General features: G+C 62.1%; 5 protein-coding genes across 21 annotated transcripts in view; all 5 read right to left on the bottom strand.

Moving 5' to 3' along the window:
- The window catches only part of TUBGCP6 (tubulin gamma complex associated protein 6), a 33,079-nt gene extending 21,590 nt beyond the window's left edge, over positions 1-11,489 (bottom strand). For 2 of the 3 annotated variants that reach the window (XR_001892338.3, XM_003905741.5), the window contains exons 1-3: positions 10,215-11,489; positions 6,277-6,440; positions 1,130-1,340 (exon numbers count right to left, since the gene is read on the bottom strand). Coding sequence is in view for 2 of the 3 variants with exons in the window: in XM_003905741.5 (XP_003905790.4) it covers positions 1,130-1,340; positions 6,277-6,440; positions 10,215-10,955 (1,116 nt within the window). In the remaining variant the exon portion in view is untranslated. The remainder of the gene's footprint in view (positions 1-1,129; positions 1,341-6,276; positions 6,441-10,214) is intronic. The other variant, XM_017945437.3, reaches the window with a different exon arrangement.
- HDAC10 (histone deacetylase 10) lies at positions 11,025-17,750 on the bottom strand. Of its 13 annotated transcripts, XM_003905742.3 has the most exons (20): positions 17,345-17,750; positions 17,142-17,276; positions 16,812-16,908; positions 16,449-16,546; positions 16,246-16,350; positions 16,021-16,089; positions 15,733-15,859; positions 15,570-15,635; positions 15,301-15,360; positions 15,132-15,221; positions 14,836-14,942; positions 14,695-14,762; positions 14,355-14,616; positions 14,160-14,244; positions 13,322-13,413; positions 13,126-13,182; positions 12,748-12,826; positions 12,361-12,543; positions 12,126-12,278; positions 11,640-11,978 (listed from the first exon to the last, which is right to left on the bottom strand). In XM_003905742.3, the coding sequence occupies exons 1-20, from the start codon at positions 17,401-17,403 to the stop codon at positions 11,955-11,957; spliced, it is 2,016 nt and encodes a 671-aa protein (XP_003905791.3). In that variant the 5' UTR covers positions 17,404-17,750; the 3' UTR covers positions 11,640-11,954. The 13 variants fall into 13 exon arrangements, with proteins under 13 accessions (XP_009215828.3, XP_009215830.3, XP_009215833.3 ...); XM_009217564.4 differs by having other exon boundaries at positions 11,025-11,994; positions 14,355-14,762; positions 17,345-17,744; XM_009217566.4 differs by having other exon boundaries at positions 11,025-11,943; positions 14,355-14,762; positions 17,345-17,744.
- A 1,456-nt stretch (positions 17,751-19,206) lies between these two features.
- Positions 19,207-28,829, bottom strand: MAPK12 (mitogen-activated protein kinase 12). Of its 3 annotated transcripts, none has more exons than XM_009217576.2 (12): positions 28,394-28,829; positions 28,176-28,305; positions 25,034-25,092; positions 23,581-23,692; positions 23,364-23,462; positions 23,077-23,124; positions 22,483-22,597; positions 22,207-22,278; positions 21,903-21,982; positions 21,741-21,819; positions 21,485-21,658; positions 19,207-19,786 (listed from the first exon to the last, which is right to left on the bottom strand). In XM_009217576.2, exons 1-12 carry the CDS (start codon positions 28,516-28,518, stop codon positions 19,707-19,709), a joined length of 1,173 nt encoding a protein of 390 aa, XP_009215840.1. In that variant the 5' UTR covers positions 28,519-28,829; the 3' UTR covers positions 19,207-19,706. The 3 variants fall into 3 exon arrangements, with proteins under 3 accessions (XP_009215840.1, XP_017800927.1, XP_003905793.1); XM_017945438.3 differs by having other exon boundaries at positions 28,453-28,675; XM_003905744.4 differs by having other exon boundaries at positions 19,209-19,786; positions 23,433-23,462; positions 28,394-28,814.
- A 1,870-nt stretch (positions 28,830-30,699) lies between these two features.
- MAPK11 (mitogen-activated protein kinase 11) lies at positions 30,700-37,437 on the bottom strand. Its single transcript, XM_003905748.2, has 12 exons — positions 37,231-37,437; positions 34,862-34,991; positions 34,610-34,668; positions 34,412-34,523; positions 34,299-34,328; positions 34,169-34,216; positions 33,976-34,090; positions 33,583-33,654; positions 33,269-33,348; positions 32,582-32,660; positions 32,318-32,491; positions 30,700-32,022 (listed from the first exon to the last, which is right to left on the bottom strand). The coding sequence occupies exons 1-12, from the start codon at positions 37,344-37,346 to the stop codon at positions 31,943-31,945; spliced, it is 1,095 nt and encodes a 364-aa protein (XP_003905797.1). The 5' UTR covers positions 37,347-37,437; the 3' UTR covers positions 30,700-31,942.
- Positions 37,438-40,866: 3,429 nt separating this feature from the next.
- PLXNB2 (plexin B2) lies at positions 40,867-56,866 on the bottom strand. The gene is made up of 36 exons (XM_031656162.1): positions 56,709-56,866; positions 55,248-56,346; positions 54,697-54,879; positions 54,480-54,608; positions 53,718-53,818; positions 53,436-53,562; positions 52,880-53,033; positions 51,859-51,973; positions 51,673-51,781; positions 51,462-51,563; positions 50,817-50,909; positions 50,376-50,457; positions 50,103-50,260; positions 49,872-50,020; positions 49,609-49,717; positions 49,332-49,468; positions 48,994-49,164; positions 48,466-48,595; positions 48,136-48,363; positions 47,848-48,024; positions 47,643-47,782; positions 47,373-47,473; positions 47,013-47,242; positions 46,754-46,935; positions 46,292-46,358; positions 45,916-46,062; positions 45,140-45,296; positions 44,883-44,983; positions 44,723-44,807; positions 44,406-44,560; positions 43,698-43,855; positions 43,446-43,593; positions 42,711-42,775; positions 42,499-42,574; positions 41,798-41,872; positions 40,867-41,720 (listed from the first exon to the last, which is right to left on the bottom strand). Exons 2-36 carry the CDS (start codon positions 56,331-56,333, stop codon positions 41,616-41,618), a joined length of 5,532 nt encoding a protein of 1,843 aa, XP_031512022.1. The 5' UTR covers positions 56,334-56,346; positions 56,709-56,866; the 3' UTR covers positions 40,867-41,615.
- Between the last annotated feature and the right edge of the window lie 9,268 nt (positions 56,867-66,134).

Below are 66,134 nucleotides of genomic sequence, written 5' to 3'. Positions count from 1 at the left end.
GATTGAGATGCAGCCTAGGAGGTCGAGGTTACTGTGAGCTGTGACGGTGCCACTGCACTCCAGCATGGGCGAAAGAGTGAGACCCTGTCTCAAAAAACAAGAGAAAGAGTCAGGGTTGGTGCCACACAATAAGGCTATCCCCACAACAGACAAGATGAGCCGCGAGAATGGTGTTGAGAACAGGTGCCGTCAGCGCCGGCAGCAGCTGGAGCTTGCTGGTGAGCACTTTTCTGGGGCAGTCACTGGCTGTGCTTCTAGTCCATTCTGAAGTCTAAGAATGGCCACCATAAAAGAACATTTTTTTTTTTTTTGAGACGGAGTCTCGCTCTGTCGCCCAGGCTGGAGTGCAGTGGTGCGATCTCGGCTCACTGCAAGCTCCGCCTCCCAGGTTCACGCCATTCTCCTGCCTCACCCTCCTGAGTAGCTGGGACCACAGGCGCCCGCCACCACGCCCGGCTAATTTTTTGTATTTTTAGTAGAGACAGGGTTTCACCGTGTTAGCCAGGATGGTCTCGATCTCCTGACCGTGATCCGCCCGCCTCGGGCTCCCAAAGTGCTGGGATTACAGGCGTGAGCCACCGCGCCTGGCCAGAACATTTAAGACCAAAGAAGGAAAAAGCTGCAGAACAAGACTTCCTATTTCTGAATAAATCCATTTACGGCTTCAGTGCCCAGCAAGAGGGCTGGCTAAACTGCAGCTGGTGCCAGAACCAGCAAGTCCCGGACCCATCCCGGATGACACCACGGTCCAGTGAGAAGAGCAGCGCAGACCCCAATCTTGGGACGCTCTCGGCAGGCAGGTGCTCCTCCCGAGCGATGGGAAGGCTCGGAAGGCGCCTGGCACTTCTCCAAGACGGAAATGGAAATGGGGGAAGGGACATTTCCTATTGCTTCGCCGACAGTAATAAACATGTTATTTCTCTGCAGTTTTTTAAAAGAACGTTAACACTTTTTAGAACCAAAATGGGATGACGCTGGCTATCATCACTGGTGGCCCTCGAAGATGGCCTTCCCTGCCACTCCCCACTCCCTGCACTGGGGCTTGTTCTGCCCTGTAAAGGGCTGGGCAGTGCCTGGTAGAGAGGGGGCCAGCCCCACGCCGCTGTGGCCGGGAGTGAGCAGCTCTCACCTGGCAGAGGGAAAACGTGGCAGACACGACCCCAATCAAGACGTTCAGCACATCTTTCACCAGCTCACACTCCTTCACCAGCACGGGCTGTGGGGCCTGTAGGATGCCCCCAGCAAGCAGTTGAAGCTCCCCTTGGCGGAGCCTGCAGAACTTGTCGAAAGCGTCCCTTCCCGCCTCTGTCAAGTAAGGCTCCTCTCTGTGGCCAGGGGGGCTGCGAGGGAGGCAGAAGAGAGGCCATGAGCAGACGTGATGACCTGCACCTCAGCACCAGCATACTTTCTCTCGGGAATGGGCACGAACAGAAGAACGGAAGTGATTCAAAACAATAAACTCTAAGAAACGCAGCCATGTACAAATGCCAACTCACCACCCAGCCTTTTGTGGATGATACTGCTGTGAACACCAGCACAATCAATTCTATCAGGACAACTCATGTGGAAATGTGTCCAGGGCACCTGCCTGGGGTCCTGGGCATGGCCGGGGGTATCCGACGGGCCCAGCCCTGGAAGAGCACCCCAGGCCACGCCAGTGGCCCTTAGGGTGGTGACTCATTCATATTCTTCTGTTAGAAACAAAACAAGGTTTGTACACCCATGTACACAGCAGCATCCACAACCCTGTTCACGGCAGCATCATCCACACTCAAGTCCACGGCAGCATCATCCACACCCCTATCCACAACAGCATCCACACCCAGGTCCACGGCAGCATCCACACCCATTCACAGTAGCATTATCCACAACCCCGTCCACAGCACCATCCACACCTGTTCACGACAGCATTATCCACACCCAGGTCTGTGGCATCATCCACACCCCTGTCCACAGCAGCATCAGTCACACCCGTCCAGGGCAGTATCCACACCCGTCCACGGCAACATCATCCACACCCCCATCCACGGCATCATCCACAGTCCCGTCCATGGGAACATCATCCACACCCTTATCCACTGCAGCATCATCCACAACCCCATCCACGGCAGCATCCACACCACGGTGCACAGCAGCATCATATACACCCCTGTCCACAGCAGGATCCACACCCAGGTCCACAGCATCATCCACACTCCTGTCCACGGCAGCATCCATATCCCTGTCCACGGCAGTATCCACACCCCTGTGCATGGGAACATCTCCACACCCTTATCCACACCCCCATCCACGGCATCATCCACACCCCAGTCCATGGCAGCATCCACACACCTGTTCACAGCAGCGTCACCTACACCCCGGTCCACGACAGCAGCATCCACATCCTTGTCCACGGCAGCATCCATGCCCAGGTCCATGGAAGCATCCACATGCCTGTCTACAGCAGCACCCACACCCCCATCCACAGCAACATCATCCACAATAGCCAGGGGTAGAGGAGCCTGAGCACCCAGCAGAAGAGGATAAATACAGGTGGCCCATGCAGACCCCCGCCCATCATTCAGCCTTATAAAGGAAGGCAGCTCAGACACATGCTCCAGAAAGGACGGCACTCAAGGACGCCACATGGAGTGCACTGAGCCATCACAAAACACTGTCTCCACGGGGACAGCGCTCGAGGATGCCGCGTGGAGTGAAATGAGCCATCACAAAACACTGTGTGACTCCACTTACATGAGGTCCCTACAGTGAACAAAATCCTAGAGACAGAAAGTGGAGGCCGGGCGCGGTGGCTCACACCTGTAATCTCAACACTTTGGGAGGCCAAGAAAGGCAGATCACGAGGTCAGGAGTTCAAGACCAGCCTGGCCCACATGGTGAAACCTTGACTCTATTAAAAACACAAATACTAGCCAGGCATGGTGGCAGGCGCCTGTAATCCCAGCTACTCGGGAGGCTGAGGCAGGAGAATGGCTTGAACCCAGGAGGTGGAGGTTGCAGTGAGCCAAGATCGTGCCACTGCACTCCAGCCTGGGCAACAGAGCAAGACTCCGTCTCGGAAAAAAAAAAAAAAAAAGTGGAGTGAATGGGAAGCTGTTTAATGGATTCAGAGTTTCCTGCAGATTTGCTGTGCAGCAGTGAAAATACACACAGCATTACAAAGCGGTACAACTGGTTAAGACGGTAAAAACATTATATAAATTTTACTACCCCACCTCAAAAAAACTAAGAGATGGATACAGAAAAAAAACTCACAAATTTTGTTTTTTTTTTTTGAGATGGAGTTTGAGACCAGCATGACCAACATGGAGAAACCCCATCTCTACTAAAAATACAAAATTAGCCAGGCGTTGTGGCGCATGCCTGCAATTCCAGCACTTCGGGAGGCCAAGGCGGGCAGATCACGAGGTCAGGAGATTGAGACCATCCTAGCTAACATGGTGAAACCCCATCTCTACTAAAAATACAAAAAAATTCGTGAGCCAAGATCACACCACTGCACTCCAGCCTGGGAAACAGAGCGAGACCCATCCCCAAAAAGAAAGAGGGAGAGGAAGAAAGAAAGAGGAGAGGGAGAGAGAGAGAGAGAGAGAAAAGAGAGAGAGAGAGAGAAAGAGAGAGAGAGAGAGAAAGAGAGAGAGAAAGAAAGAAAGAAAGAAAGAAAGAAAGAAAGAAAGAAAGAAGGAAAGAAAGAAAGAAAGAAAGAAAGAAAGAAAGAAAGAAAGAAAGAGCAAAAGCAAAAAAAAAGAAAGAAAGAAAGAAAGAAAGAAAGAAAGAAAGAAAGAAAGAAAGAAAGAGAAAGAAAGAAAGATTGATTTACGAGGGAGAGTTTGGGGGCCCTAGTTTGTTTAGGATGAAAGGAGTTGCCTAATTATGGTGAGCTGAAGAATGTTCCAGGTGAAGGGAACCCGGTGTTGGAAGGTTCTGAGTTTTTACAAATATTAGCCAAGCATGGTGGTGGGTGACTGTAATCCCAGCCACTCAGGAGGCTGAGAGAGGGAGAATTACTTGAACCCGGGAGGCAGAGCCTGCAGTGAGCTGGAGATAGTGCCACCAAGACCTAGCCTGGGCAACAGAGCGAGACTCCACCTCAAATAAATAAATAAATACCAAAAAAAGAGAAAATAAATACTATTAGCAGACATGTACAGAATACAGCAATAACTTGTAGGGCCAGTTTTTAAACATGTGAGGGATTGGCAGAGAGCAGGACCACGAGATTTGCTTTGACTGATGCAACAGCAGGAAGTGACACGGCAGGAAGGTCCTGGCAGTCTGGATAAGGCCACCACCACTGTGCTGGGAGGCAGGCAGATAGTCATCCCTGCAGGAATCTTCATGATGTCAGGAAAGCATGCCTGCCCAGGGGCACATGCTCCTGTCCAGGCTGCAACAGCCCAGGCACTGTATTCCAGAGCACTCGGCTCCTGGCCAGCCCTGACTCTTTCACCCAACACTCCCCAAACCGGTACCCACAGGATCACCAGTGGACTGGATGTGAACGGGGCATTCCATGGCCAAACATTTGGGGAAATATGTATTCTTCTTTTTTTTTTTTTGAGACAGTCTCACTCTGTCGTCCAGATTAGAGTGCAGTGGTGCAATCTCGGCTCACTGCAAACTCTGCCTCCCAGGTTCAAACAATTCTCGTGCCTCAATCTCCTGAGTAGCTGGGATTACATACGCCACCATGCCCAACTAATTTATATATATATGTTCGTTTGTTTGTTTGTTTGTTTGTTTTTTTGAGACGGAGTCTCACTCTGTCACCCAGGCTAGAGTGCAGTGGCCGGATCTCAGCTCACTGCAAGCTCCGCCTCCCGGGTTCACGCCATTCTCCAGCCTCAGCCTCCCGAGTAGCTGGGACTACAGGCGCCCGCCACCTCGCCCGGCTAGTTTTTTGTATTTTTTTTAGTAGAGACGGGGTTTCACCGTGTTAGCCAGGATGCTCTGCCTCCCAGGTTCAAGCAATTCTCCTGCCTCAACCTCCCAAGGTCCTGGGATTACAGGCTTAAGCCACCGCGCCCGGCCCAATTTTTTTGTATTTTTAGTGAAGATGGGGTTTCACCATGTTGGCCAGGACAGAGTCTCGCTCTGTCGCCCGGGCTGGAGTGCAGTGGCCGGATCTCGGCTCACTGCAAGCTCCGCCTCCCGGGTTCACGCCATTCTCCTGCCTCAGCCACCCGAGTAGCTGGGACTACAGGCGCCCGCCACCATGCCCGGCTAATTTTTTGTATTTTTAGTAGAGACGGGGTTTCACCATGTTGGCCAGGCCGGTCTCAAAATCCTGACCGCAAGTGATCTGCCCACCTCAGCCTCCCAAAGTGCTGGGATCACAGCTGTGAGCCACCTTGCCTGGCCAAAATGCATATTCTCTATCTGGGTTCTGGGAGTTATCAAAAGATGCCACCACATTAAAGACTCTGAGAGGCCCTGAGTGCAGAGGCCTCTGGACCCAGATGAGCCAGGGAGTGAGTGGCTACTGCATCCGGAGAGCAAGCTGCTGGCACCAGTCAGGGAAAAGCTGCTGCAGCTAGAGCTTCTCATCGCCCAGACTGCCACTCCCAACTCCTCCAGACACGGATAGAAAAGGCTCCTTCATCAGCACCCTGTGCCCAGTGAGCATTTCTTCCTGGCACTAACCACACGGCCTGCCAGGCAGCTCTCAGGCACCTCTGACTGGTCGTAAGGACATAACTTAGCTGCTCCGACTGCTCTGCCCGGCAGGTGTGATCTGGTTACTGGGTGGGGAGGTGAGGCCTCCTTAAAGGCTGTTAGTGGCCAGGCGCGGTGGCTCAAGCCTGTAATCCCAGCACTTTGGGAGGCCAAGACGGGCGGATCGCGAGGTAAGGAGATCGACGCCATCCGGGCTAACACAGTGAAACCCCGTCTCTACTAAAAAAATACAAAAAACTAGCCGGGCGTGGTGGTGGGCGCCTGTAGTCCCAGCTACTCGGGCGGCTGAGGCAGGAGAATGGCATAAACCCGGGAGGCGGAGCTTGCAGTGAGCTGAGATCCGGCCACTGCACTCCAGCCTGGGCGACAGAGCGAGACTCCGTCTCAAAAAAAAAAAAAAAAAAAAAGGCTGTTAGTGTTTTCCCCTCTGCATCTCTCCTAACTCCCAGGACTCAGTCAATGTGGGACACTAGCTCAGGTTCCTAACTCATCACAACTGCCTGGGACCCTGAGTACACAATGCCCCCCACACACCCTACACAAGGCCACGCTTATGCAGGGGTAAGGGCACTGCATGCCAAGGCAAAGAAGGGCACACACCAGCCGACTCGCTCCCAGCACCTCCGCTTGCTGGCCTCATAGGTGAGTGCGGCTTCCCACAGGTCCACGTCTGGGGTCACGCTGGGCTCAGACTGAGAATCAGGAGTCAGGTTAGATGCTGACTGGAATCCTTCGTCTTCCCACTGATCCACACTCGGTGGGACCTGGAGACACAGGGAAGGGCAAACCACCACTCATTCCTGTGTCCACATTTCATCCAAGGGCAATGAGAATTCCAGGAACTTTATCCACCTAGTTTCATTGACTTGTTAGAGGCAAAGACCTACCAAAATGTTTCTTCTGTTTTTCTCAAGCACATGTGTACCATATAATGTTTTCCCCCAATGAGCCATTTAAGGAATTAAACAAAATAATTTGTCAAGGCTGCCAATTTCCAATTCCATATAACACATAAGCCTCAGTGGAACTTACAGTGAAACTTTTTGAGATGTCTCTGACTTGGAAATTCCATTGTGGGGAACCCCGAATAAAAAAATCACACTAAACATTAAAAAAGTACTGTACACCGGGGCCAAGCACGGTGGCTCACACCTGTAACTCCAGCACTATGGGAGGCTGAGGCGGGTGGATCAGCTGAGGTCAGGAGTTTGAGACCAGCCTGGCCAGCATGGTGAAACCCCATCTCTACCAAAAATATAAAAATTGGCCGGGCATGGTGGCGGGCACCTGTAGTCCCAGCTACTCAGGAGGCTGAGGCACGAGAATTGCTTGAACCCGGGAAGCGGAGGTTGCAGTGAGCCGAGACTGCACCACTGCACTCCAGTCTGGGCAACAGAGCAAGACTGTGGGCAGCAAGCCACCCAGGTGCCGAGGCGAGAGACCGAGGGCACAAGCCGTTCCGGTATAATAAAGAAAATATATAAAATCAGAATTGTAGGCCGGGTGTGGTGGCTCACACCTGTAATCCCAGCACTTTGGGAGTCCGAGGCGGGCGGATCACGAGGTCAGGAGATCAAGACCATGGTGAAACCCCGTCTCTACTAAAAATACAAAACACTAGCCGAGTGTGGTGGTGCGCGCCTGTAGTCCCAGCTGCTGAGGAAGCTGAGGCAGGAGAATGGTGTGAACCCAGGAGGTGGAGCTTGCAGTGAGCTGAGATCCGGCCACTGCACTCCAGCCTGGGCAAGAACGAGACTCCGTCTCAAAAAAAATAAAAAAGCAAAAGAGGAACAGTTATACTAGATATAAATCAGATACGATTATATATGAATATTAATCATTAGTTTGTAGCAATTACTCTTTATCCCAACATTATAATAATCCTCACTCTACAATTATAACTTAGGAGAAACCAGGCCATAGAGAGACAGAAGCTGAAGGGACACAGTGAGGAGTGACCAGAAGACTAAGAGCCTTCTGTTATGCCCAGGCAGGGCCACTAGAGGGCTCCTTGGTCTAGTGGTAACGCCAGCGCCTGGGAAGACGCCGGTTACCTAGCGGTAGCGTCAATGTCAAGGAAAAGCACCCGCTACTTAGCAGACAGGGGCGGCGAGGTGGGGGGGTCTCCCTTTCCCCGGTGGGGGAGTTAGACAAGACTCTGCTCCAGCACCTCTTGTGGAGGGCCAGATATCAGTCAGGCCCGCCCGCAGTTATCCAGAGGCCTAAATGTCTCCCTGCGATGCTGTGCTTCAGTGGTCACGCTCCTGGTCCACTTTCATGTTCCATCCTGTACGCCTGGCTCTGCCTTCTAGATAGCAGTAGCAGATTTAGTGAAAGGACTAAAAGTCTCTGAAATGCAGAAATAATGGTGTAAGCTGTCTCCTGTCTCACTCTTTCCAGCTCGGCTGCCAAACAGGGAAGGGTCCCCTGTCCAGTGGACGGACATGTGACCCACATGACATTACCTATCACTGGAGATGGCTCACGCTCCTTACTCTGCCCCCTTGTCTTATATCCAATAAATAACAGCACAGCCTGGCATTCAGGGCCACCACTGGTCTCCGCGTCTTGGTGGTAGTGGTCCCCTGGGCCCACCTGTTTTTTATCTCTTTGTCTTCTGCCTTTATTTCTACAATCTCTCGTCTCCGCACATCGGGAGAAAAACCCACAGACCCCGTAGGGCTGGTCCCTACACAAGACTCCATCTCGGGAAAAAAAAAAAATCAGGCCAGGCTCACACCTGTAATCCCAGCACTTTGGGAGGCGGAGGCAGGCAGATCACGAGGTCAGGAGATCGAGACCATCCTGGCTAACCCGGTGAAACCCTGTCTCTACTGTAATACAAAAACTAGCTGGGCGCATGGCACCTATAGTCCCAGCTACTCTGGAGGCTGAGGCAGGAGAATGCATGGAACCCCAAAGCATGGAGATTGCAGTGAGCTGAGATCCGCCACTGTACTCCAGCCTGGCGACAGATGAGACTCCATCTCAAAAAATCAGGCCAGGCTCACACCTGTAATCCCAGCACTTTGGGAGGCTGAGGTGGGTGGATCACGAGCTCAGGAGATTGAGACCATCCTGGCTAACACAGTGAAACCCCGTCTCTACTGAAAACACAAAAAATTAGCCAGGCGTGGTGGCGGGCGCCTGTAGTCCCAGCTACTCGGGAGGCTGAGGTGGGAGAATGGCGTGAACTTGGGAGGCGGAGCTTGCAGTGAGCCAAGATCGTGCCACCGCACTCCAGCCTAGGCGACAGAGCAAGACTCTGTCTCAAAAAAAAAAAAAAAAAAATCATCAAATTAAAAAAAATACAAATACAAAAAAATACAAAAATTAGCTGGGTGTGGTGGCACACGCCTGGAGTCCCAGATACTCAGGAGGCTGAGGCAGGAGAATCACTTGAACCCAGGAGATGGAGGTTGCAGTGAGCCGAGACCACACCATGGCACTCCAGCCTGGGCAATATGCGAGACTTGTCTCAAAAACAAAACACAAAACTGCTGTACACCAAGACATTTGCTGTAGCATTAGATATGTTTATAAATTGTCTAGCTATCTCATAGGAATAGAATCACTAGTAACAATGTATCCTTTTGGCAACACTGATAAAGCAATAAAATACAAAACTCAAATGAGGAGCTACACGGGACCATGGGAAAGCCTCAGGCAACAGACAGCAAAAGCATATCCAATTGCACGTATCACAAAACGTGAACACTTTTGCCACGTGTGGCTACTGAGCACTTGAAATGTGGCTTGTGGGGCTGAGGAACTGAATTTTTTATTTTGTTTTAATTAACTTAAATTTAAATGGCAGCTCTAGAAGGCAGAGGAGGCTTAATGACATGCCCCGTTAGGTAAAGATGAAAAGCAGCACGTTGCTTTGGCCGGCAGGTGGGCAGCACTGTCCTTGCAGAGCAGGGTGGCCGCCAGTAAGTCCACTCCAGTAGCCCCACCCCACAATGCAGCCACCAGACTATCCCCCCTTTCACCATGATAAAAGGAAGGTCACTGGGCCAGGCGCAGTGACCTTAATTCCAGCACTTTGGGAGGCCGAGGTGGGTGGATCAACTGAGGTCAGGAGTTGGAGACGAGCCTGGCCAACATGGTGAAACCCCGTCTCTACTAAAAATACAAAAATTAGTTGGGCATGGTGGCTCACGCCTGTAATCCCAGCTATGCAAGAGGCTGAGGGAGGAGAACCACTTGACCCCGGGAGGTGGAGGTTACAGTGAGCCGAGATCGCACCACTGCACTCCAGCCTGGGCAACAGAGAGAGACTCCATCTCCAAAAAAAAAAAATTAGCCAGGCGTGGAGGCAGGTGACTGTAATTCCAGCTACTTGGGAGGCTGAGGTACGAGAATTGCTTGAGCCCAGGAGGTGGAGGTTGCAGTGAGCCAAGATCACGCCACTGCACTCCAGCCTGAGTGACAGAGTGAGACCCTGTCTCCAAAAAAAAAAAAAAAAAAAAGAAAGGCACAGAAAGCATTTTCCAAACCCCAAGAAAGGTGAAAGAGGAAAAAACCAAACATTCTACCTTAATGGCCAGCCCAGAGAGGTCTGCATTGTCTGGCACGGGGGGCAGGCCCAGTCGGACGTCCATGTCGTCAGTGCGGCTGTGCACAAGGGCCCCGAAGAGCGAGACCCGGGTGTCTCTCTCAAACCTGTCACCACAAGAGTCACCAAATGAGAAGAGCCCGACGGTGGGCAGGCCGGTGCCTGGAGCAGCCTCCATAACCTGAAGTGTTTCCTGGATCATGCTGTGACACAAACACTCTTCTCTAGAGATCAGAGACTGAACGTCCGTCTCAAACACACTCAGGTGGTCGCAATCATAGCCGCTATAGGGAACGTTTCTCCCCACGTGCTTGTTGTTAAGGAAGTAGTCTCGATTTCTCGGCAGAAGTTGAGGGGGACCACTCCCTGCCAGCTGAACCAGGAGGTCCAAAACAGACCCCACCTCCAAAAGCGGACAGCAAGGGGCTGCTTCAAGCTCCTCCACAAGCTCCTCCAGACGGTCGGCCTCGGGGCCCAGGCCACCCACTCTCAAGTCAAAGGACAACATGAGGATCTTGTTTCTCGCTGGTAGTTTTGACATGTCAGGCTGCAGCTGTTGAGTCTCATCTTGAAAAAGATTTGTGAAAAGCGCATTGTAGGCCACCTTCTTGAGGCTCCGCTTTGCCCTCTTCCGGTTCACACTGCGCTGGCCCAGGTGAGTCTTGGCAGCCGGCAGGAGAGCCTCACACAGGTCGTCGAACAGCTGCGTGATGCTGGCCATGCCCCTTCCCAGCTCCGGGCCCCCGGCGTGTGGGAAAACACCTCACCCGGGCTTCACTCACGCTCCGGAAGACGGAGTGAGAGAGGGTCTGAAGGGGCTGAATGACAGGCGGCCTCTCCAACGCCGCAGCTCAGAACGGGTATTTTTTAAAGGAGGTTTTGCGGTTGCTCTACTCAGAGTAAACACGCTGCCCGGCGCCCGGCAGCCCCCCAGAAGCCAGCTCGGCGTTTCTTCCAATTCAGTAGCCCTCAACCTTTAGGGAGTCACAGAACCATGGCAAACCCGAAGAACGAAACGCGCGCCCGCGCAGTACAGCGCACGAACTCGGCTTTGCCCCGTTCTTCGGGCCCCACGAGAGGAGACGACCAGGAGAGGGTGCCACTCCGAGACTCGTGGGCAGCGGAGAGTCTGGGGGCGCAGCCGGGTGGGTCCCGGCCTGCACGTCCACCCGTTCTCCAGGCGTCACCTGTGGAAAAAGCCCACTGCTCCCGCTCCCGCCGCCTCCGTCGCGTCACAGCAGCGCGAGCGTGAAGAGCGCTAGGGCGGGCGCGCCGGAAATACGTCACGGGAACGCCGGCTGCGCGTGAAAGTGAGACCCGGGCCGCGGCGCACTTCCGGCCTGAGTCCCGCACCGCGGTTGAGAGATCGAGGCCAGCGTGTTCAGTAAAGGAGGCAGAACCAGGGTTTCGTTTGACCCATGTTTACTCACGGCGCAAGGGCGGGGAGGGAAGGGCAGCGGGGCGCAGGGGCCGGAACGGGACCGAGGGTGGGTTGCATGGGCTCGGATGGGACGGGCCAGGGCGCGATGGGTGGGGCGGGGCGAGGCGAAGTGAGGGGTGGAGCGGGGGAAGCACGGGTGGGAGGGGACGGGGGTGGGAGTGGGCGGGGTTCCGTGCTCCGGAGTCGTGGGAGCCGCGGGCTTGGGGTCCGGATCGCGACAGCGAGGCGCTGGCGTGCGGTGTCATTTCTGCGGCATAAATGCTCCCACCTTGGCCGATTTCAAGCCACCAGGTGAGGACGGCACTACAGGAGGAGGAGCCTGGAGGAGGCGCGCAGCTGGCCTCCTGCACTGGAGCTGGTTCTCAGCACTCACTTGCCCTGCCCTCCCCACCGACCTCTGCGGCAGAGCCGGGCCCCAGGGCAGAGCCATGCCTCCGCAATCAGCCTCACCTGCAGCATCTTCCACTGAGGCTCCAGCTGCCCTCTCAGGTACATCAGAGCCTGGACGTCCTCCGGGGAGGCCACAGAGGAAGGGCCTAGGCTAGGAGGTGCCTCTCCACGCAGCACCCGGGCCAGGATCCCTGCTAGCTGGGGTGTGGAGTCCTGGGCCAGGGGCGAAGACGGAAGCAGTCATTGGTCCTTCCCCTCATCCCACCCCACAGCACCTCCACCCTGCCCAGCTTACCTCCTCCAGGAGGGCCAGGACTCGGCCCCCTGCCAGCCCCCGAAGCATGGCAGCCAGGAGTGCAGCGTGGGGGCCCTGCAGGCCATGGCCAGGCCCTAGTGCCACTAGCACCAGGTCAGGCTGGAAGCCATAGGCCAGGGGCAGCACCAAGCCCAAGATGCAGCTCAGGAAGCCACCAGTCATCTGTGGGGACAGCAGAGCCCAGCTCCTCATCTACAGACACCTGCTGGCTCTGGCCCCCCAACCTCTCAGTCTCAGGGCCCCTGGAGCAGGAGCAGGGAGACAGGAAGGACCAGAGGCCTGCTATCATGACATGCCAGCAAGCAGCAGCGGCACACATCCATGGGCTCCCCAGCACCTGCCTTGCCGCGTGGCGTGGTCACTCACCACTGGCAGTGGCGTGGAGACATGGAACATGGATAGGGCGGCTGCCTCCTTGCCCCCGATGTTCAGCCACAGAGTCCTCCTTCCAGGACACATGTGCATAAGTGTAAGGCCCTGCTCACCCTCCTGAGCCCAGACCACAGAGGCAGAGGTGGAAGAGCATTCACAGGGCCATGGGCAGGGGTGCTGTGACTGCTGAGCCTCTGTGCTGGAGACCCACCTGGCATTGCCTGTAGCAGCCCTTCTCCCAAACCCCAGCTGAGGAAGGCTCCATTCAGTACCAAGTGCCCCACCCACCCATCACCCTGGGGCCCAGGCACACATCCGTCGCATGCCCATTCACATCCATGGCTGGACAGATGCAAGACGTGAGAGTCCTACCCGTCATGGGCGAGGTCTGGAGGCCGGTCCAGCTGTCCCAGGGCCACACACAGCAGCCTGGAGGAAGAGCTGGCCTCAGGACAGGTGTTCCTGTTGTCCAGAGTCCATTCCCAGAGCTCTCTCTGCTTGGCCAGCCAGGATAGGGGTGCCCACAGGTCCTGCCCTCAGAGGCTCCGGATGGTCAAGTGAAGCTTACCTCTGCGCTCCGTGGGACAGGCCTCTCTGAATAGCCACATCCAGGGTGGCTGCTGCAGCAGAGGCTGGAGTGGCTGCGATGCCACTGTTCACCTGTGGGATGAATAAACAGTGGAGGACGAGGCAGCAGCCAACTCCCGAGCCAGGTAAACAGATCCACGGTTCCCTGCATTCGGTGTATCTCTGTGGCTACTGCCAGCCACACTTCTTACACTCAGGTCAATTACTCCGCTTCTGTAAATAAGATGCTTACGTCTGTAATTTTTTTTCTTTCTTTTTTTTTTTTTTTTTTTTTTTTTGAGAGACAGGGACTTGTTCTGTACCCAGGCTGGCGTGCCGTGGCGCAATTATAGCTCACCGCAGTCTCAAACTACTGGGCTTAAGTGATCCTCCTGCCTCAGCCTCCTAAGTACCTGAACTACAGGCACATGCCACCACACTTGGCTGACTTTTTTATTTTTTGTGGAGACAGGGTCTCTGTATGTTCTCTAGGCTGGTCTTGAACTCCTGAGCTCAAACATTCCTCCCACCTTGGCCCCCCAAACTGCTGTTATTACAGGCATGAGCCATTGCTCATGCCTAAATGTATACTTTAAATCACCCCCTTCACCTCTCTGCCAAAGAGCATTTAACTGACGAAGCTGAGGTCAGAGGTCAGACACGCTAGTGATCCCCATCCCTGGGGCTGTTCTGGGAACCATTCTTGGCACAAGGCAACGTTCACATCCATGTGGTTCTGCACCACCCAGCCCTCCTCTGGACAGGCCACATCTCGTTGGCAGGTCCTGGTCCCTGCCCCTAGGTCCACAGCACCCCCAACCCCTCACAGGTGCTCCCACCTGCCCATCCAGCATCCCATCTAAGAGGTACAGGAGCTTCCCAAGTGCAGTGAGGGCCTCCTCCCGGGCCAGGGACTCGTGTGGCCTGTGGTGGACAGACCAGAGGGACACACAGACACGTAGTGACTACACGTCAGGCACACACACGCACAGGTGTAGATGCGGCCCCATCCTCCCCAGGCCAGCCCTGCCCACCTGGCCCAGGCTTCTGTCTCCTCCCTCAGGGCTGACCCTTCCTGTTGGATGACATCAGGGGGCAGGACCAGTGTGATATCTGGCGCTGTCAGGGCAACAGTGGTGCGGACAGAGGGTGCAGGGCAGAGGCACGGCTGGTCCAGGAGGGAGCTCGGTGCAGGTGCAGGTACAGCTGCCTTACACATGGGACCCCCAGGCAGCAGAGGTGGAGGCCTCCCCTCTGGGGAGTGGGTGCTGGGGCTCGTCGGCACAGGGGTCACATCTAGGGACAGTTCAGAGTCATAGCCACTGCACGGAGCCTGAGGTGGGATCCTGCAGCCTAGCACCTGGCCACACTGACCTTGCAGCTGCAGGCTCTTCCAGTACGGGGCTTGGGCAGCACGGGCACTCTGGATGGACTCCAGGGCACTGTGGGGGAGACACAACAGTGGTGACGCCTGGCCTCACACCCCAGCCCCGCCTGCCCTCCCTCCCCTCGAACCTCTGACATGGCACCATGAGCCCTGACAGGGGTGGAGCCGGGTCGCCCAGCAGCGTCTGTACTGTCATGCACACTGACTCAGCCAGTGACTCCAGGTGGTAGCCGCCCTGGGAGGAGGGTGGAGACATGATTGGGGCAGAGATATCACTGGGATGGGGTGTCACCAGGAGGGCCCTTGCCTGGCTCTATCCCGGGCAGGATGCCCCTCCCAAGTACCACGTGGGCACCTGGCTCCCATGCTCCTGACCCCCAGACCTCTGGCCCAGGAACGCTCCCTATGTGCCCTCCCCAGTCACCTCCAGCATGGCGCAGACCCGGCCGCCGGCCAGCACCTGCAGCAGATGTGTGAGATGGGCGAAGCACTCTGGCGTGGCCTGCATTTGCCCCTGGAACCAAAGCCATGTGTGATGGGGGACCTGGGCTCCAGGACCCTAGAAGCCCTCCCTGGCCAGGCAAGGCCCTCACCTCAGGGTCCCCGATGGCTGAGTCAAATCCTGCTGAGACCAGCACCAGCTCAGGGTCAAACTACAGGTCAGGCCGGGGTGGGGAGGGTTGAGAGAGGGGCTGGAGCCCAGGTGAGGGCAAGCCAGGCCCATCCCATCCCCTCCTGAGCACTCTTCCCTGCCAGGCAGCAGTGGGGCAGCTCATAACCCTCCTCCTGCCTTCACCGTGGCGCTCCAGGCACCAAGTTCCCTCCCACCCGGCTGCCCTGGGGGAATCCTCCGTGCAGTCACCTCAAAGGCCAGTGGGAGCAGCAGGTGCAGGAAGGCAGCCACGTAGTCAGCATTTCCCATCCCGACCTGGCAGGACATCCCAGGCTACATCCTGAACTGTGGGGCAGGGGAGGGGGCTGGGGGGAGGGGTCTGGGTGGGGGCCTGGGGCTTGAGGGTAGGCACCTGGTTCCAGGGCAGGTTGACAGTGAAGCCGAGGCCCTGTCCCCGCCCCACTGCGTCTGCATCTGACTCTCGAAGGAAAGGCCAGAAACGCCCATGCTCATAGCGGTGCCAGGAGAAGTAAAGGACGCTGCCAACGGCCAGCCAGGGCCAGAGATCAGAGGTCAGGACCGTCAACAGCTCTACAGCTGCCCGTAGAACCCTGACCCGAGCACGTCTGTATCTTGCCCTTGGATTTTCCCAGGCCAGGCTGGGGTTGCAGGAAAGGGTGCTGTCTGCACCCTTGCTCACCTGGGGTCATCCTCAAAGAGATACTGGATCCCCTGGCCATGGTGCACATCCCAGTCCACGATGAGGATCCTGGGCACAGACAGCGCTGCTGGCTGAGGGGCAGGGCCTCCTACCTCCAGGAGCCCGGCCAGGGATGGGAAAATGCTGGCTGGGTTCTCTCACCACCTGTGCCGCCCCTTGCTGTGTGGCCTGGGCCCACACCCCTGCAGCCAGCCTGGCACACACCTGTGTAGCCCATGCTTCTGCTTGGCATATGCAGCTGCTATGGCCACGTTGTTGAACACGCAGAACCCGTTGGCAGCTGCCCTCTGGCTGTGGTGCCCGGGGGGCCTATGGCGTGAGAGGAGGATTTGGGTTGTGTCAGGGTTGCCCTGGCCCCTCACGGGGCCACCCACAGAGGAGCAGCTAGGGGAAGCAGCAGCTCTCACCTCACCAGGGCAAGCCCGTTTTGCACAGCTCCCGTGAGCACAGCATCCACCAGCTGTAGTCCAGCCCCTGCGGCGAGGCGTGCACAGTGAAAGGTACTCTGTGGGCGCAGGGGCACAGATGAGCCCCCACGCCTTCCCTGCTGCCCTTTGCAGGCCATGCCCACACTTGTGTCAGGCTGCAAGGCACCAGCTGCTGAGCACAACAGGCCAGTCCCAGGCTCTGGCAGTGCCAGCAGGCAGGTGTGCTGGACAATGTCACGTGCACGGACCAGGGGACGCTGGCTGGGATTGGCAGCCATGACTGTGAATGTGCAGAGGCGCGTGCATGTGTCTGCACAGGTGAGTGTGTCCGGGGACACGCACCGGGTGGAAGTAGATGGCGTCGAACTGTCCGGACAGCGCTTGCAGCTCCTCCTCGCCTAGGACCTGGGTCTTCCTGACCAGGGACACATACTCTGGGCTGCATGCAGATGGGCAGGCAGGAGAGGCAGGGTCACCAGCAGGAGCAGGGGGCCAGGAGGGGGGAGCTGGGATTTGTGGTGGGAGTGGCCACCCTGTCACTTCCTCAAGCCTGTGAGCCCACCCAAGGTGCATAGGGAGAGGATCTGTCTTCAAGGCTGGCAGGCCCAGGTTCCCAGGTTTCTAGATGGGTTGCCTGCCCCCATATCATGGGGGGGCTTCCCCCCTCCTGACCTGTGCACCAGGCCCAGCTCCTCTTTCGAGGCCTCGCGGGCTGACAACCGCAGACACCTCTGTTCCAGGCCGCGCTGCCGCAGGCGGTCCAGGGCTGCGGTCAGGCGCTCAGGGCGCTCAATCTCGCACTCGGGGCTGGGGCAGACGAAGAGCTCAGTCCAGAGGTCCCTCCCCGCACCCCACCTCGGCCAGGTCCCACTTACTCGTCCCAGAGCAGCCGGGTGGCCGTCATGTCCTCATGGTACACAAGCGCGGTCCCCATGGCTGCGCCGTGGTCACCCTGGGTCCCCAAACGCCCTCGCCAGCGGTGCCTGCCACTGCCAGTCTCCACCTTCGGCCGGGAGCAGCCGGAGGCCTGGGACCTGCCTGGGGCGCAGGCGGGCGGCGGGCACCGGCCTGGGCGGGAGCGCACAGAACTAGGCAGGCTCCGGGATCCCAGGCGTGCAGAAGGCGCCGAGCGAGGCTGCAGTCGAAGGGGGAGGCTCCCCGCGCACGGCTCCCGGCTTCCTCGCCTCGGACCCGGGTCCCGCCCCGCGCCCTGCTCCCGCTCGCTATCGCGAGCCCCGCTCCGGAGCGAGGAATCAGCAGGCGCGGAAACCTCAGCGCCCGGAGCCGCCAGCCCTCCGAGCTGCGCTGCTGCTCCGCCTCCCCCTCGGCCCCGCCCCGATCCCCTCCTAGAGGGGCGGGGTTCCCAGGCCCTGCGCTGGTGGTCGCCGCAGCCCCACCCGAACGCCTGTGGCTGAGCCTGCCGAGGCGAGCCCCGTTCTGCTCCAGCTCCCGGGTCAGGGTCCAGCGCAGCCCCAAGGCCACCCGGCCCGAGCGCAGGAAGAGCCGGGGTGAAGGGCGAGCGGGGCGAGGGGTCCGCAGGCAAAGGCCACGAGGCGGGAGAAGCCCGCGGGGAGGCGGGTGGCGCTGCGGCCGGCTCAGGGCGGTGGTCGTGGTTGCATCCAGGCGCAGCACCGCCCTGGAGGTTTAAGGAGGGCGAGTCCGGTTCTAGCTCCGAGAAGATCCCTGGCCTAAGAGCAGAGTCAAGGTCGGTGGAGGCGGGGACGCTGGACCGGAGTTGCGGTAGCGTGGCGGGGAACAGAGGAAGTGAGGAAGGCAGGAGGCGCGGGCACAGCCACGGAGCAAGGTGCCCCAAGAGGAGACCGGAGCCCCCCTGGAGCCCAGGGGCCACCCTGTCCCCGCCGGAGCTCACGTTTAGTTGGGTCAGTTTTGGGGCCCCCAGTCCTCAGGCCACCTATGGCAGGAAGCTGGGCCCCGTGTGGACAGCAGCCATGACACAAGTCAGCGCGGCTCCCGAGCTGATGGGGATCACGTCCCCCATGCCCGGATGCCCTGGAGAGGCATGAGGGTCGCTGGCAGAGAAGGCGTCTGTCGTGGCAGCTCATCAGGTTCAATTTGGCTGGGCCAGCTGTGGAAGTGTCCACCGAGGAGGACGCCTGGCCTGGCCTGCCCTCACTGGTCTCTCTACTGTAACCCCCTGCCCTGGGACAGGTTTGGAGGTGCCCGTAGCCTGTGGTCCAGCCGCCACCCTTGGAAACACCGAATGGCCTGCAGAGGGCGGCCTGGGCATGAAGATACCACTGGAGTACAGTAGTAGGTAGGGGCTAGAGGTTTGATCAAGAACAAAACCCAGCCCTCTGTGCTCACCACTCCACCACAGGGGCCAGAGGGGTCTCAAGGTGTTCAGTGTGCCCCCTCCCCCCAGGGACCTGCTGGCCTTGGAGGGTGCAGAGAGCTAGGGTAGATCCTAACATTTCTCCCCATCAGGCCCTGCCCCGGGTCTGGCTTCAGGATCCACACACAGTGGCTCAGACTCTAAGCCATTAGCAGAAGGTCACCCTGTAAAAGGGGAGGAGGCCAAGCCCTAATGTGGGGGTTCGAAGCTCACTGGCACAGGTCTGGGGAAGTGGGCACCAGCTTTGTGGCCTGGGAGAGATGGGATGCTCAGGCCCCCCAGCTGGCTCTGAGGGTCTGAGCTATTAGGCCAGCCTCCTCTACATGCAGGCCAAGGGCTTGGAGGCCTTAAGACAGGTCGCAGCATGAGGACGCACAGCCAGAGCATGGAGCCACAGAAGGGTCTATTTCGTTCCAGCCACGTGGGCGCCACACAGTTGATTTACATTCCAGGCAGGGGGTGCAGGAAGGTCCACTGACGTCGCCCAGGAGAAGGGATGTCCCTGAGTTGGTGCCCTGCGCCCACCCTCTGTTCTTCCTCCGCATGGCCCAGACCAGGCAGGGCTCAGAGGCCAGGGCCTGACCTGGAGCCCCACCAGCTCCGAGGTTTCTGAGGGCACCGGGCAAGGGGGCCCCGGCTCCAGGCATCAGAGGCCATCCCCAGGTCGGCCAGAGGTCCTGTCCAGAAAGTTCAGGTGCTCCTCCAGGATAGGCACCCGAGAGCAGAGGCACGGGCATGGGGAGGAGGGTCCATGGAACCCAGGGGTCTGCTCCGACAGATGCCTTGGGATGCAAGCCCCAGCCAAGGTCAAGGTGGCAACGAGGGTCCCCTCTCAGGTGGAAGGTGAAGGTGGTCCTCACTGCCACCCTGGAGCTCAGAGATCTTCACAGAGCCGTCTCCTTGGAGACCCTGGCTCCCAGCTGCCGCGGAGGCTTGAAGCTGAGCACCTCTTTGTAAGTAACACCTGGCGGGGGCGGGGGGCACGACAGAAACCAGGGTCAGCCTTTGCCTTCCATCCTGGGGTGTCACTCACAGACACGCCTGGCGGTGCCTCATGGGGCCCTTCTCTAATCCTAATGTCCAAACCACTGAGAGAAGGTTTGTGTGAAGAGGCCATTGCTCTAGATCCGGATTTTCCAGGGAAAGGGGAGGTGGCCAGGGCTTGGCCACGTGTCCACCACGGTCTGTCCTAAAAGCTGAGGCCCCAGCTACAGTTGTGTGGGTGGGGACTACAGAGAGGATCCTATGGCCCATGGTTTTCAAATTATCTTTTTAGCAGGAGAAACCTTTAATCAAAGCCAAACTCATAAGCACACAACTAAGCACACACAGCGAAGGGTGGAGGCCCTGCTGCAGGCACCCAGGGACCCGTGGCCCTAAGGAGCACAGGTGAAGAATCTCAGTCCATCCAGCCCCACCCAGCCAGTGTGGAGGACCAAGGCCCTGCGCCCAAGGCAGAGCCAGGACAGGGCCTGAAACACGGCACTGCTCCCAGTGTCCACCTGCTGTCCCCGGGCACCCCCACCACAGGTTGGTCATGCAGCCATGAAGTAGACACAGCCTGCCATTCTGGAGCAAAAATGAAGCCAGGTCCAGCATAGCCTCAGGCCATAGCATAGCTGTGGGAGCTGGGGAGGCTTCTCTGAGTTCAGCCTGAGGCTGCACAGGCCTTGGCCAGCCCTCCAAGATGAGGGGATAGCCCCTGGTATAGGGGATGATGGACCCTAGTAGTTAGGGTTGGGGTCTGGACTGCTCAGGGGGGCTGGGGGAGACAGGTGAGGCCCTGGGGACTATCTTGGGTATATAAGACATACATGTCTTGTCCAGATGGGAAGGATCCTAAAATGGACCAAAGAGAGGGCCGGGCGCGGTGGCTCACGCCTATAATCCCAGCACTTTGAGAGGCCGAGGTGGGCGGATCATGGGGTCAGGAGATCAAGACCATCCTGGCTAACACGGTGAAACCCTATTTCTACTAAAATTACAAAAAGTTAGCCGAGCGTGGTGGCGGGCACCTGTAGTCCCAGCTACTCGGGAGGCTAAGGCAGGAGAATGGTGTGAACCCGGGAGGCGGAGCTTGCAATGAGCCAAGATCACGCCACCACACTCCAGCCTGAGCAACAGAGCGAGACTGTCTAAAAAAAAAAAAAAAAAAAAAAACACCTGGGGCAAGAAGAGGCAAGGACAGATTCACGAGATGTGAGGAGAGAGGCCTTAGGGACAAATGGACATGGTGAGGGTGGCACGGTGGCCCGGGTCTCTGGCCTGGACATGGCGGAAGGGCAGCAGGTCTGGGGGCCAGGAGGGGCTAAGTGGGCCCTGCTGCCCTGACTCACAGCTGCCCTTCACTGTTCCCGGCTCCTTCTGTGCCAGCCTCTGTGCTGAGCCTGCCAGGAACACCCTCCTTTCCTCTTTCAGCTCCAGCCAGAGGTCATTTCCACCAGGCCACACGGCCCCATGCTGCCCTCTGACCTCCCATTCTCCTCACCTGACCTGCATCCCAGGGACGGGGATTTAGGACTCTGAGCCTGGTCACCTGCACAGGGCCCACAGGGTCCACACAGGCCCTGCCCAGAGCCCCCCCACTCACAGGTCCACACAGGCCCTGCCCAGAACCCCCAACTCGGGTCCACACAGGCCCTGCCCGGAGCCCCCAGCTCACGCTTCCATTCATCCAGCGTGCGGTCCACGTCATCAAAGGAGTCGTCATACTTCTGGACCTGGGGCTCATCTTCCTTGTCATGCAGGGACTCGAAGTAGGGATGGGCCAGTGCCTCGGCTGCCGTCACCCGCTGCTCCGCATCCAGCACCAGCATCTTCTCCAGGAGGTTCACAGCTGCGGGGGAAGGTGCGTCAGGCCAGACTGCGGGAGGCCCCACACTCCAGCACCTGGTGGCCCCCACACTAGCCAGCCCTACCCAGAGGGCTTGCATTGGTCAGGATGGAGGCAAAATCCTTCTTCTCCAACTCAGGGAGGCCCTTCATGTAGTTCTTGGCCTATGTGGAAAGAAAGGGTGAGGGGCCAACACCGAGGCCCGGGTCCGCCCCCACCCCCACCCAGCTCCCCACTCACCACTGACCTCATCACTCTGCAGCCGCTGCACAAACTCAGCTGGAGGCGTCCCTGTCACTTTCATGATCTCCTTCAGCTGGTCCAGGTCTGCACTGAGGTCAGGAGCACAGCTCGGGGGCCAGAGATCAGGGCCCTCACTGCCCCCACCTGGGCAGGAGCCATCCCCACCCCCCTAGAACCCCCCACCTGGGCAGGAGCCATCCCCACCCCCCCAGACCCCCCCACCTGGGCAGGAGCCATCCCCAACCCCCCCAGAACCCCCCACCTGGGCAGGAGCCATCCCCACCCCCCCCGGTGCTGCTGGAGGATACGGTCGCTGCCCTTGAACAGCGTCTTGCCTGTGATCATCTCCGCCATGATGCACCCCACAGACCAGATGTCCACTGAGATAAAAGCCATGGTCAGCCCCGTGGGCAGGGGGACGGGATGAGATGGGGAGGGAGGAAACACAGACACAGTCCACCCACCCGGCTCCCACCCCAGCTCAACAGCCTCCCTGGGGAGCAGCCACCACAGGGCTCTCTGTGAAGAAGTAGAGAAGCAGATGGTGCAGCCCGAGAGGCCCAAATCGCTAGGCAGCTTCTCACCCGTCTGCGTGTAGCGCATCCAATTCAAGATGACCTCGGGTGCCCGGTACCACCGGGTCACCACATAGCCAGTCATCTCGCTGTCTGCCTGCCTGGCCAGGCCAAAGTCCAGGATCTGCGGAAAGAATCGGGGAGGTGGGTTCTAGGGGACTCCCAAGGAGCGGACAGGCCACCCATGGTCCAGGAGACCCCGGGGGGGTTGGACTCGAAGCCCCAAGCTGGGGCCTCCTGACAACCTTTGAGGACTTGAGGCCAAGCCCTCGGACCCCAAACTGCGCGAGCTCCTCCCTTTGGCCAGTGCACCGAGCCCAGCTGCCCTTGGGATGGAGCAGGGGCCCTGGGGCTCCCCTCTCCCTGCTGTCACCTGCTGCCCACCAAGGCCTCAGCCCTGTCCTGGACCAGGCAGGGGCCTGGGGGTGCCTCCCACCCTCACCCGCTGCAGGTATGGCATGTGGCATACCACTGCCTCCTGGGGCTCACCCACCCACCAGCTCCTTAGCCACTGCCCAGAGCCTGGGGCCTTGGCCCCCTGCCCAGGCCTGACAGGTAGATAGGTGGGCAGATCCGGAGGGGCCCCTGCCAGGCGGCACACACCTTCAGCTCACAGTCTTCGTTCACAGCCAGGTTGCCAGGCTTCAGGTCCTGGGGACAGAGGAAAGGTGGCCACTGTGCCCCACCCTCCCGAGCATGGGCACAGCCAAGAGCCTGGGTGGCACCTAAAGATGGGGCCACCAGACCTGGCCCCCTTGCTCTCTGCAGCCCTTCAAGGACAGACCCAGGTACCTGGGCATCCAGGCAGGCTCCCACCAGGGGCTGTGCATGAGGCGTGGCTCAGCCCCCCCAGACCCCGTCAGCCCCCCCAGACCCTGTCAGACCCTCACAGGTAGGACGTGGAGGCGGGGGATTGCGCTGGGGGAGGGCTGATGGGTGGCTCCTCCACCAGGACTCACTCTGTGGATGATGCCGGCAGCATGGATATACTGCGGGGACAGAAGATTCGGCAGGTTTCAGCGTACCAGGGCCTCAGAGCCACAGGGCCCTCCTCTGCCCAGCCCCGAGGCCCTGCCTGCCTCCCTGCAGCCTCCCCTAGGGCCATACCCTCAGCCCCTTCAGCATCTGGTACACGAGGAACTGGATCCGGTCCTCGCCCAGCTTCTCATGTTTCATGAGCTTGCCCAGGTCGGTGCCCATGAATGGCATCACCAGGTAACTGTGGGAGGGGCCGGAGCACCATCAGTGGGCAGAGCCAGCCTCTGCATCCCAGAGGCCTACCCAGCAGGCCCAGGCTCAGACCCATCCGGGATCCAGCAGGTGCCCCCGGGAAGGTCACCCTGCAGCACCCGTCCCCACTAGCCTCGGCATCCTCACAACCCCACCTTGCAGTGCCAGGCTCCATCCTGCCCCAACTGTCACTGCCAGCAACGCTCACACCTCCCTCCCACCCTGAGGACTGTCAGACAGGCAGGAGGCTGCCCTTTGGCGTTTTTGTTTTTGTTTTTTTTGAGACGGAGTCTCGCTCTGTCGCCCAGGCTGGAGTGCAGTGGCCGGATCTCAGCTCACTGCAAGCTCCGCCTCCCGGGTTCACGCCATTCTCCTGCCTCAGCCTCCCGAGTAGCTGGGACTACAGGTGCTCGCCGCCTCGCCCGGCTAATTTTTTGCATTTTTAGTAGAGACGGGGTTTCACCGTGTTAGCCAGGATGGTCTCGATCTCCTGACCTCGTGATCCGCCCGTCTCAGCCTCCCAAAGTGCTGGGATTACAGGCTTGAGCCACTGCCCTGGCCTCCCTTTGGGGTTTTTGAACCCTCTGCTAAAGCGCCCTGTGTGCCAGGCTGGGGCTGAGGCTGCAAGGCTCGAGTCTTCACAGGCAGGGGAGGGAGGCAGTCAGGTTTCAACCTCGGAACTTTGTGCCAGAGATGAGGGAGGTGCCTGGGGGCAATGGGGGCACGGCAAGGCATCTGGGTCAGAGGGGCTGGCTGAGCCGGTGGAGACGGACACAGGAGAATGGTATTTAGCACCTCCCCAGAGGCCACTGAGGCCAGCGTGGGTCCTTGACCTCTGCAAGTCAGGCGGGAGGCACCTGCTACCCTCTCCAGGCCTTCGTCAGCCTGGCCCTTCACTCTTGGCCGACAAGGTGTGAGTCCCGGGGTGGTCGGCTGCAGGGCAAGGGCAGGGTGGGTCCTCCCTACCGCTTCTCCCCCACCTGCTGGGAAAGGTCAGCAGCTCCAGTTACCGGCCACACACTTGGTGCCAGGGTCCCGAGCACGGGACCTTCCTGTTAACAAATGGTCAGGTCCAAGGTTCACACCTCCGGTGCCGGAGAGCCCAGGTGCCAGGCGTGAAGGGAGGCAGCAGCCCCAGCTCTGCCCAGCTGTGGGTCCCAGGACCATGTGGGGGAGGGTGTGGGGCAGAGTAGTATGGGGGGGATTGGCAGTGTGCATCCCCTACTCAGGCTACAGGAAGAGAACCCCATGCCAACCTGGAACCTGAAGCCAGTGCCCAGAGCTGCCCACCACCCCTTGTGCCCAGCAGCCAGCCCAGGTCGGCACTCACAAGTCTGTAAAGTCATCCAGGGTCTCATCAGGAGTGAACACATCCAGCAGCCCAATCACCTGGGGGGCCAGGTAGGGTTGAGAGTGCAGCAGAGGACACGGGCTGGGGCACCCCCCACGAGTGGCACAGCCCTCTGGGCAGGAAATCCCCTCTGCAGCTGTCGTCATGCCCCACTGTCCAAAGGGCCTGGCTCTGCCCACTGGCAGCGTGGCCCAGCCCTGGCACACATACCCACAGACAGGTTATTTTTGGATGGTGACAGCCGGGATCTTCTGGGGGAAGGGCAACCCGGAGTCTGGGCTGGCTCTGAACCATCCAAAGGGCTCCTGCCACTTGCCCCTTTCTCCCCTCTTCTCCCCAACCAAGCAGACCCACACCCAGGGAAGGGATAGCGCTATGAGGAGAGGCCAGGCCTCTGCTGGTGAGGCCCAGGTGGACAGCACCATGACCCGCCAGACCTGGTCCCCACAGCACCCCTGGTTGGGGAGATGGACAGTGGACAGGTCATGTGATAACTGCTGCCTCAGCATTTTGGGGTAACAGGGTCCCAGGGAGGCCTGGAGAAGTTCTGCACAGCCAAGGATGGACGGGCAGGTAGACATGTGGGCTGCGGGACACCCGGCAGAGGGCACATGCAGAGTGGCCAAGGCAAGAGGGAGAACACTTGGAGAGTTTGAGGAACACAGGGAGGGAGGCCAGGTGGCCGTGGCCCAGGCCAGGGAGGGGCTGAGGAGAGGCCAGAGGGAGCCGGCAGGGCAGCACACACCAGGTGAAAGTTTGGCTTTGATCCCAAGAGACAGGGAAGGATTTAAACGGGTGTGATGCTAAACGCGTCCTGCTGGCCGTGGTGTAGGGACTGGCCAGAGTGAAGCAAGAATGGACCTAAACTGGAAGGACAGCTCTGCCAGAGCCGTGGGCAAGAATGTGGAGGGAGGAGGAGAAGGAACAGAGGCCCGTCCAGGGAGGCCTGGGAGCAGCGGGGTCTGTGGACACGACAGCTGGAGGGTGCCCGGGAGAGCGCTTTGGCAGAAGTTGGAAAGCAGGGTCCTGTGGGCTAGGGGCCATAGGACTTGGCTTGGCCTCTGTGGTGTGGGGGCTGGCCTGGAGAGGGAGGTGGCATGGGGATGGCAGGACTGAGGCCTGTGGCAGAGCCTCCTCCCCCGCTGAGCAAGGCATGTGGCCTCACAGAGCTTCAGTCTTCCAGGAAGATGGGGTTCCAGGGAAGGAGCCTCAGCTGCAGGCCGGGAGCCCAGGGGGCAGACCCCCAGGCACAGCAGGGACCCCAGGACAGCAGGGTGGTGGCTAAAGCCCTGGTGGAGCCCAGCACGGTGGGTCACGGCTGCACTCCCAGCAGTTTGGGAGGCGAAGGCAGGCGGATCATGAGGTCAGGAGTTCAAGACCAGCCTGGCCAACAGAGTGAAACCCCGTCTCTACTAAAAATACAAAAAGTTAGCCGGGTGTGGTGGTGGGTGCCTAGAGTCACAGCTACTAGAGAGGCTGAGGCAGGAGAATTGTGTGAACCCAGGAGGTGGAGGTCGCAGATCGCGCCATTGCACTCCAGCCTGGGTGACAGAGGGAGACCCCATCTCAAAAAAGAGAAGCCCCAGTGGACGGGCGCGCTGGTTCAGGCCTGTAATCCCAGCACTTTGGGAGGCCGAGGCAGGGGGATCACTCGAGGTCAGGGGTTTGAGACCAGTCTGCCCAACATAATGAAACACCATCTCTACTAAAAATACAAAACATTACCCAGGCATGGTGGCATGGACCTGTAATCCCAGCTACTCAGGAGGCTGAGGCAGGAGAATCACTTGAACCCAGGAGGCAAAGGTTGTGGTGAGCCGAGATCATGCCATTGCACTCCAGCCTGGGCAACAAGAGCGAAACTCCATCTCAAAAGAAAAAAAAAAAAGACGAAAAGCCCCAGAGCGCTTGGCTGGATGGGGCAAGGCCCGAGCAGGTGAGTGAGTGGGTGGGTGGGGGCAGGGGGCCGAGGGGAAGGCTACAGTCCTGGGGCAAGGTCTTGGTGTGACGGGCGGGATGGGGGAGTGCGGTGGTGGCAAAGTGGGGGCAGGGCTGAGTGTGAGGGGGGTGTTGAGGTGGGGGCAAGGCTGGTGTCCACCGCAAACAGATTTCACAGGGCCCGGGGTGGTGAGCTGGGGTCAGGGTGGGTTATGGGAAGCCTCAGAGAAAAGGACCCACCCAAGGGGCTGAGAGAGTGGCGGTGGCCAGGAACCAGGGGGCGGGCGGTTTGCTGGTGGACGCAGGGACTCATTCTCCCAGGGCACCGGTGGCTCGGATGACCCAGGAGGGTCCAGAGCATCTCACCCTGGAGCTAGGGTCCGGGCGCCCAGACCACCTGCCTTCAGGCTAGGCCCAGACCAGGGGCAGGGCAGGAGTGACGTGGGGAGCAGTGGACAAGTGGGACTGTGTCCAGAAACCAGAGGGCCCCTGGCAGAGAAGTCAGGCTCTTAGCAGCCAGCCACTCCGTGGGAGAGGCCCAGGGCAGCTGTGCATGGCATCTCACAGGCAGGACTGGAAAGGATGGGCCCCCACAGCAAAAGGGAGGGTGTCTGTGAGATGACCACCATGCCCAGTGCCCCCCAAACAGCAGCTCCCTGAACCCTTCACTCACCCCCAGGGGCTCCAGAGGGTTCACCATACTCCCTACGTTCTGGCGCCCCCCTCCTCCCCCTCCACTGGGTCGGAAGACTCGGGAGATGGACAGCAACAAAGTGGGCTCCACAGAGGGGCTGGAGAGGGGCCCGGATGGGAAAGAGAAGGTGCCCCTTCCAGGAAAATCCTCCTGCCGGAAGCATCCTCTCACCGCGGGCTTCCTGGCTGGGGGCAGGGTTTGGCGTGAGACCTGGAGGATCCCCTGGGCCTGGCCAAGTCGTGTCCCCTGACCAGGGCCTGGCTGAGGCGCCAAGTCAAGGGGCTCTTTCCCGGGCCTGGCAGAGGAGGGGGAATGGCCCTTGGGGGAGTCGTCTCCTTGCTCTCCTCCTCCCCTGGGGGCCCACGGCCCGACCCCCGCCCCGCCCCACAGCAGGTTGCCTGGGGAAGGGGTTGCCGGGTGGAGGGACCCAGCCCAGCAGAACCGAGCCGAGGCCGGGGCGCCTTCCCGGAGCGGGGTCGCGCGACTCACGTTCTCGTGGCGCATGTGCTTGAGCAGGCGCAGCTCGCGGTAGGCGCGCTTGGCGAACAGCTCGGACTGGAAGGGCCGGTACAGCTTCTTGATGGCCACCTTAGCGCCGGTGCGGCTGTCCACGGCCGAGCTGCGGGGCGGACCGCTTAGCGGGAAGGCCGGGCACCCCGCGCAGGCCCCGCCCGCGCCGCCGGCCGCCCCGCCCGGCCCGCGCTCACCACACCGCGCCATAGGCGCCCGAGCCCACGGGCTGCAGGTCCCGGTACACGGCGCGCACCTCCCAGGCCGTCTTGGTCACCTCCTGGCGGTAAAAGCCACTGCGGGCAGGCGGCGGAGAGCTCATGGCAGGCCCGGGAGCCGCCCACACCGCAGAGCCCGCGGGCGGTGCCCCAGGACCGGGGACCCGGGACCCGGGATCGGCGGGGCTTCCTCGGCGTGCGCCCCGGGCGGACTCCGCGCTGCTTGCCCGCCCGCCGCTGGGACGCTCCTGTTCCCGGCCCTTCCCTCGGGGATGTCCCAGGTGCCGACCCTGGCCCGACCCCGACCCAGGCAGCGCACGGCCCCTCCCCCGCCCGGGGACCAACCGGCCCGCGGGCGGCGCGCACGTGACGCCCTCGCCCGCCCTCCGGCCCCTCCGGAAACCCGAGGCGGCCGCCGCCGGGGGAGGGCCGGAGCCTGGGGGGAAGCGCAGGGGGAGGGGAGCGCCGCCCCGCAGCTTTGTCCCGACCTAGGGCCGGACGCGGCGTGGAGATACCCCTGTCAGCCTCTCCCCTTTGGCTGAACTTCCCCGCTCTGGAGGTGGAGCCGGGGTAGGGGGGAGCTCCTGCTGAGACCCTGGGCTCCAGTCCTGACTGCCCATGGTTCCAGGGCGCAGGGCCCATCCTTGACAGCCTGAGCGCTGACTTCTATCGGCAGTCCCAAGTTGGGCTGAGCGCTGTGTACCTAGAGTCAACTTCCCACGCCACCCCCAAGGATGCCCTACCTCTGCGCCTGATCCATCCATCCCCGAATGGGGGGTCCATCTGCACCTGTCTTGCCTGTATCCCTCTTTCTACACGGAGGGGTCTGTCTCCCAAAATCCTCAGGCTGCATCCCCAACCCCACCCCTGTGGCCACTGACCCCGGGCCTCTCAGTCCCATAGGTCCCCGAGGGCCCTTTTGGACACCCAACTCCTCCCCCTGCTCCCCCCCATCTGTGGGGTGCCTGCTGCAAGTGTTGCAAGTGCTGGTGCCCCTGCCCGTCCCATCCCTGCCTGTCCTGTCCTGCAAAACCCAGGCTGAGGGTGGCTGCACTGTCTCCAGCAGGGATGGGGACCTGCTGGGGCCCTCAGCCTGACCCCTCTGTGTGGGCGTTATCCTCCCATAAGTCTGGCCCCATCCTAGACCAGATGCTCTGGTGGGCAAAGCCCCACCCTGACACCCCCTCCGCAGTCCAGAAACCTGGGTCTGAGGAGGGATGTGGGTGCACCCCGGGAGCCCACTGGGCTGGTGGGTAACAGGATCGCTAGGGCCCTCTGCCCCGCCCTCCGGCCATGAATCAGCAGCTCAGCCGCTCAAGGGCGGGAGGAGCTTTACACCTGGGCTTTGGGCCGTGTTCCGTGGCATTCATCAGCTCGTGCCCAGTGAGCAGGGGCAGCCCAGGGCTGCCCAAACCACAGCTGCCTGTGGCCTGCACCCTTTGTGCCCTGGGCTGCCTGTGGCACTCCATCTACCTCTTCCAGGAAGCCCAGCTGCCACTGCTGTCCCCCTTAACTCCCCGTGGTGGAGCTCAGGGGTCCAGAAGGCCCCACACAGACCAGGCTTCTGAGGTGGGGCTGTGTCCCCATTCTGCTCCCACCCCCAACCGCCAACACTGGACTTCCCCCAGGACTGACCACTACACTGATGAGGCCCCAGGAGGGCCCCCAACTCCCAGACAGTTTCCACCCCTACCCAAGACCCAAGCAAGGGTACAGACTGTCCCTGGCCCCTAGAGACACTGCCTGACCCCAAATGGTCTGGACCCTCCCCCACACGTAAGCTTCAGAGCATAGTAGGAACGGGACCAGCACACACATTCTCTGGGTTAAAGTGGCCTCTTTTTCCTTCACCAGGAAGGAAAGGAAAGCTATTTTCCCTAGCCCACCTAGCCCCCGCCCAGGGATGGGCAGACCCTTGCTCCCTTGACACCCAACTTCCCCCCAGCCAGCTTCCCTGACCACTGAGGGGTAGGGAGGTGGTGTCTGGATCTTGGCCCGAAGCCAAGCCTGCCCAGTACATCCCCACAGGGCAGCTGGGGTCACCATCTGGGTGGCCGTCCCACCCTGTGCCCTCAGAGCCCACCCATCAGCCGTGTCCTCCCCTGGTCCCCCTGGGCTCAGACCCTCCAGGGAGCAGGGAGGGTGCCAGAAGATGGCCACTGGTCTGACTGGGGGCCTGAGGGATCTGGCCAGCTAGAGGTGAGTGATACAGAGTGACCCAGACACTCCCCCCATGCCCAGCAGTGGGGATGGCGGCGGCAGCAGGGCCTGGAGTGGCCTTTGGATATGAGCCGAGCGAGAGAACCCCCTTTATTGTGCACCCCTGGTGCAGGCACTTGACACCCAGGCTTCCCTGGGCCCCTCGAGGCAAGAGGTCACCCCCTTTCCAGGGCAGAGCCATACCCCCAACTCAGCTCTGGGCAGAGTCCCGTCTCCGAGGTTACTGGATCAGCTCCATCCTGGGACAAGGAAAGAGGACTGACCCGCAGACCAGAGCACCTCAGATCTCCGGCTGCAGGGCCACAACAGTGGGCAGAGGTAGAGAGCGGGCCAGGGTGCGGCGCACAAGTGTCCAAGTCCAAGTCCACACCCGCGTGTGCTGCCTGCCTTAGCGTCTTCAAGGCCAAACCACCCAGTCACCCCCAGCCTCAGGAGCCTGCTGCGGGTCACATATCCGAGGAGAAAGCCCGTGCTGGCGCTCATGTGGCTGCCCTTTCGCCCACTGGAGCCCCCAGTCTGAAACACCCCTCACGGCATCAGGAACTGAGGAGAGGGAAGGCAACAGCACGCCCGCCCCAGCGCCAGCTTCTTGCCAGGCATGGCTGCTGGCCCTTAGGCGCCCACAGATTCACATGCACCACATCACATGTGCCCTGACATATGAACACGAAGAGTGCACGCTCATCCACATGTGCCCACACACACCCACGGGTGAACACAAGGCTCCAGGCAGCTTTTCTCATTTGACACCTGGTGGTTGTCCGTGCCCAGCCTGGTGGCACATTGGCTCTGCCCCTCCTCTTAGACCTGTGGGTCTCAGCACTGACCAGGACAGCCCCCTACTTCCAGGCTGAGCAGCTCTAACCACTGAGACCTCTCCCTTTGAGTCTCCCAGGGTCCCGGCCCCAGCGTGTCCTCCAGAGAGCCCTGGGACAGAAAAGACCCCAAGATTGACGCTCCCCAATGGGTCGGCCTGGGACAGACAGGGGAACTCTGCAGGGGAACCCCTTTGGCATCCAGGACCCCACAGTCAGGTCCCAATGGAGAGCGCAGTAGCCAGAAGGGAGCAGGAGGACCAAGGTAGGCCCAGGGACACTTGTGCCCAGACTCCTACACATGGCAAGCACATGTACACACATGTTTGTGCATGCATACATGTGTGTAGATTATCCTGAAGGCGAGGGGTCCTAGGCCAGGAGTCAGTGACCATAGGAATGTGAGAGGTGCCTCTTGAGGAAATCGGACCAGCTGTGGAAGGGTGCAGGCCCAAGCCCCTCCACAGGCTCTTAGGGGCTGCTGGGCGGCACCTCACTGCTCAATCTCCAGGCTGCCAGGCGGCTTCGGTGGCTCTGGGGGCTTGAAGCTGAGGACTTCCTGGTAGGTGAGCTCTAGCAGGTGAAGGGAAAGGGTGAACCTGTGCCTCCCACAGCCCAGCCCCCCACCTGCTTGTCTGGCACCTGCCACCCAGCCCAGGCCCACCACCCTGTGACAGCAGCCTCAGCAGTCTGGGAGCCAGAACCTGCCCTGTGCCACTCCCCAACCCCACCCACCCCCAGCCTGTGCTGGACACCCGAACGCCCTTCCACACCTGACCAGTCTGGAGAGGAACCGGGGCATTTCCTGCCTCTGGGGAAGTGGAGCCTGCAGGCCCCTGGACCCACCCGCAGCCACTGCCATGCCCACCCTTCCACTCCTCCAGCGTGCGCTCCTTAGCCTCAACGCTCTCATCATACGGCTCGGCCTCTGGCTCATCCTCAGGGTCGTGGTACTGGCTGAAGTAGGCGTGGGCCAGTGCCTCGGCAGCACTGACCCTCTGGTCACTGTCCAGCACCAGCATCCTTCCAAGGAGGTCTATGGCTGCAGGGGACCCAGTGGCAGGGAGGAGAGGGTCAGCTCTGTATCCAGGGCCAGATATGGAGCCCAGTCTAGCCCCAGGGCCGTCCTCACCCAGGGGGTTGGCTCCATGGAAGATGCTGCTCAGGTCCTTCTGGGGCATGGGGGGCAGGGACTGGATGTATGTCCGGGCCTGGAGGGCACACGAGAACACCTGGGGAGGCTGCTCACTCTCTGCCTCCCTGGCCCCAAACTGGGGCTTCTCTTGGCAAGCCCCCAGACTCAATTCACTCCAACAGGCTAGGACAAGGGCACAGGCAGACCAGTGACTCTCTCCACATAGGGTCCGGTGACCAGCTCCTCACTGGGCCCCTAATGCCTGCAGGAGCTGGGTCCAAGTACACTCCCTCCACCCAGCCCAACCCCACTGCCCTGGCCAGGCACTGCTTGCTGGGCACCCAGCCCGCCCCCACTGCCCCGGCCAGGCACTGCTTGCTGGGCACCCAGCCCGCCCCCACTGCCCCGGCCAGGCACTGCTTGCTGGGCACCCAGCCCGCCCCCACTGCCCTGGCCAGGCACTGCTTGCTGGGGTCATGGTTTTGCACTCACTGTCCCTGGTGTCAGGAACATCTTCCCCCTTCTCCTGTTTCCCCTGCAGGGATTGGGCACCTGACGTAGTCTCTATCCCACCACATCCCATGTTCCCCATATCGTCCCCACATTTCCACACCACCCTCTCCCCGAGAGAGCCTGGGGACTCCACCAGCAGAGGGAGCTGCCAGCTGGCAGGCACCAACTCACGTGTTCCGAGGAGATCTTTGCCAGAACCTCGGGGCTGGGTGTGCCCACCACTTCCATGATGCGCTTCAGCTGGTCAATGTCTGCATCACTCAGGAAACACCCACGGGCCAGCCAAGGACCTCTCTTGGGCCCCCAGACCCAAAACTTTGGGGCGCTGCCCAGAGCCCGCTCTCCTAGAGCTGAGGATGGCCAGCCCAAAGTAGTATGGCATGGGGGGCAGAAGAGGCAAGACCCGCCAGAAGGGGCCAGTGCTGGTCCCTACCCTACAAGAGGGGCCCTGTTTGACCCTGCTCCCCAACCTGGGCCAAGGATACAGTCGCTTCCCGGGAAGAGGGCCTTGCCCTGGAGCAGCTCAGCCATGATGCAGCCCACGGACCAGATGTCCACTGTTTGAGGGCGAGGGGGCCTCCATCAGTGTGCCCACCCCACGTCCCTCCTCCAGGACACCCACAGTCACATCCAGGCCCTGAGACGGGCAGACCCCCTCCTCCGCCATACCCAACCCCCCTGGGCAGGGGGAGGCCTGTAGCTGCAGGGCCAGAGGAGGCCAGCACCCGTCATGCTCTAGCGGCCTCTGAAGGGCTGCCTTTGAATGTGGGTCCCACATTCTTGGGGACCTTGCCCGCCCCCCAAGACCTGGCATGCAGAACCAGTCCAGGGCCAGACGAGGCCCTCGGCCTTCGTCCCCCCAGGCCTTCCCCCTGCACCTGTCTGGTTGTAATGCATCCAGTTTAGCATGATCTCAGGTGCCCGGTACCAGCGCGTGGCCACGTAGCCGGTCATCTCCTCGTCTGCCTGGCGCGCCAGCCCGAAGTCCAGGATCTGGGGCGACCACGAGGTGTTCTCAAGCTCGTCACGGGCTTCGCCACCGCCCCGCCCACCCCTGCCCGCGGGCCTCACCCTGAGCTCACAGTCCTCGTTCACAGCCACGTTGCTGGGCTTCAGGTCCTGCAGGTCACGCGGAGCGTGAGCACAAGAGCCCGGGACGGAGCCCTGCTGGACCCGACCCTCACCCTGCGGTCGCACCTACCCGGTGGATGATCCCGGCCGAGTGGATGTACTGCGGGAGGGAGATCGTGGTGAGCGCCAGGCCCGGCCTGCTCGCCCCCCGCGAGGGAACCCGCGAAACCCAGGGCGCCCTACCTTTAGCCCGCGCAGCAGTTGGTAAACCAGGAACTGAACGTGCTCGTCGCTCAGCGCCTGGCACTTGACGATGTTGTTCAGGTCGGCGCCCATGAGGGTGGTCACCAAGTACCTGGGGCGGGGTCAGGGGGTCAGGACAGGGCCCCACCGCCGCTCCGCGAACGCGCTCCCCGCTGCCTCGCCCGCCCCGCCGCTCACACTTCGCTGAAGTCCTCGATGGACGTGGCCGGCGTGAAGACGTCCAGAAGCCCGATGACCTGGGTGGCAGGGGGCGTCAGGGCCGGGCGGCGAACCCCCGGCTGTGGTTCAACCCCCCCGGGCCCCGCCCCGCAGCGCCAGGCCGCGCCCCCCATGGCCACGCCCCCATCGCCAGAGCTCACCCACCCATTGGCTGCGCCCGCGGCCCCGCCCCTGGACGCGCCCTCCCGCCACGGCCCGCCCCCGGCTCACGTTCTCGTGCTTCAGGTGCTTGAGCAGCCGCAGCTCCCGGTACGTCCTGCGCGCGTGGATCAGCGACTGGAAGGGGCGCGACAGCTTCTTCACCGCCACCTTCTGGCGCAGCCGCGCGTCGTAGGCCGAACTGGAAGGCGGGCGAGTGAGGCGGCGCCGGGAGGGGTCCGAGGGCGGCCGCCCGCGCGCACACGCGCTCCCGTCCGCACGCGCGTGGACCCGGCGGCGCCGCTCTCGCCGCTTCTCTGTGGGGATGGGGCAGTGGAGCTTTTCCGCCCCGGCCCCGGCGCCGGCCCCGGCCCCGCCGCCCCAGCTCGGCCGCCCGCCTCGGGCCTACCCTCTCCGTGCTTGCTGGGAAGGAGCCCCTGGGGCTGGACCGCCATGCGTGTGTTCGCCCCTCAAGGTCCTGGACCTTCTCTGTCCCCTGACCCCACTGATTCCCACTCCCAACCAGGGGCCCCCATTCAAAGCGAGGCTGGGGGAGAGGCCCCCACCCAGCGTGGAAAAACACAGCAGGAAAACAGCCACTGGCATTCACCTGCAGCAGACCGGCCTCCCTCTGCCCCATAGACCCCATGGTGCCAGGAGGCTCATGGAGGGGGATTCTAGAGCCACCTCAAAGCCCCTGGACCCCCAGTGCCTCCGAATGTTCAAAATGCGGAGGGAAAGTTGGTCAGAGTGTTTATTGCATCATTATTTGGAACAAAACCTGGACAGAAGGTGATGTACAGCTGAGGGCGTGTGCTGGCCCCACAGAACAGCCCTTCGCCCAGCCCCACTTCCCAGAGGTCCAGACCCTCCACCCTGCACCAGCTTCCTGAGCGCACACTCCCTTTGCCAGTGACCCCTCATCCCACCCTCCCATGTCCCACTGCCCTCAGCCCTGCTAAAGGCAAGGCCTTTGCACAGCCTGTTCCCTCTCGCTGATTCTTGCCCCTTCTCTCCCTCCTACTTCTGTCTCTTGGGATCCTGTCCCAGAGGAAGTGGAGGCTGCGGCCACCCCCCATGCCCACACAGCGGGGAGCAGGGGCGGTTCCCGCTGGGTCTGGGATGCTCATGGGCCCAGGTCGAGGTGCCTGGGGCAGCCATGCTCCCAGCCTACGACCAGGGAAAGGTGGTTCTGAGGTGGTGAGGCGAGTGGCCCCGCATGTGGGGCAGCAGGTTCTTTTGGCCAATTGCATCTGTGCGGTCAGGTGACAGGAAATTGGCACCCGGTCCGCACCCTTGGCAGTGGAACTGAGAAAATGGGCCAGGGGTGCAAGGGGGGAGACCAGGCCTCACTCGGAGAACCGGACACCCCTCAGCAACTCCCAGAGTCCAGCTAGGCCCCGCCCTAGTTCCCTATGGCCACTCCCACACTGTCCCAGACCGTTTTCCTGCCCTTGAGGTCTCAGAGAGGAAGACAGATCTGTGCTGGCATGATGGCTAGCATGACCCACCTGCAGCTTCTGACGGAAGGCTAGGGACCACGCCAGAAGACAGCCTGTCCTGGGACCCCCAGCCCTGATGCTGGCTCCTGAGCTCCGAATCTGGTGGGCCTAGAGATCCCACTTCCAACCTACAAGTGCCTGGGACAACGCCCTGCTCTGGCTGCCTCTGCCTTCACGCCCCACCAGGACCCCCCAGTGGGCAGCAGCTAAGGGGCATTGGCCGTGGTGAGGACTCAGCTGCACCTCTCAAAGCCTGTACCCATGATCGGCCTCCCAGGCAACATGGAAGCTGAAACTTAGGACTCTTGGTAATAACCTCACCCTAAGCCCCTCCAACCCTGGCTGCCCTGGTAACAGAGGCCTTGGCCCAGTCGACCCCCCTCCCCCACCCAGATTCTGTCGTCTTCCTGGGCCCCAGGCCAGGTCCTCTGGCCCCAGGGCCTAAGTGGGGTTTGTGGTCTGAGGGGGAGCCTGAGGCCATCCCAGGGGGAGAGGTCTTGGCTTCCGGGAACGGGGCTTCCCTTTTCAGACAATAGCCCCCAGCCCGGGCGGGGGAGGGGCATCCGCTAGACCCCGGGGGCTGCCTGACCCGACTCAGTGGGTGCTCAGACATTTAGGGGCCCGGACATCAGGGTGGCTCGGGGCTCGGTCGCGTGGAGACCCACCCTCACGTCGGCTGTGACCCCCCAGGCCTCAGGCCTGGTGGGGGGCGGTCCGAATCGGGCGAGGCCGGAGGACCCCCTCCCTCCCGGTAACGGCGTCTGCTTGGAAAGTTTCTTTACGCCGCCCCCCCATTCATTCCTCAGATCCGCGCGGCGCCCGGGGGCGGAGGCAGGGCGAGGCCCCTCCCCACGCCGAGAACCTCGCGCGGGCTAGGAGGGGACGCGCTCTCCGGCCCGGCCCGGCCCCCACCCAGCACCCCCTGTGCCCCGCCCCTACCAGACGGAGCCGTAGGCGCCCGAGCCCACCGGGCGCAGCCCCTGCAGCCGCTGCGGCACCTCCCACACGGTCTTGTTCAGCTCCTGCCGGTAGAAGCCGGCGCGAGGGCCCGACATGTCCGGACCGGCCGCCGCTCCGCCCGGGGCCAGCCCCGCGCCCGCGCCCGAGCCGAGCCCGAGCCGAGCGGAGCGGAGCGGAGGGCGGCGGAGGCGGTGGCGGCGGGCGGGGCGGGGCTCCGGGGCGGGGCCGGGAGGCCCGGGCGGATTTCCCGGGCTGGGTGGCTGGGGCGTGGGGGGGTTCCCGAAGACAAATGCGCTGCTTCCTGCGCCTCGGAGGCGGCGGCGGAGCGGAAACCAGCCCTCCCCTTCCCGGGGGGGCGCCAAGGGCGGACACCTCCCTCCGGCTCTCACCTCCTGGGGGCCGCGCGCTTCTCCAGATTTGCGCCCGCGTCTGGGCTCGACCCGGGCTTCCCCACCCCGGCGGCGCCCTCCCCAACGAGGAAGAACCGTCAAAACCGAAGAAGCCTTGGGTGAACCATGGGAAGTATTTTTCATCAAGACAGAAATAAGAATAGCACCTCCCAAAGACTCGGCACTGGATAGGAAAATAAGCCGAAAGGCGTTGGGACAGGGCTGGCCTGGCTTTCTCACGCAGGATCTGCAGGCCTTGGTCTGCGGCGCGCCTCGGAGAACCTTCCAGGCCTCCTGCCCCGGCTCGCCCTGACCTCCCCTCTGGGAGAGGTGCGACCGCTGGACTGTCAGGACCAGGGACAGCGGCGTCACCGCGGGGCCTTCCTACCCACAAACAGCAGCCCCAAACGGATCCTTTTTGCTGCCCAGAACCTTTCCTCCTCCTTAGCTGCCACTTCTAGGAAGCCCACCCTGACTATCCCAGGTCCGAGGAGCCGCCTTTGGGTGCAGGGTCCTTGAAGTCAGCCCCGCGGGCGGCCAGGCGCGGGGGGCTGCCTCGGCGGGGAAGGGGGCAGCGCTCCACTCCTCGGCGTCTGTGCCGCGCCCGGGGCCGCACAGCTACTTTTATTCCCACTGGAAAGTGACCAGGGCTCGGAGGAGCATTGCCTCCTGGAGCACCGGTCACCGACCTCCGCCCTGGTGGAGCAGTGGGTGGGAGGCTTCGTGGCTGGGCGGCCCCCTCCAGCGAAGTGAGAAATCAGGATCCCAGTGGCCCAAATAACGCCTTTTTTAAAACATTAAAATCCGAGTTTTAATATCAAATCTGATTTTTATATATCGGCAACCAAATTAAAACAGCCAGCGCGGTCCTGGCCAACGGACCCATGCGCACCGCGGCGAAGGAACGGGTCTCAGTCCCAGCCGCTCCGGCCTCTTTTGCATGACCAAGCCCCGTGCCTCAGTTTCCCCACTGGAAGCCGGCATCCGACTTGGGGCCTGGCGCGGGCCCGGGGATGGCCCCTGTCCTCGCTGGGGCTGGATTGGGGCGAGGACACGGGCGGCCTCCCGGAGGGCCCCCGCCCCGGGTCGCCTTTCACTGGGCCAGGCTGGGTTTTGTGCGGAATTAATGGAGCTTCAGCTAAAGGAGTAGGAGGCGGGATCGCAGCCCCGGGGCTGTGGGAACCGCGGCCGCGGCCGCCGGGGGAGGGGAGCGGCCTTTGTCTGTACCGCGGCCGGGCGGGGCGGGAATCGAGTTCCCATAGCGACCGGCCCCGCCCCTGCGCCTCCCGGGGGACTGGGCGGCTCGGTTCTCGCCCCTAGGGTAGGGGACATGGAGGTGGGGAGGTGTCAGGCTTCCCCCAGGCGCCGCCCGCCCGCAATCCTCCCGGCCAGGGAGGCCCGGGGGGCTCAGCGGGTCAGGTGAGCGTGTGTGTGGGGGGCGGGGGACAGGACCCTCTCGCCACTGAGCTGACCTGCCCCGGGCATTAGAGGTCCCACCCATGCGCCTACCGGGGACAGTGTGGGGTCGTGGCACTGCGGGGGAGTGACCACTGAGGAGTTTCGGGTGGTGCGAGGGCCCGGAGGCCGCCTTCCAGTAGAGGCACGGTCAGAGCTCGGTGGGGACCAGGGAAGCCCCCCTGGAGGGAGCTGCCAGTGGAGGACAGTCCCAGGCCCAGAGGGGAAGCAGGCTGGTGGTGACAGGACTGCCCTGGGTCAGGGGAGCCGGGAAGGGCAGGTGGCAGGGCAGGAGTGAGAGGCCCTGGGCCAGAGGCACCTCCTACCCAGCTGATTCACTGTGGTCCCTGAATACAGCAGAGCACCCCTTCTCCGTGCTCATCCCCCCCCCCATCCTACTGCCTGCTGGTCCTGGCTACCCCTCTTCACTGGAGGGGAGTGACAGCCCCTCTCTGGTCCCCCCGGTCCCTCCCAGCTGGCCTCTTCCTGCAGTCAGTGAACGTCCTAAAAGGCAAATCTGGCTTTGCTCACTGGGGGACCAGGTGATGGTGGGCGCGGAGCTGATTTAGCAGAGGACTTGTCCTGCCGGTAAGAAGCAAGCAGGATGTAGCCCTGGGCTGGTGAGCTACCCACTGCCTCTCCTCCCACCACTCTGGGAGGAAAATGGGACTTGGAAAGCACCAGGAAGGACAGGCCACCCCTTGTCTGTCGCCAGCTGATCACTCCGGCCCACCCACGTGCACCCCAGCAGCTATGCCCGGGTTTTACCCGTGCCAGCCCCCACCTGGGTGCTGGACTGCTGGGCCTGCAGCCTCTCCCCAGCCCCAAGTTTCACGTGTGTGGGGTCTCACTGAACCTTCCCTTCTTTCCTGACTGCCCAGTGAGACAGGGGTCTAGTATGGAAGCCAGGCCTCCAGGTCCCCAGCCCCCTGCACGATGGTCTGCAGGGGTCGAGTACGGAAGCCAGGCCTCCAGGTTCCCAGCTCACTACCTGAGACCTGCCACTCAGCACTTCAGACCTCGGTCCACCCCCTTGCTCTGATCTTCTGACCAGCCATGTCTCTGGGAAGGGAGGAACCCAATGTCATTTCAGGGGTCCCTAGAGCAGGGGATGTCAGTTTGCCTTGTACCCCTTTCTCCTGTGGGGGAGAGAAGGCCACCCGTTTTTTGTCGTGGCTTGAATGGAGCTGCCCCAGTCAAAGGGGACTCGAGCAGTGGAGGCCTTGCCCATCAAGAGACCCTGGCCTTGATGTGCCCCAGTCGGGGAGACAGGCTGGGGCTGCCTGAGAACGGATCCTCGTGAGTGGGTTAGCAATCCAGACCAGCAGAACCTCAGGATGTGTGCCTAGATCCAGCCACATCTGAAGCTAGGCCTTCACTTTGTGTCTGGAGCACTGAATGCCCCTCTGCCTGGGCTGTCTCTATTCTTGGCGCACAGGGGAGGCTCCGAGCCCTGCCTGTCGTGGTTGTTGCTGTTCCTAGCGCTCAAGACAGTGCATGCGTGGTGTGCAGTGGCCATTTGGTAAGAATGTGTTGCATGAAAGAAGCAGGAGGCCATGGAAGCCACCAGATGGCACCAGAAGCAGTCCTACCTTCCAGCACCCCCCACCTCCCCCAAGCACCCCTATTAGCACCCCTATTCACCTCACACGAGCACCCCTTCCAGCCCCCTCCACCTCACCGCAGCTCCCCTCCCAGCAGGGCCCACAGAGCCCAGGGAAGGGGTGGTGAACAGGGGCACCGCAGCCCCAGTAGGAACTTAGCCAACCCACAGAGTGAAAAAGACGACTGTATTTGATTTACAATGAACAAGATTTACAAAAAGGGGTAGGGTGGTCTTGGTGGAACTGCTCCCAGTCCCACTGGACTGGGTGGGACTCTAGGGCAGCCTGTCTGACAGACCAGGACCCCAGGATGTCTGGGCCCCGACGTAGGACTTGACCTACGACTCACTTGACCTTTGACGTGGGGCCCAGCAGCCGTGAGTCCACCCAGAGTGCCGGCACCCTTGGGAGGCCGGTGAGGTCAGGAAGGCATCGTACCGCTTTTTCTCCTCCTCCCATCCCGAGGTGGACAGACAGACGCAGGATCTGGGAGCTTGCCCTGGGGGCCACAGGCCCTCAGATCCCCAGGGGCCCAACCCAGGGGCATGGAGGCAGCTGCTGGTGCGTGGGCGGAGGCGGAGGCCAGCTGTCCCCAGCGTGGCAGCGTAAGGCACATTTTCAAATCACTCGAGACTCGACAGTGAACACCCGATGCTGGTTCTGCCGCCGGAGGGAGCTGGGGCTGGGGCTGGGGCTGGTGCTGGTGCTGGTGCTGGTGCAGCGCCCGGGCAGTATTGCTCAGAGGAAGATGCTACAGTCTAGACGTTGGGTGGATTCCTGCTGCACCCACTCCCGCATGGGGCGCGTTCTCTGGGGGAGGGTGGGGGCCTCAGCCACAGCCACTTGGCCTCCTCCCCCGAGGGGCTCTCAGGTACCTTGGGTACCTACGCCCCAAGGCAGCACTGGAGATTGGAGGTCAGAGGTCAGTGACCTTGTTCTCCAGTGCAGCCGCAATCTGCTGCAGGCGGAAGGCCAGCTGCATCTTCTGGGCGGCGGGGTCCTCCTCCAAGGCATTGATGATCTGAGGGAGAGTCCCATCAGAGCACATTGGGGGATCGCCCGGCACCCCCCCCCCCACCCCCAGGGGCCTGACCCTACCTCGTCATAGTACTTCTGTGTGTATTGGTAGAGCTGGTGTAGTGCCACGAGGGTATTTAGGGAGTCCGTGTGCGCCTGCGGGGTGACGGGACGGTCAGGGCAGAAAAGGGGCTGTTCCCAGGGATGGCAGGGTGGAAGTGATCATCCAGGACAAGAGTGCCCCGGCAGCAGGCTGGGGTCTTAACAGGAGTGGCAACTTAGGGCCCCAGCATGGGGTTTTGACACCTGACAGAATTCCACACAAATCCATCTCCAGTGTCTCTGTGATGACACAGTGGATGGACCAGGGAGGGGGGTGAAGGAATGGAATAGGGGGGAAGGAATGGAGGGGGAAGAAGGAATGGAAGGAATGGAGCCAATGGAAGAAATGGAACAGGGGGAATGGAATGGACATGGAATGGAATGGAAGGGGGTGGAGGGCCGTGGGTGGGGCCACAGGGATGGGGTGCTGTGGGCACGGCCGTGGGTTGAGCCACAGTGAGGGGGTGCTGTGGGCATGGCCTGGCTTCAAACAGCTCACACTCCCCACACACAGCACGCTCAATTCACATGGCTGGGCCCACCTCGAAGTCCCACCCCACCCTCTCTCCCCTTCAACACCATTTAACCCCTGCCCTGCAGCTCAGGGCCAGGCTCAGCACAGGGTAGTAGGAGCCAGGAGCAGGGGAAGGCCATGGGTGCTTCCCTGGTGGCCTCCTTACCCGGGAAATCTCTGCCAGGTGTGTGTTCATGTCCTGGTCGCTGACCTGCACCATCTGCCGGATGCCCTTGTAGTAACTGCAGGGGTGGGAGCATCACAGTGTGGGCAGTGGGGGACACAAAGGGGGTGGTGGGAGAAACCAAGGCCTGAACCTCCCCGCAGGGGGTCGAGGGTGGGCACGGGGGCCTGGCCTGGAGGGCGGGCAGCACTTACTCCTCCACCATCTTCTTGTAGGTGGAGATCTCCTTGGCATACAGCAGCTTGTTGCTGGGAGAGTCCTGTCGGGGAGAAAACCCAGTGATGCCTGGCCAAGGGCCCAGGCTGGGGCCGCTCAGAGTCCCCCTGGGTAACCTCCCCAGCCCTGAACTGACACTTTCATCAAGAAAACTATGGGCTGGCACAGTGGTTTCACTGTAATCCTAACACTTTAGGAGGCTGATGCATGGACTGGCCTGGAGGTCAGGGGTCTGCATCAGCCTGCCCAACATGGTGAAACCTGCCCACTAAAATACAAAATTAGCCGGGTGTGCATGGGCACCCGTAATCCCATCTACTGAGGCCAAGGCAGCAGGGAGAATCGCCGGAATCAGGAGGCGGAGGGGTTTCTGCAGGAGCTCCAGATCACGCCTACCGCACTCAGCATGGGCAACAGAGCAAAACTCTGTTTCAAAAATAAAAAACAAACCAAAACAACTACTTATTTTGTGATCTGTAGTAAAACTCAGTTTCTCTGCTTGGGTACTGTGGTGAGAGGGCAAGTGGTCTCGGGATCTCCCAGGCTCTGCTGGGCGCCTGTGCCCCCCAGCCCGGGCTTTCACTACCACCCCTCTATCAAGGGCTCCAGCCCAAGATGCAAATCCACACCCCAGACAAGCTCCCAGCTCACAAGATGCCCTGGGGTGCGTGACTCCAGGCCTCCCTGCCCCGACCTGTCCCCACCCCACTCACGCGGCTCAGCTGAGTGTCTGCAAGGCTGCAGGCATCCATGCTGAAGGTCTGGGCGATGACTGACAGCGAGGCGTCCACCACCTCGTGGACGGTAATGTCAAGATGAAGTGGGGTTCTTGAGGACACCACCCAGAACCGGAGTGGTAAGCTGAGGCAGGAGCAGCTGAATGAGAGCTGGCTGGGCTCAAAGTGGAGAGCCTCCCAAGAGGAGAAGTAGCGAGCTGGGGCTCGGCTGGGGGTGCGGAGCCTCACCTGTTCAAGTCTGTGATGTGGATGGTGTCCTCATCCTGATGCTGCTTCTCCGCCTGCTCGTCCAGGAAGTCGAAGAAGTACTTGACTGCGGGTGGCACCGCGTGCCCGGGCGCCAGCACGCTCTGGAAGAAGTCGTCCACAAACTGCTGCAGTGTGCCCTGTGGGGAGGCCCATGGGCGCCGCGGGCGCAGCCCCCGGGAGGGTCTCGGCCAGGCACGCCCTGGGGGAGGGTTTCAGTGGCCATGGGCGCAGCCCCTGGGGGGAGGGTCTCAGTGGGCCGGGCTTAGCCCCTCTCTGGGGGAGGGTCTCAGTGTGGCGCCGTAGGTGCAGCTCCTGGGGGGAGGGTCTCAGTGGGGGCTTACAGGCAGCTCCTGGGAGGGAGCCAGTGGCTGGGCAGCCTGGGGAGTGGGTTCAGTGTGGCTGCCCCCTGGGGGAGGGTCTGTGGCGCCATGGGCGCGCTCCTGGGGAGGGGGTTCTTGCACAGGCTACAAACCTGGGGAGGTCCAGTGGGCCAGGCGCCGCCCCTGGGAGGGTCTGTGCGGGCTCAGGTGCAGCTCCTGGGGAGTGGGTCTCAGTGTGGCTGCATGGGCCCCCTGGGGCGGAGGGTCTCAGCATGGCGCCACTGGCCCAGCTCCTGGGGGGGTGGGTCTCAGCATGGCGCCATGGTCACAGCTCCTGGTGCCAACCCACACACCCACAGGGGCCCACCTTGACTGAGAGCAGCCTCGTCAGGTAGATCTCAGTGATGGCCTTCGTCCGCTCCTTCTCCTTCACGCTGCCTCGCTTGGACTTGCCCTCATCCACCTCGTCGGTCGGCCGCACCAGGTGCCACACCCGGTTCTCCTCCTCCAGGAGGGCATGGCCTGTGGGGAGTGGGCACTGAGGGACCCCCACCCAGGTCTGGGGCATGGGTCCCACGGGGAGCAGTGGTGGCGGGGTGGGTGGGGGTACATGTTTCCAGGGCGGACGTGGTCCATGCCGACCACCCGGGGCTGGAAGGAAACGGGCAAGAGGGAGGGACTCACGCTCCCCAGGCAGGTCCTGCTGGCTGTCCTCCGGCTGCTGGGAGACCCCCACCTTGGAAAGGATGAGGGTGGCTCCATCCCGGACCTGGGGAACACGGTGGTGAGAGTGGGCTGTGCCCCGGGGTGCCCAGTTCTCGCCCGCCCCAGCCCACATGCTCACGTTGTAGTGCATGAGAGTGTTGACGCGCTTCCACCGGCCCTCCCGCTGTGACGTCAGGTCCAGGTCTGACAGGATCTGGGCTGTGGAGCCCGGACGCCACTCTGGGAAGAGACAGCCCAGCTTGGGCCCCAGCCACCAAGGTTCCTCCCACTGCCCACCACTCCCACATGAGAAAGCCGGCCAGGCAGGATCCTGCCCCAGGACACGGGCCAGGCACATGGGCGCCTGTGTGCAGACGGGCAGGGACCGGCACTCACCCAGGACCACGCTATCTGGCCTGGGCCAGCAGGAGCAGGGCTGCCCGCGGTACACCTGGTCAATGATCTTCTCCTTGACCTGGGAGATGGTGTCACAGTTGAGGACCTTCACCGGGATGGCATCAACTCCCTCGTCCTGCACGATCACGCTCACCGTCTGCCAAGACATCCAGGATGAAGTCGGACGGGGAGGCCCTGCTCTCACCTGCACCACATAGGAGCCACTGTCTGCCCCGCCAGCTCTGCCCACCACAGCGGCACCCTCGGACAGCAGGCCTCCGCCGGCAGGCTCCGAGCCCCCGAGGCTTCCCAGATGACCACGCTCTGCCCTTCCCCTGCCTGCTCTGGCTCAGCAGAACAGAAAGACGGGGACAGCTCAGAACCGCTCACTCAGGCTGACATACAAGCTCACAGAAGCACATGCACAGACACGGAATACACACGTCTCACGCGTGCACAGGCTCCTGCCATACCCACCGGTCACGTGTGTACGGAACCCCGGACACACCTGGTATGCCAGGCCCCTCACATGGCCTCCAGGAGGTGGGGGTGCCCAGGAAGAGCTGACGGAGGGCCCGCACACTTACAGCCTCCAGAGCCCACAGCCACCGGCACCCAGGCCCCTCCCTGAGCCTGAGTAAGAGCAGGCTATAACTCGAATCCACAGAGGAGGTGGACGGCCTCTGGCCTGTGGGTCCCGTCTGTGGCCAGGGGATGCCCAAGCTCCTTAGCCCAGATCTGAGGCGCCCATGGCGGCCCCCACCCCAGGAGCTCACCAGAGGCGCATACTCCACATCGTCCCCCAGCAGCCCCGTGTCATTGAGAGTGTACTTGGCCTTCTTCTGTACCGCATCCACTGGGCCCTTTTCCACCTGATGTTTGATGGCCTTAAAGAGCTTGTACAGGGGCTCGCCGGCACTGTCCTGGAGTAACACGGAGGGGAGGCTGGGAGGTCAGGGGACTTGGGGCCTGGAAGGGGCCCCCGGAGCCCTGGCCAGAGGCATGGACAGGGTTGACCGTGTCAGGGGCAGGAAGCAAACCTGTCCAGGCAGGGCCCACCTCAAGGTGCTGTACAGATAGGGGGGACACTGGAGGGAACGGCAGCAGTCTGCCTCGCCCCTCAACCCCCAGCCAGGCTGCAGTGTAACCCACCTTAAGATACTGGTACAAGCAGATGGACATCCAGTTGGACAGCATCCTCTCCACCACAGTCTCAGACCTGGGGGTGCAGGGAGGCCTTGTAGCAAGTGACCCCGTAGTATTCCTGAGGCCCAACTGACTCCTCCAAGCACCCGGCCACGCTTGCGCCAGCGTCGCCCGTCCAGGCCTGGGTGTGGCCTGCAGTGAGGACTGCCCGGTGGCAGCACCAGCCCTTATGGGAATTCCGCCACCTCTCCCCTGTTCTGCAGAGGACTTACACTGTGACCAGCTGAAACCGCTGGACAGGAAGGGCTAGAGTCCGGCTTTGTGTTTGCTGCCAGGGACATCACCCCTAGGCTGACCCCACCACCACTGCTGGCTGGAACCTGCCGGCTCCTGGGTGCCCAATAGGCCTCTGTGCCACCCGCCACCAGCCCCTGTGTTCGCCCCGCCTGTGGTCCCGCCCATGTGCACCTGCGCAGCATCAGCTTGGGGTTCTTGGCCACCACATACTGCTCCAGGAGCTCCAGGAAGAGCGTGCGCATGATGTCTGTGTAGTACTCCAGCTTCCCGTGCAGCGCCACCGTCAGCAGGGACGCAAAGTAGACCTTGGCGCGGGCCGAGAACTCCCGCTGGTTCTCCAGGGTGTGGATGAACTGTGGGGGCTGGCGGTCAGAGCCTGCCCAGCGCCGCCTGCGCGCCCTCCCGCCCACCCGCCGGCCACCCGGCTCACGTTGATGAGGAAGGACTTGCTGTTCAGCAGGTTGGAGAACTGGTAGAGGGCCTGCTCCACCACCGGCCGCCGCGGCTCGGGGATGTCCAGCTTGCCAGTGATCATCACGTCCTTGTCGCCGTCCTTGGAGGGCAGGAAGAAGACGCGGTCGGTGTAGGTCTTGTAGTCCAGCACGGGGATGCCAGCCTCGTGCACGTCGTTGGTCTGGTCCTCCATCTCGATCATCAGGTCTAGGGGGAGGCTGGCGTGAGACGTCCCTGGCCACCTGGGGCCCTGATCCCCACACCACACACAGCGTTCCCGCCGCAGGAGGAGCCCAAGCACCAGCCCCCCGAGCGGCCGCCGCCGAGCGGCCCCTACCCGTGAATTCCTTCTTGCAGCGGTCCCGCACACTCTCCTCCAGGCCCTCCAGCTGGGACTTGATCTTCTCATACTCTCGTTCGGCCTGCTGGCTCTTCCTCCTGCGGGGCACAGGGAGGCTCCTGGGTCCTGCCGGGCCGACTGCTCAGCTGCCCGGATGAGGAGGTGGATCTACACGCCTGCCTGTGCAGGGCGGCGGGTGAGGCCAGAGGGGCCGAGGCGGGAGGGCTGAGGGCTGGGGGTGTTGGCACAGCCGCGGGGCGGGCTCACCAGTAGCAGTAGACAGACACCGCGATGACAACCACCATGGGCACAATGACCAGCGGCAAGATGAGGCTGAGTGGCACATCGCTCACCCGTGTGTCGTACTCCACGCGGCCCAGCACCCACTCGCGAGAGCCGAACTTCACCTGCGTGGGGGGCCAGGTTCAGCGCGGTCCCGTGGGGGCACCTCCCGCCCACCCCGTGCACGCACAATGAACTCAGGCAGGTTGTGTGTGGTGTCCCGTTTCTGCCGCCGCTTGGGCGGGGGCTGCACCTCCGGGGGCTCGCAGTACAGGTCGGTCTCCGTCAGCGTCTTCATGGTGCAGCGCTCGGCACCCACAAAGGCCTCGGCCTCCTGCAGCGTCATCGCCTTGTTCAGATTGGTGCCCTGGGGAGGGGGCAGCGGCCAGGGTGAGCAGGAGGGAACTAGGGACGCGTGGACCAGCTCTGAGCCCAGACCCGAACGGGACCCAGAGCCCCGGGGCTGCACCATCCTCACCCGGGCGTGGATGAGCTTGTTGACCTGCTTCTTGACACCACCTGTGAAGTTCTCAAAGGTGGGGTCAGGCACGTACTCGAAGGCCCCGGCCTCCGTCCTGAGCAGGGCACGGTGCCCGTCCATCTCGATCAGCACCGTGAGGTTGTAGGCCTCTGGCTCCTCGGGGACAGCCGGGGACAGGAAGACAACCTTGGTGTCGTTGTGGAACACGTAGTCCATGCCCACCACCTGCAGGCAAGTCCCAGCCGTCAGCCCCCAGGTGAAGACCCTGCCCTTCCTGGGCACAATCCCATTGGCCGGTGCCAGAGCTGAGCCCACACCAGGACTGACCGTCACAGGCTGCAGGGATTCAGCCTCCCGCGGCGGCTGCCAGGACTGCAGGGGCTCCGCGATGACCACCATGGCAAACCTCTGGATCAGGCTGAAGCCCTGACCCGTGACGTTGATGCTGCGACCACCACTGGGGAGGGCAGTGCCGCTGTGGGCTCGGCCGGCAAGGGTGGTCCCTGCAGGCTTTGCCCTCCCGTCCCCGCCCACCCTGGCTCTGCCCACACAGGGCTTCCAGGTGCATGTGTGGGTCTGGGTGGGCAAAGGGGCAACACGGTGGGCTGTGCTGAGCGCGGGACTGTGCCACCGTGGGCGGGGGGCATGCGGGGCCTGGTGAGCATGGAGCCCTGTGGTGTGCCCATCTGGGTTTCTAGGAGGAAGTGGATCTGGGGTGCAGTGGGGTTTTCCAGAGGCTTCCTCCTGCTGCACAGACCAGCCCCACCACATTCCTTTCAGTGCAGTCAGCCAAGGGCACTGAGGAGGCAGCTGGGTGTGGGCAGAGTGGGGCGGGGCGGGGCGCACCAGCCTCACCTGGCAAAGCTTCGCAGTGGCTCGAAGGCTCGCAGCACGGGGTTTTCACGGTAGGTGAAGAAGATGCTAGGGCTGGGCACCGGGGAGCCCCCATAGGAAACCTCCAGGGGCATCTGGCCCCGGGTCGCCTGGGGGCCTGTGACACACTGGAGCTGCGCCCCAAACTTCGTCCTGGGGAGGGAGGGTGCTAGTCTGCATCAACCCCTCCCCCGGGACCAGCCCCAGCCCGACCAGGCTGGCCCCGCCATCCCTTAGGGCCACTCAGGTCTCAGGAAGTGCCCCCCTCCATACCCAGGGCCAGGGCCAACCAGACTCAGCAGCTTGGCGGTGACACCCACACTTTACACGGGATGCCGTTGAGGGTCACCCGCACGTCCTCCTGGGAGCCCGTGTCCAGGTAGGTGCCGTGGATGGTCAGTGTGGTGCCGCCCGCCTGCGGTCCCTGCTGCGGCTCCACACTGAGAGGCTGGGGCTGCTGAAAGAGCCGCAGGGGCAGTCGGGTGAGGACGGGGCACAGGACAGCCTTAGCCCTGGGCTGGATGGTAACTGTCATGGGGAGGTGGCGGGCAGAGCCCTCCTCCTGGGTTCGGCAGGTCCCCGAGGCCAGGTGCTTACTTGGAAGGTGAACTGGACGTTGGGAGGCGAATGGCCGAGTTTCCCGAAGACGTCCACCTCGACACCCCCAGTGAAGGGCGCCTCTGCAGCCTCAATCACACACACGATCCTGGCGGACGACAGGCAGGGTGGCCCAGGCCCTCCCCGACCCACCCCTACCCTGACACCCTCACCCCTCAGCCTCTCCACCCACCCCGTCACCTAGAACCCCAGCGTGGGTACTGACACGGCCGACGGGGCCCGGGCCAGGGCCGTCCACTCACCGGGTGGACACGGAGTAACTTTCCGGCTGAAAGGCGCAGTTCTGGCCAGCCACGGAGATCCTCTGGATGTCCTCTGCTCGGACACCCAAATTGGACCCCAGGATGGTGATGCGGATGCCACCACCAAGGGGGCCTGTCTCAGGCTGGATCTGAAACCGCAGAGCCGGGTCAGCAGGGAGGGGCTCAGGCCAGGGGCACGGGAGAGTGTGGGCCAGGCTTCGAGGAGCTCACCCTGGTGATGACGGGCGGCGGGCACTCGGAGGTGCCGTTGCACAGGGCCTCATACACGCACCTGCTCTGGCCCCCGCACCACGCACACCTGTAGTCAGGGTGAGCGGCCTGGCACAGGCTGCAGTCGCTGCGGCCAAAGGAGCAGTTGTAGAGGGTCACTGCGGGGAGAGCTGCCATCAGCGGTCACCCCGTGCCTGCCCAGCCCCCACCTGTCCCCATGGTGCCCACCTGTCCCCCCGCCCACCCCCCACTGCACCCGCCCGTGGCCCCCACCATGGAGCTTGCTGTCGATATTCTTGCCGTAAGACTTGACGTAGAGATGCAGAGGCAGTGTCTCGTTGGCATCGTGGGACAGCTGGGGAACACACAGGGGCACACTGCACTTCCCGCCCCCACAGAGGGGCGCGGGTCAGGGGTCACGAGGGCAACCACCCTGTGGCCACCGGGTCCCTTCCCAGCCAAGGGCAGCAGGGGAGGCCTTCAGGTGTCGGAAGCTGGGGAACCCCACGGACACTGCTCTGTGCCACTCTGTCCCCAGGGAGGCAGAGGGCAGAGGGGGCTTCTCCAGTAGCGAAGCGCATGGCAAGCCCCTGGCTGGGTTCTGGTCCCTGGGGTCTCCCTGCTGCCCCTCCCCTCACAGTCCTGGAGGTAACCCGCCACCCCACCCTGGGCCCTAGGGTCCAGCAACTGAGCCGGCCTGCCCTGGAGCCATACCTTTGGGGTCCGAAAGACGAAGGTCCCGGATTCCTGCATGCTCACTGGCTCCATGAACTTGAGCAAGTCACTGCCCACGTGCAGGGAAGAACCCTGCAGACCAACCCATCAGCACCCTGGACAGGCGGCTCTGGTACCCTGGCCCTCCTCCCAGAACCCCTGCAGTCCCTCCTCAGTGCCTACAGTATGAGCCCTCTCCTCACCCCACACGTGCCTGTCCCTCAGACTCTCCCATGCCAGCTGACCCCTCGGCCACTCCGGAGTCCAAACACCTGTGTCTGCAGAAGCCTCTGAACGCCCTGTGTGGGTGTCCCCTGGTCACCTCCACCACTCATCACCTGAGGGCATCACCCGGCCCACCCGGCATCGTGGCCCCCACAGCTCCCTCCTCGGGAGGTGGCACTGGCCCCTCAACCTCCGCACGCCTGCCTCCTCCACCACCTCTGCTCAGTCCCATCCAAAGGCCCCCGCGTGCTCCCTCCTGGCTTCTGTCCCCGATATATCCTATGTCCTCTACCTCATGTGGGGGTCCCGAGTTGGGGAGCACGGGTGGAGCTCAGGCTACCACACACCCATCAGCACCGGCCTGCCGCAGCCTCCCTCCGCACCTTAGCCTGTCGTCGCCCGGCACCCCTCCCTCCGCACCTTCACAGTGTCCAGGTTCTTGCCCTGGAAGGTCACATCTGTCTCATGGTTCATGGGGATCACCAGGGGGCTGGGTTCCAGGAATTGGGGACAGCTGTCCTCCTGGGAGAGCAAAGCTGGTCAGGTGCTGCCTGGGCACAGCAGAGCAGCCGTGCCCTGAACAGTCCCCCGAGGCCCTGAGGCCCCTCACCATGTCCCCGAGGCCCCTCACCATGTGGGCACGGATGATGCCGTCCTCGGGGTTGGGCGAGGCCTCCCGGCACTCATGGTAGCGCAGGTCCCACTGGCAGGTCCAGCGGTTGCTCACGCAGGAGATGCACCTGCGTCCAGAGAGGGTTGTGAGCAGGGCTGGGTGGGTGGGTCGGTGGGGCGGGGTCGAGGGGCAGGAGACACTCACGGCAGGTTCTCCTCCAGGCTCATGGCCTGGCGGCAGTCGTAGAAGGGGTACTCGTAGGAAGTGAGGAAGATATTGTCTCGTCTGAGGAGGAGCTGGATGGTCACAGCCACGTGGTCTGCAGACAACAGAGGGGACGGCATCAAGGTGGAGGCCGCAGGGCCGAGGGCTGGGCTGAGCCCCCCCGGGGCTGACTCCGGGAGCCGAGGTGGAGACGCCTGGTCTTCAGATGGCGCCTGCCAGGACGCCCGTTCACGCTGGGCTGGGCCTGCCACCTGCTATCAGATCTCGGTTCGGGTGTCGGGCCCAGTGCGGGGTTTGCCTTCCTCCCCAGGGCCAGGTTGCTTTCGTACCCTCTGTTCCCGCAGGCACTGAGGGCAGCGGCTCCTTGGAGTCTGGGTAGGACCTGCCAGGTCCCTGCCCACGTCACTGCGTGGCCCCACTGCCCCCAAAACTCAAGGGATATGGGCGTGACGCCTGCCCTGGCCCACATGTGAGGCCCTGCAGCCTCTGGGAACCGCCCTGCTCTCTCAGGCTGGGCTGGACACGGCAGAGAGGGGCGAGGGGCGTCTGCCGAGACGACGGGGCCTGGCACCTGGCACCCAGATGCTGCTCTGGACGTGATGAGGAAGCAGGCTGAAGACAAGTCACCCTCACTATGGGCCTGGGTGGGCGTGGCTGCGGACAGCCCTGGTGGCCCTGCAGCCTCTGGGAACAGCCCCCACTGTCTCAGGCTGGACAGGGCACCCGGATGCCGCTCTGGACGTGATGAGAGAACAGGCTGAAGACAAGTCACCTTTGTTACGGGCCTGGGGGCATGGCTGCAGACAGCCCTGGGGGCCAGAACCTCCCCCACCAGGCACAGCAACCCCACCCCAGGCTTCATTCAGGCTGGGCCCCTGGAGGGGCCGCAGAGCGTGCCTGTGCCCAGCTTGCACCCAGGGGCCAGCAGAGGCAAGAGCCCACGTGCACAGGGCCCCGTGTGACCGAGAAGGGCCACCTGGGGGCTTGGAAGGGGCCTCACCCTGGCCTGGCGGCGTGATGGGGATGCTGCTTGGGGAGTTGCAGATGACGGTGCCGCCCTCCACACGGGCCGGGTGTGGCGGCGACTCCCCAAAGAGGCACAGCAACTCATCCTCCTTGCTCAGGGCGGGGAGGGGGCTGACGGTCAGCTGCACCTGAGGGAGGAGCCCTGCAGCTCACACTGGGAACCCCAAGTCCTGTCTGCCCACCTACCCCTGACTCGACCTCCCTGTGTGTGTGGGCGCACGTCCCAGAGGAGCCTCCAGAACCTGACTTCGCATCTTCCAACACAGGCCCCTCTGTGGTCACCCCAGCAACTCCTGGGAAAAGGCCTGGGTCTACCCTGGATAGGGACAAGCCCCACCCCTACCCACCCAGGTCACAGGGATCCAGGGAGCCAATGGAGGGTGGGCTCCATCACTAAGGCTCAGTGCCCGGAGCCCAGGCGGGGGAGATGTGGAGCCCTCCCCTGCCTGTCCCAACAGCTCCTAGCCTGGGGGAGCCCCCACCTGGCCGAGCCTGGGTCCGAGGACCCCCACCCCAGCCCCACCACGCACCTCCCCCTGGGCCCGCCGGCTCATGTTCTGTGGCTGGGCGCTGGTGATGGCCACGCAAGACTTGCTCCGGCTCCACAGCCAGTGGCTGGCCTCCTCGGCCCGTGGACACTCGGCCTTCCGGGTACATCTGCAGGCGCAGGGGGCGGCCTCAGCACTAGGACTCCCTCAGCCCAGGGTGGGGTCTTGTTCTCCCAGGACAGTGCAGTGTGTCCCCCGACCCAAGCCATGACCTACCAGGATCCCAGAGGCAGGCTGTGTCCCCGATCCCCCCCAGGCACTCACCGTCCCTCGACGACGCACCAGCCGCAGTAGGGGTCCTGCGAGTCGCGGCACTGGGTGCAGGTCGGGTAGCTCAGGCACTCCTGCACTGGCAACCGGAACACCTGGGGCAGCGGGGCCGAGAGTGGGACCATGGCAGAGGCCACACGGGCCTTCCGCAGACCCCGGATGTCCCCAGACCGCCAGCTTGACCCAGCTTTGTCCCGGGGCCTCGAAAGCCTCAGAAACCTCAGGCTTGTTGTTAAACAGTTCTGGCTCTGTGTGGCCATGGCCTGCTGGCCATGCCGAGCCCACGGAAGCCGGGAGGTCTTGGCTGTGGGGTCTCCTGGGGCAGCTCCCCTCCTCTGTACTGGTTCCCTCTGAGGGGTACTCCTAGGCCCGGCCTGAGGGGCTCGTTTACACCAACCCCCCACAAAGCTTGGGGCCGAGGCCCACGTCCCCCACTGACTGAGCTCACAGAGGCTGTGCCGGGACCCCGTCTTGCCATCCACCCTCAGAACACCCAGGTCCCTTCCATCAGGACGGGGCACAGGCGGGGCCGGAGGGAGAGACCTGGTTGAGACCACACAGGACAGAAGGAGCGGCAGAGACAGGGGCAGTGCCAGAGACGCAGGATGGAGACACTGCCCGGGACCCGTCCAGCCGCCCCTCTTCCAGCCCAAGGGGAAGGGCCTGGCTCTGCAGCACCCAGTCCTCCTTTGGCCCCCAGGCCTGTCATAAGGGCACACTTGGCCTGGAGTGCTCTCCGTGGTGCGTCCGGCTCACCTTGTCCTGGGTCATGGCGTACAGGCTGGCCAGGTCTCCAGACAGTACCAGGTCGCGCTTGACTCTCTTGTTTATCTCCACAAGGATGGAGTCGTACTCTGAGGAGGTGCCGTTCGGGGTGAGGTACACCTGTGTGCATGAGGGCAGGCTGGTGAGGGCAGGGGCCTTGTGCACAGACAGGCCCTCCAGAGCCCCCCTGCCCCAGCCTGGGCCAAACCTTGAGGATGCGGCCGTCAGAGGTGCCCAGAAAAGCCACGGCGTGGTTGTTCTCGGCGGTGACCGTCACGGCTGTCAGGTTCAGGCCTCCACGCTGCAGCACAGCCGTGGCTTTGAGCCCGTCGCGGCTGCCCAGTGGGTAGGGCAGGTGCTCCGAGCCACACGGGAAGCTCTGGCTGGAGCCCTGCGGACCGCAGCGTGTCAACGGCAGGCAGACCCCCCGTCCTGAAGGGCCCTCCCCACTCGGGCTCCAAGACTTGGGACAGGCCCTTCCCTTCGGCACACGTGCCCCACACACGTCCCCGCGAACAGGGCCCACATGGCAGGGAGCCCCACTGTGCTGTTGTGTGACCCAGTGCCCGACACAGGCCTGGGACTGGTGCCGGCGTGAATGGCACTGAGACACGCAGCACCCACCCACGCGAGCACCCACGCTGGCGAGAACCACGGCCACACTGCTCACGTGCAACCCTCCCCAGCAGGCTGGGACACGCAAACCCACACACGGACGCCTGCAGTCCGGGCCCCGCAAGAACACACGGAGGCCCATACCGGCGCGTGGCCGCCGCACAGGATGTCGCCGTGGAAGGGCTTGTAGAAGATGTCACGGGATTCCCGTGGGGTTGTAGAAGATTCCCAGGTGCCTGTGTAGCAGGCGTTGCGGTTGGCCTCCATCTTGGCGTGCACCTCGTCCAGTGGGAACAGGCAGAGGCCCGCACCAGGCCCTCCACTGCTCCGGCCGTCTCTGCTGAAGGCAGCGTACAGCACCCTGCCAGAGCCAGGCGCGGCCACGGAGGCCGCCAGGCAGGTGCCAAAGGCCGCGGCATTGGCGTCGGGGTCCCGACACTGCAGGTCCATCTCCAGGTAGGAGTAGTAGTTGGGGTCCTCTCTGCACATGCGGGCCAGCAGCGTGCGGTTCTGGGCCGGGTGCTTGTCCTGCTGGTTGAAGACAAAGAAGACGTAGGGGCCGTCCTCAAAGGCCGCCACGAACTGCTGTGTGTTGGTGGACAGGTAGCCGGCCTTGTAGGTGGCGTGGTCCGTGTAGGCTTCAAAGGCTTCCCTGCTGTCGGTCCGGTCCAGCAGCCGGGTGCTCACGATGATGCCGTTGTCGTGCGGCCCGTTGCCTTTGCCCACAAACAGCACGCGGTCACCGGGACCCGTGGAGCTCACCAGCCCCACCGTGGCCACGCCCTCGTCATTGCTGGCCACGAAGGACTTCTCGCCGCTGCCGTCCTCGTAGAACAGGCGGAGGGAGATGTTACTCAGGGCACGCAGGGCGCAGATGCCCTTGAAGAGGCTCCCGCACTCCACCAGGCGCTTCCTGGGAGGGTCGAGCAGCAGCAGCTGGTTGACATTGTCGGTCATCTCAGCCTCGTGGCACTGGCTGGCCTCGATGGGCGGCGTGCACTTTTTGTTGTCCAGGGCCGGGCCCGTGGCCACCTGCTGCTCCAGCTGCAGCTTGGCATCCAGCTGGTAGAGGGCATTCACCGCCCCCAGGTACACCACGCCTGAGGCCTCGTCCACAGCCAGGTGGTTCAGCTCTCTCTCGCTGCGGAAGAAGTCCAGCTTGCGGGACCTCAGGCTGCCAGCCGCACCCAGCAGGCCCAGCAGGGTCAGGGCCCAGAGCCGCAGTGCCATTGCCCCCGGCACCCTGTGGGAAGAGTGAAGGGTCAGGGGAGCCCCGGCCCAGAGGACCCCCCATCAAATCCCTCTCCGGGCCCTGCCCCAAACGTCAGAACATGGGACAGAGAGGATCGTGCCACTCCACGAACTGAGGAACCCGGAGCTCCGCCCCTTCCTGCTTCACACCCCCGCCATCCTTAAGATCTTGCTGGAGACCACCTCCCAGCCCTCCTCAAGGCCACCTTGACCGACCACTGGGGCCAAGGCACTGCCACTGCCCGCTACAGGATCCCTCCCGGAGGTGCTCACAACACCGGCAGGCCTAGTCCCGAGGCAAGGAGTCGACGCCCCCAGAAAGGCTCTCAGCTGCTCACACACACGCCCCCTGACCTGTGACCCCAAGCAGCTCCAGGTGGTCGGGAGGCACCCGCCCCAGCGCACAGGCTCAGGCTGACAGACAGACCCCTGGACGTTGGAACAGGCAGCTCACATATGGGGCGGAGGCGAAGTACACGGGAAATTGGAGGCTCGGGTGAGAGCGAGGGGTGAAGGACACGGGAAACTGGAGAATCGGGTGAGAGCGAGGAGTGTACTGTGCATACCCCAGCAAGTGCACATGCTGTTTACAACTGCCCACCAGAGCCCCAGGCAGCCTGACCGCCTCCAGGCCCCCTGCCCTGGTGCAACAGTGGAAGCCAGCAATCACCCAGCAATTACCCACCACTCCTCGCACTTGGCCCATGCCGCCCCCAGGGCAGAGCGTCTGGTGTGGACACAGGGGAGGCTAGAAGGGGACCTGGGGAGCCGTGAGCAGCTCCAAATCCACCAGGTCTCAGAAGGGGAGGCCCCCAAGTGTTCGGGCTAGACAGGCTGTGTCCGTGTGTGTGTAACTGAGCACGTCTCGGTGTGGTGTCTGTGCCTGCGTCTGGCCTGGGTCTGGGTGGATGAGGGGGATGTGTGATGTGACAGGTGAGCTGCTGAGGACCAGGCTAAGTTAAGGGTCTCCCAACAGGAGGACGATCCAAGGCCACCCAGGACATGTGTGGTTCTCCCTCCTTCCTTCCCTACCAAACTCAGGTGCACCTTGGGGGCTCAGACACAAGTGGCAGACAGGGCCCTTCTGCCTCCGAGCTCTTCCTCAAGGTGGTCCGTCCCTCTCACGCTAGGGACCCTGCTCCATCCTGGCCAGTGATCCCTGCATCAGCCTCCCTGCCAGTGCCCCCTCCTCATGCTGCCAACCACCCCCACTGCTGGGCCCACCGTCATCTTCCCTGAGTGCACCAACCCTGGGGGCTCCCAGGTGTACAGGGCAGCCCTGCCATGGCAGGTGCCAAGGGGGTCCAGACCTGATGGCAAAGGGTCACAAGGGATGCAGGCCCTGGCCTCCCCCACCTCCCTGTGCAGGCCCACGCCGTGCCTCCAGAGGGACTGCCACACCCTCTCAGGCCACCGCAAGTGTCACCTCCCTGCATACGTCTCATCCCCTCGAAACGCAATCCTCTTTCTCACCACCTATTTGAAAGTTCTGCTGGGCCTGGTGGCTCACGCCTGTAATGCCTGTAATCCCAGCACTTTGGGAGGCCGAGGCAGGCGGATCACGAGGTCAGGAGATTGAGACCAGCCTGGCCAACGTGGAAAAACCCCGTCTCTACTAAAAACACAAAAAATTAGCCGAGTATGCTGGCACCCGCCTGTAGTCTCAGCTACTCTGGAGGCTGAGGCAGGAGAATCACTTGAACCCGGGAGGTGGAGGTTGCAGTGAGCCGAGATTGCGCCACTGCACTCCAGCCTGGGTGACAGAGTGGAACTCTGTCTCAAAAAAAAAAAAAAAAAAAAAAGTTTTAAGTGTGGAAAGAACAAGTCACAAAATGCAAATGTTTCCACATCCCTGTGTCTCTGACGGCCAGGCTGAGCCATGACAGCCTTGTGACCCATTTCTCAAGTGAAGAAACTGAGGCACGGAGTGAAATTTGCCCAAAGCCACACTGCGGGCATGGGTGGGGCTGGGATTCTGACCTGCAGTGGGAGCAGCTTGGCCTCTGACCACTGCGTTTCTCCACCCTTTGACAGCCCCCGGTCCCTGTGGCCTCTCCTCCCAGGAGAGCAAGGAAGCCCACTCTGTTGCTCTGTAGCCAGGGGAGGTGTTTCTCCCGAGCCTCAGCTTTGGGTGAAGCTACATCTACTGGCACAGCCGCCCTCCACCTGCCCGTGGCACCCCGTTCTGATTGCCCTCACGCTTCCTGAAATCTCTTGAGGTGCAACCAAGATGCAACCAACCGACAACATCTGAACAACCCCAGGGCCCGCATGAGTGAGACGGGGCTGCACTGGCCTTCCTGCTCCCTGAGGACGTGCCCATCAGACAGGCAGCTCCTGTGCCGCACAGAACCCCCTCCCTGCACCGGGGATTCAGTGCTCAGCTGCTGCCCAGCTCCTGAAGCCCCTGCCCAACCCCTGGAGCCCCCAGGTGCCCACGAGCGCAGCAGCCGCTGAGAGGGGTGACACCCACAGGCCAGGGAGTTCCTGGCCACTTCATGGCAGAGGCTGGGCAGGGCCAGGGGACCCCAGGCTTCACCCCGACAGGGGTGATCAGCCAGAAGATGCTGGTTTTAGTGAGAGACAGGAAGATTCTACGAGCCCACGGGAACCTCTGGGCGCGATCTTGGGGGAGGGGGTTCTATGCCCAGCTCAGTCAGGGTCCCCCGCTGTGGCTCAGTGGCCTGTCCAGGGGGAGAGGAGAGGAGGGTACAGAAGTCCCAGGCCTCCAGGAGACGCCCACAGGCGACAGCTCCAGCCCATGGCCCTACCAGGGAGGAGCAGCGCCTGCCCGAAGGCCCCCCAACCCCTGCCGCGCCCCTCTCCCACCCACGGCCATCCGGGGGCAGGTCCCGCAGGCCCCCGCCTTCTAAGTGCACCCAGTGGCGCAGGGGCAGGCAACAACCAGGCCCCTCGGCCCTGCGCCCAGGCGTGCTGCCCTCCCGTCCCGGCCCGGCTCATCCGGCCCAGCTCACCCGGCCCAGCTCGGCGGTGGCCTCGGCCCTGCGCAGCTCCCGGGAATGAATGGAATGCGCCGCAGTGGGGAAGGGAGCGCGGGGGCGGCGCGGGGGCGGGGCCCACGGTCCCCTCGGATCTGACCCGGACTGAGGTGGGGCAGCTTGGAGAACCCTGTGGCGCCCCCAGCCCAAGGAAAAGCAATGGCTCTGGGCCCCCACCGGCCACCCCTCACCCGTCCCCATCAGCTTCCACCCAGGGAAGCCACTCACCCACCCACCAGGGCTGTAGGGGCCCCGGTGCTGGAAGAAGGCTCTGCTGTCCCTGCCAGGGGCTGGCACACCCTAAGTGCTCAATAAACACCACCGTGTGCCACCGGGGAAAGCCTGACTCGGCCCGTGCTCCTAGGGCCCCGCCGGCCCAGGCCTTCCAGGGTGGCAGGCGACGCTGGGGTGACACCCTACAGGTAGCAGCTGCCTTCTCGTTCCTGGACAAACAAGGCCTCAGGTGACCTGCCTGCCCAGGCCCAGGAGCAAAGGGCAACCCACCGGACCAGCAGCAAAGCTCAGGCAGTGCAGGAGGTGCCCGGCACAGCCAGCTCCACTTCCTGCTGCCTGTGTTCCTGGAACAGGAGGGAGGGCGGGCGGCAGGCATTTCCTGTTCTGAAGCCCTCCTGGAACCCCCACTTACGGGGCTGGCGGGGATTTCCTCGGGCCCTCTGTTGCCTTCCTCCTGGCTGAAGCTCGGAGGGGCACTTTCAGGAGACCACACCACCTCTGGCTGCTGCTGGCCCACCAAGCGTCTGCACGGGCACCCCCATCACCACACCCCCAACGCCCAAATTCCCAGCCCTAATGTCCCAGAACCCGGTGCTCCAGTCTCACTGCAGACCACTCCACCTGAGCGAACGCTTGGCCTCAGAGAACCAGGGGGGCCTCACAGCGTGCTGTGGGCAGGGAAGCTCCCTACTTCCATCCAGGACAGGCCATGGGAGGAGCAGCAGAGTGACACGTATGGTTGAAACCTGGCTGGACAGAGGCTTGCAGACACCACATGGCAGTTCTAGATACCTCCAGCCTCCCTGTCCACATGGCCCCAGCCACCCACTGCCTTTCCCAGGTGGGGTACAGCCCCCTCACCGAGGCTCCAGTGATCCAGCTCAGTTTCTGCTCCAGGCCAGCATCGAGATTCTCTAGGAGGCAAAGGAGAGACGCCGGTCACAAGAGGAGCCCAGTCACAAGAGGAGCCCCCTACCTCTGTCCCATGCTGGTGGGGGCTGGGGGAAGAAATAACCCACAGGACCCTATCTGGCCTTTGCCTTCTTCCTCTGGCTCCTGCACAGCCCCTTCCTCAGACACCTCCAGGGCTCCTGGCACTCCCCTCTGTCAGAGGCTTTCTGCCTGTTTAAATTAGGTATGGCTATTACTTTGCTTAAAATAAAAGTTGCTTTCTGAGGTCAGGTGCAGTGGCTCACGCCTGTAATCCCAGCACTTTAGGAGGCCGAGGCGGGTGGATCACGAGGTCAAGAGATGGAGACCATCCTGGCGAACACAGTGAAACCCCGTCTCTACTAAAAATACAAAAAAATTAGCCAGGCGTGGTGGCGGGCGCCTGTAGTCCCAGTTATTCAGGAGGCTGAGTCAGGAGAATGGCGTGAACACGGGGGGTGGAGCTTGCAGTAAGCGGAGATCGCACTACTGCACTCCAGCCTGGGCGACAAAGTCAGACTCCATCTCAAAAACAACAACAAAAAAAGTTGCTTTCTGAAAAATATACACACCCATGACCCCGGAATTTCACTTACTAGCTGTGTGACCTTGGGTAAGTTACTTAACTTCTCTGTGCCTCATTCCCCATCTGTGGAATGGAAAGAGAATAGTGAGCTACCCCCAGGGGTTTATAAGGACTAAATGAATTCATTCACAAAAAAGTCTCAGAGTGTTACACTGTAGCATTCAGCAATGCTTGCTATTGTATCTTCCCTTGTTAATGTATCTTCTAGTTCTGGATAAACACCCACTCTACCCACAGGGAGGCACAGACCCAGGGTGCTTCTCCGCATCCTTGGCTTTAGCAAAAATGTGGCAGCCACCCAGCATCCCACCACAGGATACTGTGCAAGACTACATGGTAGATGCACGTGCGTCTGTGCTGACTCTGATAGGGAAGTCTGAGTGCAGGGTTTGGCCCCATCCATCTCTGAGAGGCTCCAGAAGCCTTCAATCCAAATTCAAAATAGTGGCTGGCTGCGGTAGCTCACGCCTATAATCCCAGCACTTTGGGAGGCTGAGGCGGGCAGATCACGAGGTCAGGAGTTCAAGACCAGCCTGACCAACATGGTGAAACCCCATCTCTACTAAAAATACAAAAATTAGCCAGGCGTGGTGGCACGCGCCTGTAATCTCAGCTACTCAGGAGGCTGAGGCAGAAGAATTGCTTGAACCAGGGAGGCAGAGGTTGCAGTGAGCAGAGATCGCACCACTGCACTCCAGCCTGGGCAGCAGAGCGAGACTCCGTCTCAAAAAAAGAAAAGAAAATAGTGGTGAACTTTGGGAGCAAGGAGGAGGCCACTGCACTCCAGCCCAGGCCGGAGTGATACTGTCTTAAATTACATACACACGCACACCCCCCCCACAACAAAACAGTTCAAGGAACTTGGACTACACCATGAACTGGCCGGGTGTGGTGGTGCAGCCTGAAGTCCCAGGTACTGAGGAGGCTGAGGCAGGGTAGCTTGAGCTCAGGAGGTTTAGGCTCCAGTGAACTGTGATTGTGCCACTGCACTCCAGCCTGGGCAACAGAGCGAGACCCTGACTCTAAGATTAAAGCAGAACACAAGTTTAAGACTATATTTACATATTGCTTGTCTAAAGAAGAAGCTGAGCCAGGCACGGTGGCTCACACCTGTAATCCCAGCACTTTGGGAGGCTGAGGCGGGCGGATCACCTGAGGTTGCAGTGAACCAAGATCGCGCCATTGCACTCCAGCCTAGGGAAAGAGCAAGACTCTGTCTCAAAAAAAAAAGAAAAGGAAAGAAAGAAAAAAAAAAGAAGGTAGGCTCCACTCTGCCTCAGGACGTGACTCTCCAGGCCCTCAACAGCCACTACCACAACCAAGGTTCGGCTACTGAATCCTGCTCAGGCCCCAGAGTCCACTCCAGCCTGGCCAGGTTGGGTGCCAGCAAAGCGCCTCCTCCGGCAGGGCCAGGCCCCGCTCTTCTCCCACCCCACCAGGATCCTCATGTGCCCTGTGCAGCAGGACCCAGGGTTGGACATGCGGTGACACCAGCAGCGGGGAGGCGGGAAGGGAGGTGAGCGTCACAGCTGTGCATGGGTTGTGCTACCGTGCCGCACAGGTAAGGGTTAACCCGGCCAAAGGGCTGGGGGAGGATGAGGTTTGATGGGCAGAGAGTGTCCTTTCGACCTGAGACTCAACAGCGCCTTTGTGAAAAGGGCAAACTCCTCTGGCAAACTCAGAAGCCAAAGCACAGGGCAGCACCGGGCCTCCTGAGAAAGCCGGGACCCGCCGGGACTGGAGTGGAGACTGCAGCTCCTGAAGGAGGTGGCAGCCATGGCGGTGGCACAGTGCCCCCAGACCTGCCACCTTGAAGGGGCACCATGCCAGCCTGTGTGCCCCTGTGCCCACTCCCTCAGCCTCCTGCAGCCCCCAAACTTCTCCCTGCAGCACACCCCCAGGCCCCAGCCTCCACCAGCCCAGGCCCTGGGGTTGGGGGGATCAGCCAAGGTCAGGGGAGGCAGGCCTCCTCCCTGCCCATCCCGCACCCCCTAGAACGACCTCCCTCGAGAGATCGATCCACTCAGGAAGCCAGAGGCAGGGCCCATACTTCACTCTCCTGGAGGGGGCTTCCTGCTGTCCTCTCCCCTGGCCCTCACAGTGGAGGGAGGCCATGGATTACCCCTCCCAGAGAAGAACACCAGGATCCCTCCACCCTCAGCCTGGGGCCCTTCCTGGCCCAAGTCTACCTCCTCTGCTCGGCCTCTGGCTTCTCCCACCTCCATCCATCTTGCTCTCAATACTGAGCCAGGCTCCATCTCCCTCTCACAGGATTCCCGCTTAGCTATCCCAGAAAAAGGAGCTTCTTCCTTAGGTGGCTGTGGTCACACCCGAGGCTGTTGCACACAGGACCTCAAGGCCTGAACTCCGGAGCCACACCAGTGAGTTCACACCCCAGGTCTGTCACGTTCTGGCTGGCTCATGTGGGCCATTCAGAAAGCTGCTCTGTGCCTCAGTTTCCCCATAGGTAGTCTGGGGTCATTATGGCACCCACCTCAGAGGGTTGCCTTGAGGTTGAGTGGGTGTGGAAATCTTTACAGCTGTGCCCACTCAGAGAAGGCACCCAGGGAATGCTGCCTCACGGCATTCCCAAGTCTGTGTTCACCGTGCTCCCCAGAAAGCCCCTGCCCATCCTTTAGTCCCAGAGACACCCTCTCTAACCCAGCCCCTGAGGGACTGGCCTTCTCTGTGGTCTGTGGTCTTCACCCACAGGGCGTGGCCACACCCCCCCACCCCCGGCCCCAACAAGTCTCAACACTGGATCTGGCCACTAGGCACCTGCCGGTCCAAGCTCAGTGAGCCAGGAAGGGGTGGCGACATGCAGGGGTGGGAGCTAGAAAGTACACCTGCCCCCTTAGGTCACCCCCAGGCCAACAGAGCAGAAGGGTCTCCTCACCCAATCAGAACTCCGATGGGGGCCAAGGGCAGCCCAGGGATGCTGGGCCTCCCCCCTCCGCCCTAGACAGTCTAGGAGGGAGCAGGAGCTGCTTGCTGGCTGGGCACCTGTGGTCCCCTCCTCAGGTCCCCTTTTTTTTTTCTGACCAGCAGCCCCAGGCCCCTTGCACAGGCTGAGTCTGTCTCCCACCCCTCTCACCAGGTAAAGGTAAACAAGAGGCATCTAAAGGGGAAAGACAGAGCCCTACTCCAGATGAAGCCAAGAGTGGGGGCTGCCAGGTCCCCCAACTCCTGCCAGCCTTGGTTCTGAGACCGCCCCAAGTCTTGGCTGCACTGGGAGACGGTTCGGCGGGGGGGCTAAAATTGGGGGTTCTGCCTTTCAGTATTTTCAAGCAAACAGACTGAGCCATTCTTTTCTTTTCTTTTTTTTGAGACAGAGTCTCACTCTGTCACCCAGGCTGGAGTGCAGGGGCACGATCTTGGCTCACTGCAACCTCCGCCTCCCGGGTTCAAGCAATTAATCCTGCCTCAGCCTCCCGAGTAGCTCGGACTACAGGTGCACGCCACTACACCTGGCTAATTTTTTGTATTTTAGTAGACATGGGGTTTCACCATGCTGCCCAGGCTGGTCTCGAACTCCTGAGCTCAGGCAATCCGCCTGTCTCGGCCTCCCAAAGTGCTGGAATTACAGGCGTGAGCCACCACACCCAGCCAGACTAAGCTATTCTTAATGCTAAAATCAAACCAGCACAAAGCAGTCAGGCCCAGTGGGAGGAGGGGCCCAGCTTGGGGGCTGCTCTTGGCCAGGCCAGGCTGTGGGCTCTGGCAGGGGAACCAGAGAGGGCAGGGGCTAGAGGAGGGGGCAGAGGAGGTGGATGGGCAGCTGCCAGACTGGGGCCAAGATGGGGACCCAGGCAGCAGCAGCAGCCATGGAGAACTAGGACAGCTCAGGCCTAGGCCTGGGAGGACGGGAGGGGGTGGCATGAGCACAACCCTCCACTGCTGCGGTGCAGCACGCAGGGGTCGTAAGGCTGTGCGGCCCTCCGGGGCTCAAAGGACGGGGGTGGGCACAGGCCCTGCACTGGGGGACCCCGGTGCGGGGGCGGGTGAAGCAGCCTCGACAAAGTGAGCGATTGGCTGCCCCAAGGCCAAGACGCATCTGAGAGCGGCCGTCCCGGAACCGGGAGACAGGCGTCACAGAGAAGCCAGGGAGCCCCCGCAGCCAGCAGCCAGAGGGCCGGGCCAAGGCTAGCGACACACGCAAATCTGCAATTAGCCCAGAGCGCTAAACAAATCAGAGGAAACAAAACAGGAGAGCCGGCGAATCCCAGCCTCCGCCGTTTTCAAAACAAGCTCGAGGGGGGCGCCGCGGGGCGGGGGCCTGGGGGGTCGGCAAGGACCCCGGCCGCCCCTCCCCGCAGCACCGCGCCCGTGGGTAGACGCGGGGAGGGACTAGTCCGAGAGCACGCGGGAGACCCGGCGAGGGCGAGCCGGCGGCCCCGCCACCCAGCCTCACCCGCCGGTGACCCGGGCCAGAGTTCAGCCCAGGAGGCGGGGGCGGCCCCCCCGGAGCCAGCGGGGCGGGGAGGAGTGCCTCCTGGGTGGGTCTGCGAGCCCAGTACCCGGCCAGAGCCAAAGGCTGGCACCCCGGCCTGTGTGGAGCGCCCTGGACTGTTCCTCCCGGACAGACCCAGGTGGCACAGCCCCTCCCCCCGGCGCCGGCGCCGCCAGACTCCCCGGAGGGCGCAGAACGGTTGCCAGGGAGCCAGGGGCAAAGCGCGCCCGGGGCCAGGAAGCGCGGGGACTAGGCCCGGGCCTCCTCGGCGCCGCCCACTGCCCCCCGCAAGCCCGAACTCCGCGGCCACCTCCCGGGGACTCCGGCGCCCCGTCCGCCCCTCGACCCCGCGCACCTGGCGCGCACCTGGCGGGAGCACGTGGCCGCCTCTGGGACAAACCTCACCAGGCCGGGAACCCAGGGGCGGGTGGGAGCCTGACCCGAGTAACAATGACGGCGGCGGCGACAGTCACAGGAGCGCAGGAGACATCGTCCCCGCGGGGCGCTCACCTGGCGTCAGGCACATCGGAGCGCGCGAACGGCCATTACCTAAGTCCTCCGGGCCGGGGAAGGGGCGCGGG

Source organism: Papio anubis, chromosome 16 (assembly GCF_008728515.1).
Source record: "Papio anubis isolate 15944 chromosome 16, Panubis1.0, whole genome shotgun sequence".
Classification (NCBI taxonomy): Eukaryota; Metazoa; Chordata; class Mammalia; order Primates; family Cercopithecidae; genus Papio; species Papio anubis.
The sequence above is the reverse complement of the archived record's forward strand: the minus strand, read 5'-3'. Positions and strand labels throughout refer to the sequence as shown.

Bases quoted from the DNA above. Each gene is read 5' to 3' on its own strand.
- MAPK11 (XM_003905748.2), bottom strand. From the start codon at position 37,346: ATGTCGGGCCCTCGCGCCGGCTTCTACCGGCAGGAGCTGAACAAGACC. The intron at 34,091-34,168 runs GTGAGGCCCGCG...TGGTCGCCCCAG, and splicing joins ACGAGGACTGTGAGCTCAGG to ATCCTGGACTTCGGGCTGGC. The intron at 32,492-32,581 runs GTGAGGACGGCC...GGTCCCCTGCAG, and splicing joins CCATGGAGCCAACCCCCTGG to CCATAGACCTCCTTGGAAGG.
- HDAC10 (XM_009217563.4), bottom strand. From the start codon at position 17,403: ATGGGGACCGCGCTTGTGTACCATGAGGACATGACGGCCACCCGGCTG. The intron at 16,351-16,448 runs GTGAGAGCTGCT...CTCACGCCATAG, and splicing joins AACGGGCTTGCCCTGGTGAG to GCCCCCCGGGCACCACAGCC. The intron at 14,763-14,835 runs GTTCGAGGGGAG...TCTCCCCCACAG, and splicing joins CTCATGGTGCCATGTCAGAG to TGCCCTGGAGTCCATCCAGA.
- PLXNB2 (XM_031656162.1), bottom strand. From the start codon at position 56,333: ATGGCACTGCGGCTCTGGGCCCTGACCCTGCTGGGCCTGCTGGGTGCG. The intron at 48,025-48,135 runs GTGAGGATGGTG...CCCCCTCCCCAG, and splicing joins ACAAGCTCATCCACGCCCGG to GGCACCAATCTGAACAAGGC. The intron at 44,808-44,882 runs GTGAGCATGTGG...CGTGTTCCCCAG, and splicing joins ACACTCTCATGCACTACAAC to GTCCGGGATGGAGCCACCCT.
- MAPK12 (XM_009217576.2), bottom strand. From the start codon at position 28,518: ATGAGCTCTCCGCCGCCTGCCCGCAGTGGCTTTTACCGCCAGGAGGTG. The intron at 23,125-23,363 runs GTGAGGGTCTGA...CTCTGTCCCCAG, and splicing joins CCCGCCTCCACGTCCTACCT to GACCTGAAGCCTGGCAACCT. The intron at 21,983-22,206 runs GTATCCTCCAGC...ACCTCAGTGCAG, and splicing joins GCTGTTCAAGGGCAGCGACC to ACCTGGACCAGCTGAAGGAG.